General features: G+C 37.0%; 5 protein-coding genes and 1 pseudogene across 6 annotated transcripts; 4 read left to right on the forward strand and 2 right to left on the reverse strand.

The window, feature by feature from the left end:
* The window catches only part of LOC141841211 (uncharacterized), a 1,748-nt pseudogene extending 1,269 nt beyond the window's left edge, over window positions 1–479 (forward strand).
* A 1,221-nt stretch (window positions 480–1,700) lies between these two features.
* LOC141841219 (uncharacterized) lies at window positions 1,701–3,042 on the forward strand. The gene is given in 7 exon segments (XM_074729355.1): window positions 1,701–1,868; window positions 1,870–2,102; window positions 2,225–2,324; window positions 2,550–2,627; window positions 2,722–2,765; window positions 2,849–2,889; window positions 3,005–3,042. Coding segments are annotated over 7 exon segments (702 nt in total).
* Window positions 3,043–9,025: 5,983 nt separating this feature from the next.
* Window positions 9,026–10,987, reverse strand: LOC141838102 (zingipain-2-like). The gene is made up of 4 exons (XM_074725504.1): window positions 10,498–10,987; window positions 9,693–9,925; window positions 9,449–9,589; window positions 9,026–9,271 (listed from the first exon to the last, which is right to left on the reverse strand). The coding sequence occupies exons 1-4, from the start codon at window positions 10,985–10,987 to the stop codon at window positions 9,026–9,028; spliced, it is 1,110 nt and encodes a 369-aa protein (XP_074581605.1).
* Window positions 10,988–14,519: 3,532 nt separating this feature from the next.
* Window positions 14,520–18,059, reverse strand: LOC141838923 (oryzain alpha chain-like). Its single transcript, XM_074726550.1, has 5 exons — window positions 17,538–18,059; window positions 16,851–17,083; window positions 16,628–16,765; window positions 15,535–16,002; window positions 14,520–14,797 (listed from the first exon to the last, which is right to left on the reverse strand). The coding sequence occupies exons 1-5, from the start codon at window positions 18,025–18,027 to the stop codon at window positions 14,699–14,701; spliced, it is 1,428 nt and encodes a 475-aa protein (XP_074582651.1). The 5' UTR covers window positions 18,028–18,059; the 3' UTR covers window positions 14,520–14,698.
* A 12,586-nt stretch (window positions 18,060–30,645) lies between these two features.
* On the forward strand, window positions 30,646–53,287 carry LOC141839927 (putative protein NAP1). Of its 2 annotated transcripts, XM_074727786.1 has the most exons (24): window positions 30,646–30,857; window positions 33,797–34,208; window positions 34,287–34,361; window positions 35,321–35,401; window positions 35,488–35,568; window positions 35,688–35,770; window positions 37,030–37,114; window positions 38,961–39,086; window positions 39,184–39,291; window positions 39,811–39,855; window positions 39,925–40,067; window positions 40,453–40,585; window positions 41,288–41,392; window positions 41,494–41,572; window positions 43,402–43,595; window positions 44,931–45,076; window positions 45,559–45,640; window positions 45,763–45,873; window positions 48,524–48,649; window positions 48,725–48,861; window positions 48,935–49,031; window positions 50,527–51,518; window positions 51,850–52,062; window positions 52,507–53,287. In XM_074727786.1, the coding sequence occupies exons 2-24, from the start codon at window positions 33,807–33,809 to the stop codon at window positions 52,997–52,999; spliced, it is 4,137 nt and encodes a 1,378-aa protein (XP_074583887.1). In that variant the 5' UTR covers window positions 30,646–30,857; window positions 33,797–33,806; the 3' UTR covers window positions 53,000–53,287. The 2 variants fall into 2 exon arrangements, with proteins under 2 accessions (XP_074583887.1, XP_074583886.1); XM_074727785.1 differs by having other exon boundaries at window positions 39,811–40,067.
* A 2,668-nt stretch (window positions 53,288–55,955) lies between these two features.
* On the forward strand, window positions 55,956–58,707 carry LOC141842016 (uncharacterized). The gene is made up of 3 exons (XM_074730229.1): window positions 55,956–56,103; window positions 56,186–56,323; window positions 58,498–58,707. Exons 1-3 carry the CDS (start codon window positions 56,013–56,015, stop codon window positions 58,512–58,514), a joined length of 246 nt encoding a protein of 81 aa, XP_074586330.1. The 5' UTR covers window positions 55,956–56,012; the 3' UTR covers window positions 58,515–58,707.
* Window positions 58,708–61,293: the final 2,586 nt, after the last annotated feature.

Here is a 61,293-nt window from a genome sequence, read left to right on the forward strand (position 1 = left end):
CGACCCCCGTGCTGTGGTCCATTGGGAACTCCTCGTCCCCCGACAAGCTCAAGGGTGATTGCCGCCTAACGTCGGGTTCCGTTGTGCAGGTCTACAACAACGGGGATGTCTACGAGGGAGAATTCCAACGAGGGAAGGGCTCTGGGAGCGGGGTGTACAATTACTCTATGAGTGGCAAGTATGAGGGAGATTGGGTCGATGGGAAATATGATGGGTATGGTGTTGAGACCTGGGCTAGGGGCAGCCGGTACAGAGGTCAATACAAACAAGGACTCCGGCATGGGTTTGGGGTATACCGTTTCTACACAGGCAATGTGTATGCTGGGGAGTGGTCAAACGGGCAGAGCCACGGGTGTGGGGTATACACATGTGAGGATGGAAGCCGATACATCGGGGAATTCAAGTGGGGAGTAAAGCATGGTCTTGGCCACTATCATTTCAGGTACACTTGGAGACCTTCTGTCCTGTTCTGTTCTTGAGATTGAGAATTTTGGTGATGCTTTTGTAGTATTGCAGTGTTTTTAGCAATGTTTTGTTTCATAACGTCAATAACTTATGTTCTGTGATTCTTCATAACTTGAAACTTTCGTGATTGGATAGAACTGCTGGAATCAAACTGGTTTGTGCATCTCTGCTTGTTTAGAATGTGTGGGTTCACACACATTCATCTCTTATTTGCTATTCAAAATCATCTATGAAACATATGTTTATATTGTGAAGATTAAACTTACTATTTACATTTTAAATGCACTTTCCTGTTTTGTTCTCTACATTCATCATTGATGTCATTCTTACTTCTACAAGTGAATTGCTTTTACTCCCCTTAGTTTCTTTATGTTTGTGGAACATGATGAAATTGCAATTCTAGGTTTTCTCCAAAACGTTTGTAGTTGAGACCAGTTTGAGATCCTTTTAAACAGAATTTTTGATGTCGTGATAAGCTATTTTCTAGATTTTCCTACAATATTAGATATAAATGCTATTTCTGTTAAGAATGGTAGGAAAATTAATATCATCAGGCATATATTCATGTAAACTAATTGTGAATTTTTTTTTTTACATTGGAATCATTTTACTGGCACCTCATGCTAATTTTGGTTTCTTTACCTCTCTATAGCTTCATGCAGGTTCATCCATTGAAACTGTCTTGGTGACCAGGATATACATGAGTATTGTTCTCAATTAGATATGATTAGGTAGATGTTCGTGGTCAACTATCTGCAAATAGGTAGTTGGCACAGGTAAGAGAGTAGATTTCGAAGAGCATCCTGAAGTTGTGTGGAAAAAATTATTAACAAGAAACAACAATGGTTGGACAAAGATCAACCTATATATGTTGGATTTTCAGAAATCAGAGATACACTGTTGATGCAGCTCGATGCACGTCAAGGTAGGCTCACTCAAGCATTCCTACCTTGTTGAAATTGTCAAAAAATCTACATATCAGGACCTTTTGTTTCCTTGACCTTTTTTTCTTCCACTTTCATTTGATGGCTTCTGTCGTGTATTATTCTTACCAGAAACAGAGGGAGGTTATCTTGGTGGTCTCCATTTTGTTCGATTTGGTTATTACACTACTTCGAATACAAAGGATTAGTTTGTGTCACCTTTCAAAGCTGGAGTAAGAATAATTCGCTGCAGTATATGCACTAATATTTGGAGTTCTAAATCATGTCCTGATCAATCTGAAACTTGGACTTATGCTGATAGGAGCAGTTCAACATAATTCTATGATAGATGATATGAAACAGTGTACAGCTATGTGGAAGATACCTTCGGTCTTGCACAATTGTCCCGGTTTCATGGGCTACCGACTACTTGCTATGGGTGAAATTGGTTTGCTAAACATTCTTGTATTTGCAGGTGCATCAGGTCTGGTAGTCAGCTCTGGTAGCAAATCTGCATTATATGGGGGATTTAGCTGACCTTAGTGGATCTTCCATCTTGGAGCAAAAAATGTCAGTATACCGAGATAATGAGAGTGAGAATTTGATAGAATGCACAATCTCATCTGATAAAAGCTGTTATAGAGCTGAAGAAAGACAAGTTGCTTCTGACCTTTCTGCCAAGGATAGACTTGACAGCAGTCTTATGATGTATGGGTATGTTCTTTTTCTCCAAGTGACTTTTGCCTTTTGGAAATGTTTAAGTTTCAACAATTTCATAGGTTGTTTAAATATTGCTGGTCACTTATGTATTCTTCTACCTTTTGAATCATTTGCAGATGCCCACATTATCGACGAAGATGTCGTATTCGTGCACCATGCTGTAATAAGATTTTTGATTGTCGACATTGCCACAATGAAGCAATGGTCAGTGTTCCCGTTCACATTCAATTTTGAGCATGTTCTTATCTGACCTGATATGTTTCTAACTAAATACAATCTCCATTAAAAACTCTCTCTTTCATTTACTTTGTAACAATTTAACTTCATAGAAATGGCTATCCAATTTTCCTGTTGTGAAGTTGCATGCTCTAGTGTTTTGGAATTTTGTGATTAAACATGACTTCATTGACTATGACACTTTTCTCATTTTACTTATTACAGGTTCAACAAGTTTGTATTAGTTGTGGTGTTTGTATGGGTAAATACTTCTGTGGAATTTGCAAACTGTTCGACGATGATGTAAGTGAACCAATTATCTGGGAAATCGTGTTATGTTCTGATCTAGTCAGGAAAGGTTATTCTAACACATTTATTTTTTCTGTTTCGTCTTCAGATCTCAAAGCAACAATACCACTATGGTGGTTGTGGAATTTGCAGGTTTTTGTTAAAAATCTTATTGATGTCCTTTAGATTCAAGAAACCTTATCTCGCTTTGACTAACTTATCCCTTGGTCTGTCAGGATTGGTGGACGGGAGAATTTTTTCCATTGTTATAAATGTGGTATGTTACCATCTTCATTATACTGCTTTGGTAGTGTTTATCTGTTGTCTATCTTTGTTAATCTGTCAAAATATTCCAGTCTAGGTGTAAATTAATGGAGTTGTTCCTACCATAGGATTGGCTAATGGATTGACTGAACTTGATGGAAATTGAAAGTTTTTTGTGTGTTTGCTAATTTGTATGTCAGCTGTAATAGGAAATACGTGTTGTGTTTATGTGTGCATTTGAATATCTATCAGCTGTGTAGGTTACCTAATTAAATTTAGATTCTCCTGTCAATGCATCATGATTGCCCTGTATGTTTTGAGGTGAGATTTCTTGTCTTCTTTTATCACCTTGTCACTAATAATTTTACCATCACTAATGATAGAGGTAGCAGGAAATTTAGTTATTGTCTTTGGTGGGGTTCTTATTTCTATTACTTTTTTAAGGAACTGATTTTTCTAGCCTTATCAGTTAATGAGAATGTATCTAATATTATGTGTGTTTCCAGTGCAGTGCTGTAAAAAACACAGTTAAGTATGCCTCAGTCTATGTTAGTTCACTTTTTTTGCTTCTACATCCGTTTGCTGAAAAAGATGGCGAAGACCAGGAAGAGGACGATGGGGCTGAAGGTGATCCTTCTGAGGATGAAAACGCTGAGGGAATGTGTAATATGTTGTAAGAATAATATTTGTGTTAGTTATTTTTGGTTATTTGTAAATATTGAAGTGATTAAATATATCGGTGCTTTTGTATTTGTGATTTGTTTGATGAATTTATAATATTATGATAATTTTGTCATCTTGCTCGATCATAATTTACAAACAACATAAAAAAATAAGTGTTATTACAACAGTTTTAAATTCAATGACATCGGTTTGGAAGCGTTGTCGTTAAGTGATATTACATCGGTCGAAAACCGTTGTTAAAATTGATGTTAAACATATATTACATCGGTTTTACACCGTTGCGAAACCGATGTCGTTGTGATATTACATCGGTCGAAAATCGTTGTTAAAATTGATGTTAAACATATATTACATCGGTTTTACACCGTTGCAAAATCGATGTCGTTGTGATATTACATCGGTCGAAAACCGTTGTTAAAATTGATGTTAAACAGATATTACATCGGTTTTACACCGTTGCGAAACCGATGTCGTTGAGTGATATTACAGCGGTTACAAACCGATGTCGTTGAGTTGTATTACATCGGTTACAAACCGATGTCTAAAATGTCAGACCTTTTACAACGCCTTCATAGACATCAGTCGATTTTCTCATAGACATCGGTTTTCCACCAATGTCTATGACTGTTTTTGTTGTAGTGTATAGAGTTATTTCCCTCATTACTCTGATATAATTAATCTAATATCTTTTATAACAATTAGAACAGAGTTCCATGACACGAAAGGTATATTCACTTTTTAATTAACTTGGTTGAAAAGTCATATAGTTCCTCTGAGCGTTGAGCCAAAATTCTCTCATATAGTTATATTACTTATTTCAGTTATAAAAACTGCATGAATATAATTTATTAATTATATTCATTCCCTCTTATTTTCTCATCATAACTCAGGTTATCCCTTTTTTATTATTAATTCTTAGAAAAAAATTAACCATAGATACCATAAGAAAAGGCAAGCAACATGCATGATAAAATCAACCATACGGATAACAAAAGAAATATGTCATTCGTCTTTTATTTTTTTTAATTAATATCATCAGTTTCCATTATTGTCTTATTTTATTCGACCACTGAATATAATTTCTTGAGTGGGTAAACGACATACAATCTACTCATCTAGAATGTGTCGTTTAGGAAAAGGAGAACGACTACATGTACTTATTACAAACACATCAGATATAAATGAAAAAATATCAAAGTAAGTGATCTACAACCCACTTGAAAAAGATGCATCATATAATAGAGTGAATGACCTGCAATCCACCTATAATGATATTTGCATCGTAAGTATGCATCTATACATATATAGCTCATGTGAACAACCCGCAATCCACCCGAAAAATATCTCACATGAAAATAGGACGAACGATCTGTAATCCATTCCGTGAGATGTCTCACATAAGAATAGGGTGATAGACCTGCAATCCATCCCGCGAGGAAAAATTTATCTCCATTTTCAAAGTTTATACACACGCAGAAAGACTCAGAAGCTCTTTTCAAATCGCAGAGTCAAGAGTTCTATATTTATAGACAGATATTTCCTTAATACTATGATATAATTAATCTCATATCTTTTATAACTAATAGAACTGAAGTTTCATAACATGAGAGTTACATTCACTTCTTTATTAACTTGGTTGAGAAGTTATATAACTTCTTACAAACACCGAGTCGAAGCTTTTTCTCATATTATTTGATTTTTTATAATAATATCATTTATATTATTTATTCACTTCAAATTCTCATGAGGTTTGAATTCTCTTTTAGGAAATTATCTCAAATTCCCCATATCTCTCAATTGTCTAATCTAAATGACATTGATCAATTTTGATAGGGTGCAAAATTTTGATAAACAACAAGTATAAAATGACAACCAAGTATAAAGATATGATCAAGCAAATAGAAATATAATATATACGAGCATGTACTTTATTTTTCTTCTACTATATAGAATATAAACTTTAAATAATTCATTATCAATATTTTCTATTCCATACCTAATTTAACATTGATGAAGTCATTCTTATTTTCTAACCGATCGATGTAGACCTATGGTAGTAATTATCAACTAAAATAAAATCTTAATAAAAACAACAACAAGCACCGTACACTGCATATAATGGATTCATGACATACAAAGATGAAGGAAAATCCAAGCTATGGAATTCTTGATGGCTGTGAATTGTCGAACAAAAAAAAATAACAAAAAGATCAAGCAGAAAGAAATCCAGATTATTATCTCTTAAAGCGTACGTTTAATCATGTTTGAAGGAAATCGAAAAGAGTCAAGCAAGAAAACCCCACTTTAATTAAATTTGGCAATGTTGTGATGACGTGCAACAGCTACGACGACGTGTGGCGGCGATGACGACGTGTGACGACGATGAGACGACAATAGGGAGCAAGGACGGTAGCGGCGGCGTGAGAAATTTGAGGGTGCATTAGGATTTTGGGGTTAGAGAAGTTTTAAAGACCCTTTATTTGCATTTTTGCATAAAGGTCCAATAAATTTTAAATTTTTAACTAAAACCTTTTTAATTATTTCAAGATATAACAGTCATGAGTCAGTCGACTAACCTCTACACCTTTCTGCAATTTTGAGGAGAAGGCGTGTTCAGTAATGCTTGGACCTTCTTCAAGTTGACTTCGATTCCTCGTTCAGTCAAGATATACTTGAGGAAACACCGGCTCTTGATGCCAAACAATCACTTGTTCGAATTCAGCTTGAGGTCATATCTTCTTAGCGTGCCATAAGTTTCCTCAATATTGTTGATCAATTTCTATACCCTAGCAATTTGGATCATGATATCATCCATGTTGACCTCGACGTTCCTTCTGACTTGGTGCTTGAAGACTCGGTCTATCAACTTTGATATGTTGCATTTGTATATTTTAGTCCGAAGGGCATAACCTTGTAATAAAAGGTTCTGTTTAAGGTAACGAAGTTGACCATTTTTTAGTCTTCCACGACTAAGGGGATATGATAGTAACCTTGATATGCATCAAATATGCATATGAGCTTGCAACCCAAGGTCGAGTTCACCAGTTGGTTGATTCGGAAGAGCGGGTAGCAATCCTTAGGGCAAACTTTGTTGAGATCCTAAAAGTTCACACAGGCCCTTTATTTACCTCAAGACTTGGGCATCAATACTACATTAGCTAGTCAGATTGGGAATTATACTTCTCGAATGTGACTGACTTCCATTAACTTAGTAATCTTAACTCAGATTACCTTATTTTGCTCAGACCCGAAGTGTCATTTCTTCTATTGGACAGGCTAAGCTTCTAGTACAGTGTTGAGTCATTGCTCCATTATCGTAGGAGATATGTCAGTGACCTCCTTGGTTGATCAGGTGAAAACATCTTGGTTGTGAAAAAGGATTCTGACCCTTTTTGTATTGAATGACAAAGTATGGTTATTCAAAATCTGTTCCGCACGTGAGCAAGCAAGAACATTTGATTTGGAAGGCAAAACATAGGTTAATTTACTTGGGCAAATTTTGCCCCTCTCAATTTGCTGAGATCGTAGCCTATATATATAAGGGTTCTGACCCATGGTTGTATTGAATGACCGAATTCGAATATGACTATTCAACATCCAATCCGCACATGAGCAAGCAAGAAAATTTGATTTGGAAGGCAAAACATAGGTTAATCCGCTTGAGCAAATTTTGCTCCTAGGCGAAATTTTTTTTAAATAATTATTATTATTTTAAAAAAAAAATTTCATCTTTTTTTATTCGGATTTGAGACCGAAAATTGTGGGTATAAAATTTTTTTTAATAAATTAAAATATTACTTTTAAAAATAATTTTTTTATATAAAATTAAATTTTCTAGCTTTTTGAGATGTAAAATTATTAATTAAATTTCTATATTCATTTCATTTGCAATTTCTTTAGCAGAAATCATAGCAGATATGAATCCATTTTCTCTACACTCATTCAAAAAAGAAATAAAACCTTTTAATTGATCTAATACAATAGTAATGTTCATATCTTTATATTGTAAAAATTTGCTAACAGTGTACTGCGAAAAGATTACAAGTTTACAACAGGAATCATTGATAAGAAAATAAGAAATTAACAGAAGCATAAAAAAAAGATTTGATAGGGAAATAAGGAAGACAATACCTTTAGGTTTTAAGATCATAGAAAAATATGTAACAAAAGATCTTATTTCGAAAATGTCTTGAGGAGAGAAAATAAACTATCGAATAAGTAAAATGTTTGAAGTTGAGCAAAATAGGTTATTAGGTTAATAAAGAAGGAAGGAGAGAAATATAAAGAAACTATTAAAATTAAAGTTTTAAGAATTGAGAAATATTAAATATATTGGAATCATGCCAAAATCTTTATGAAATCCAATGACCATGCCAAATCTCTACAAAATCTAATGATCATGCCAAATCTTTCCAAAATCTAATAAAGATATTTTAAAATTTTCTTATTATCTCAAAATATATATATATATATATATATAATGATTAATATTTTAAAAAAAATAGGCCCCACTTTATTGGGGGCCCTAGGCATAGGCCTTAGTGGCCTATGCCTAAAGCCGGCACTGCTATCAATCTAATATTCAACACGTGTAGGTAGTACACGCACACGAATTACCTGAGTTCAATGTAACTCAGACTTTATATTTGCAACCCCCTATACCAAAAGAATAGCTCTCTCATCTGAATAGTAAAATAATTAATTTGGATATATATATTTTAGATCCATAGTAAAATGTAATAAGTTAACAGAGTAGTTCGCTCATCAAATTAATTACTTAGATAACATGATTGTATTAGTTTAGATTAAGTTAGAATGGGCCGGTAATACTGCATACCAAAAGAGTTACATTATGATGTGTCAAACAAATCACCGAGGAACAACAGTACTGGCATTGTGCAATAAAGTATGATACGATGTGTCGTGACCAACTGCAGTTTCTCAATTTACATCTTCACAAATAGTCGTGGGACCGACCGTGTGGGGCCGCTGTGACGGATTCCACCTTTTTACAGAAGATGTGTCGAATAGATCATCGAGAAACAATGAGTCAATGACTGTCATATAACGAGAAACAATGACTGTCATATAACATGAAGCTAATACTTCAGTGTGGAATTCGTCATCCAGCGGTCTTATACGATCTGTCCTACGATCATCTGTGAGGAGGTAAATCGAAAAATTACAATTGACCACTATGGAGGAAAACATTGTGTTGGCTTCGCCGAGATTTGACCCTTATCCACTTCAGCAAATCTGTCTCATCATAACCAACTCAACTATGCTCCGAGGGCCAATATGAAACTATAATACTTGACTTGCTAGACATTAGATTCACACAAATAATTACATCACAACGGATGTAATATTATTATCATTCAATCAAATCCAAGATCTAACTAGTAAATGATCTCGGAGCTCACATAATAGACATACAATATCTCATTCGATAAGCGAGTCGCGGCTTACATTATGAAAGCAGGGTTGCGCAGGTTGGTCCTTTCTTTTACGGGGTAAGAAGCATACATTGCAATACCACATTTGCCAAAAAAGCCTGCAATGTTCCGTTCCATTCGTATGTAGCCAGACTCTCCCCAATCTTCACCCCATGAGTTCTTCACAATCCAGTAGTCCCTGCCATTCTCAGTACCATAACCTACTATGGTCACAGCATGATCTAATGCAATTCCACAGATTCCGGTGAATATTCCCTGCAAAAATTATATTATCAAAGCATGCAGGAAGAGTAACATGTTTTGTGTTATGTGGAAATTATACTCATTATGGATTATGCGATACACAAACAAGCTTTTGTGAGGAGAACGCTAGATATTGGATAATTCAAACCAATGCAATTATCAAAATTTAAACATCTGGATGAATCTTACCGATTCATAAAGTTGGAAATGTCTTCCAGAGGAGTCGATAGCAACACTAACTGGTTGCTTTGCCGTGGCCTTCTGGAGAGACTTCTCATTGTAGCGAGGAACATTTTCAAACGAATCAATTGACGCAACATGAGCATTTTCCTGCGTGAGAAAGACACCAAACGTACAAGATTAATTATAAAGTCATCCACAATCGAAACATCAAGTGTCTCTAGCTGCAAATGGTAGTTAGTCAATAGATCACCTTGTCAGTATTGCAAGTCCCCTTTTGGCCTGTGTACGGGTAGTCCTCCTCGCTGTCAATGCCACCATTGTTAATGATGAACCTGAATGCAGCGTTCATGAGTCCACCATTGCAGCCACGGTTGCCGGTATCACAGTCCACTAATTCCTGTTCCGACAGTGAAGTCAGATTACCGGTGACGATTTGGTTGATACCTTCGACGGTAGCAACTGCAGAGAACGCCCAACAACTTCCTATAAACACCATCAAAAGCATAATTAGCATATCTGTTGAGATCATTAATGAAACAAAGTACTTCACATCTCATATTTGACTTGCCATAACTTGCTAGAAATCTGTCACAAACTTATTTTTTGATCGTAAGGAAAAGTTTCATCGAGTTGTAAATGAGTCAAACGCTTGTGAGCAAGCTCGATACAAGGTCAAATAGATGAACAAGATTGAACAACTCTATCAAACAAGCTTGAACAGTGATTTGACTTGGCTCGTTTACATACCTATCATCCAGTGGTAGAAAAATCTTCATTTGGTGATTTCATCGATTAGGATTTCAAAATTTTGATACTAGCAGTAGATGAATTTCTAGATTTAGCAAAATTCCTACAAAATATGGGTTAAAGAAGAGGTACGAGCAGATCCCGGTGCCAGTTACTCCAAACAGCTAGCGACACTTTTTTCCAAAGGAATTGGAAAAACGTTCTTCAAACAAAAGCAATATAATATTCAACTTTACTATCACTGACCACACAAAAAAAACTGAAGCCAAAGGAAGAAATAGTCTCTCACAAAGGAAGAAAGAGCTCACCGCAATGGCCCTGATCCTTCACGGCTACGACGGCGCCCTTCTTCCTCCAATCGATAGAACCGGGAAGAACGTCCCCTTCTCTCATCCGGTACCGGCTGCTGATCTCCCGGGAGTCGGATCCTCTCAGCCGGGAGAAGTCCACGAGGAACCTGGCCCGGTACTCCTCGTTGGTGAGGTCGGCGAACCGGTTCATCCCGAGGTGGTAGGCGTGCTCCCCGCGGTTGGCCGCTGCATTGTGCTCGTCCACGAACCGGAGGTTCTCCTTGAAGACCTCGAGCCTGTATTCGTCCAGATATTGGTCTTTTTCGGCGGGACGATGCTTGTCCCTCCACTCCAGGTAGAGCATTCTCATCTCCTCATCGCTGCGGACGGGGACGGCCCCGCCTTGCTTGGAGAGGGTGAGGACGTCCTGATAGTGAACGCCGGAGACGGCAGCGAGGGCGGAGAACGAGAGGAGAAGGAGAAGAGCAATGGCGACGGCGGAAGCCATGAGCAGAAAGCGAAGAGGAGAGAGAAGGTTGATGCTCTCTTTGGCGATGGAAAGGCTTCCTTTATATAGAAGAGAGGACAGTAAGCATTGTGGAAGGTTACCGCCTTAAAATTTATTTTCTGGAAAAAAAGATATTATTTATTGATTAATAATATATATTTAATCAGTATATCTAGAAATGCAATTTATTTATTTATGACATAATTGACAAATTAAATAATTGATTAAGAAGTTAAATTAGAATGGTTGATCAGGAAGGAAGAGATTCACTTACATAAATAAAAAGGCAATTGATGGTGTATTTTATTCACTTTCACTTTATATAGAAGAGAGGAGCTTGGGCGATGGAAAAACTTCCTTTTTATATAGAAGAGAGGAGCTTGATGCTCTCTTTGGCGATGGAAAATCTTCCTTTATATAAAAGAGAGGAAAGTGACCATTGGAATGCTGACGCCTCTTGAAAAAATATTATTTATTTATTTCATTTATTGATCCAGAGGTAAGAAAGAATGCCCATCATGGTGAGCATTAACTAGTTCAATATAGAAACCACGTGAAAAGGTCAAGATTTAGTCATCGTGATCTGTCGAGTTCTTGGCCATCCGACTACTGACTTCCAATTTCCCGAACTATCAGTATGTGAAGCGAGACGACCAACAAAAGGACATGGCAAGTTAAGAGACATGGTAGTTATTACAATACCGATCGATGCATCTTTTGATTTTCTCTCCGAGTAAAGGACCGCGGAAGTTATCACAACACCTTTTAGGGGATGCATGCCTTTGACTTCTCTCCATGAAAAGCACCTCTTGACGTTCTTTTCCTATAAGCATGTCTCTTAGACTTCTCTCTGTATAAGGTAAGGAGAGGAGGAGAATAAGAGGAAAGAGGAGGTTATCGATTCTAAAGAAAATCATATCATCATTTATTATTTCATATGTTTTATCTCATTTACTTTACTGTATTATTATTGTCTCCGCTTTATATTTTTTGGGGTCTTTGATGATTTAGGCATCGAAGAGATCTCACCAGGGTAATTCTCGATGAGTCCTATGATACGTATTACTTTCTCCAAGAATTGATCAAATTTTGCAATTCATTGATCAATGGGTTTTGATCAAAACTCATTGATGGACTTAGAGTATTTGGATTTCTAAATTTTTTTCATGAAATGAAAAAGGTTAGCTTTTGTGGAGCTCTCTAGATCTATGAATCAGTTTTAACAAAAATTTATTGATGGATCTAGATGATTTAGATTTTTGAAATTTTACAATGAGATAGAAGTGGAATATGCAAAAGGTAAATATAGTGAGAAATTCTTGTCTTGAGTCTCCCACACGAAATTATAGGCTTGTGCTAATTGACACAAAGTCTGCAACTTTTTAAATCTTTTGAGCAATGTTGAGAATCCTTTACAATGATAACGGAGGGCACCCTTAGCCTTTCAAGTACTATAGAAACCTATAAAAATTGAAATAATTTCGATCAGAGCTCTCTAGGTTTATTAATTAATTTTAATCAAAACTCATTGATGAACTTAGAGTATTTGGATTTCTAAAATTTTGTCATGAAATGGGAGAGGTTAGTGTGTAGAAGATATATATGATGTCAAATCTTAGTCCTAATACACATATGCGAAGTTATAATCGTGTGTCAACTAGCATAGCATGTAGTGCTAGTTTTTGAAGACCAGTTCCAAAGTGGTGCTACTCTTCAAAAATCAGCATCACAATCTGTGCTAGTTGGCACATGACTATAATTTAGCCTACGTATATTAGGGCCAAAATTGCATACCATATATACTTTTTACACGCTAACATCTTCATCGTTAATTTCTGTCGCTATAATTAGTAATGGAAAATAATTTCCATCACTAAATTAGTGACGAAAAAATAATTTCCTTTGCTAATATCATCAACTACCCAAAATTTTACGATCGGTTATATTCCGTCGCTAATCGATCATTAGATGGGTTTAGCAATCGATTAGCGATGGAAAATTCTTTGGCTAATAGGTTTATCTCTTGTAGTAATCCGAGTTTAGCTTAACTCAGTTTGATTAGATTTGAACTTGGCTTAAGTTAAGTCAGATTAATCAGATTCAAGTTCATCTTCGACTTCCACTTCCAACTCAATTTGACGTATGACTTGATTATGTGACGTGTGATTTTTCTCACTATATCAGTGCCTTTTAGTGTAAGGTCTGATGGAATCCCTATATATTTTTTATGTATTTTCAATGTGGGACCTCTTGCTGAGAGCCCCTACTATTATCCTTGTGGTCCATGTCCCAATGGAACCCTAGACCCCTGAGAGTTCCCATATGACTCCACATAGATTACACTCTGATGCCACTTGTAAGGTCTAATGGAATCCATATGTATCTCCATAACGGTATGATATTATCCATTTTGAGTCTAAGTCTCATAATTTTATTTTTGAATTGTACCCAAAAAATCTTATACCAATATAGATATCTTCCATCTTATAAATCTATTATTTTATATATATTTTTAATATAAAATTTTGATTGTATCGTAACATTTGATTCATTATTACAGTTTCTATCTAATCGGGAGGAAAGATCATCTAAAATCAGATGATTGTGAAAGACTCTTTTCATACTCGCAATGTTCTCCTCCGTCGTGATCAACAATAGTTTTTTGATTTATCTCTTTATAGATGATCGTGAAATTGATTGTATGAGACCGCTTGAGTAACGACTTTTTTTTTTGAAAAGAAAGGAAAGATCATCCTCTGTTGCTAAAAGGGGAAAGTGGCGTGGTGCCAATCGCATGTACAATGAAGGCCCATGCAGTGACCGCAGCAACTGGTCGGTGCATGTGGCGACAATAGTGCGGGTAGCAGTGATGGCCTATGTAATGACAATAGCAGGAGGCAGCAGCAAGTTCTTCTGGGGTATAATTGAATTGATTATGACGGAGCAAACTTGCAAAAAAGGATAAGGGTTCGAATCTCAACGAAGTCGAGCAATACCCTCCTTCGTCATGATCAACTGCAGTTTCTTAATTTACCTCTTCATAAATGATCGTGGGGCCGATCGTGTGGGGCCGCTAGGATGACGAATTCCACCTTTGCAGAAAAAGGAGGCAGCAGCAAGTGTGTGATACAGTGATAGCAGCGGTCATACGAGGAGGAGAGGAAATTAGTGTTTTGAGGTTATTAAATTGTAATCTTACAAAAAAAAAAGTCCAAATATCTTAACATCACGACCCAAGTTTTTAATAGAAAAACTATGAATAATTTGTCATGTCCTAAATTTTAAACCTACATTTTAAGTTGTGAATTAATAAAAAAACATGCTAAACTTAGGTAACGGTTTTAATATTTTAGATCAATATTAAAATATAATTAGTTAATAGACACTTTAGATGACATGATAAGGGTTTGGATTAAGTGACCAAAAGGGTGATTTTTCTCCTTTTATATATATGAAATACCAATAAACTACAAGGAACTTACATGTAACTTACCAGCTGACCTTTCGATGAGTTAAACAAAATCCTCAAGGAACGATGGCATTTGTTATGGCAAAGTACGATACTTGATAATTAATATTACAGTGGATGCAATATAGTTATCATTCAACTACATTCAAGATCTACTTAGTACATGATCTCGGAGCTTACAGAAAAGGTACAAGATCTTATTCGATGATACATATCGTAGTGAGTTGTTGCTTTTAATCTCATCACGCATTGCTCTTCGGACCCCCTGAGCCACTTAAAACCCAATTGGGAATGGCAGCAATGCGCGTCGAAGCCTTCACCCGAAGAGGACTGTTCTCGCTCTGTCAATGGAATCAGATAAGCAAGTTAGATGATAAAGACAGAAGCACTTGAAGGACTCATGATGTAGTTGATTAGCATAGACATGTTTAATTGGGCAATAGTTGGCTCATTTTCATCCACAAGTACTTTAATGATCACACATTAAGGACTAGGGTGCAAAATTACTTAGCCATCTCATGAGATTTTTGTGCTAGCTTAAAAAATATTTGATTCATATACAAAATTATCGAATTCAAATTAAACTCAAACATATTCGATAATTTTTTAAGCTGAATTCAAATTCGTAATTTTTTTATTTGATTGTTCACTAGCAGCTCTCAAGCCAAACTCTAATCAAACTCTACCTATTTTTATTCTATTGTACACAACTTAAGTTCGAACATCCTCAAATTAACATTTAACTAACCTAATTCAGATTCTAATTTGAGCTATTTTAAGTTGTAGTTCAATTTTACTCGAATCAATATTCAAGCACCTCAAACCAAACTTGAGTTCGATCTAAAATTGTTTGTGTTTTTGAACCTTAAATTAAATTCAAATATCACACATTTTCTCTAAGGTCAAACTCAAATATCAATATTAATATTTTTAGCACTTCTATTGTGAATTTTTAATATAATTTGGAGGTCGTGTGGAACCGTTAGATGACAGATTCTACCTTTTGTAGAAGATTATAAGAAAAGCTAACTAGATAATAATTTTCAAGTCCAGGGAAGGACTTGCCTAATGGACTTACCATTAGGCAGTTGCCATCAGCGACGCTGCAGACCGGGTAGGCACGGGGACAGCAGCTGTAGTGGTCGTTGCAGCAAGTCGCCCCCTCGAGTGGACAGCACCCCCAAGAGAAGCAGTGATTGCCCTGCTCGTATATGCAGCAGCATGTGGTGCTGCCGGAACAGCTGTAGTAGCTATCGCAAGCGGTAAGAGGCTTGGCAAGGGAAGGCGCAGAGGAAGAAGAAGAGGCAGCAGCAGGGTTGTTGCGCAGGTTGGTCCTTTCTTTTACAGGGTAAGAAGCATCCATTGCAATACCACATTTGCCAGAAGATTGTGCTATGTTCCGTTCCATTCGTATGTAGCCAGACTCTCCCCAGTCCTCACCCCATGAGTTCTTGACAATCCAGTAGTCCTTGCCATTTTCAGTACCATAGCCTACTATGGTCACAGCATGATCCAAGTCAGTTCCACAGTCGCCCGTGTAAATTCCCTGCCAAAAAAATGAGTAGAAAAGCTCAAGATTGTGAGGTAGAAATTTGAAAACGGAAAATTGCAGTACTGGACTTTGACATGATCAGGTGATAAGTGTATGTAAATATTATAAAAAAGGGTAGTTGGATGTTATCAATATAGAGTCTCCAAAATGGAGATCATATTGAATATAATCCGTACTTTGCATTGTAAAATTACACGATAATAATTTTACCATTGCATCAAGACTACACTTCAATATGTAATATCATGCAGCAAATAAATGAATATAATGCATGGCATTTGAAGAGATAAAGTATATGTCAATAAATTCAACAATGATATTGTAGTAGTATTCTGGCTACAACAATTAGTAAAACTATTGTCTTTGGCAATGATATAAAGCATGGCGACTGTGGGAAAAAAACACATGAAAATGGTATATAAGAAATGCGTCCCATAAAACCAATCCAATTGGCCACCTAAAGATTCACACTTGGATGTATTTCTTAACTGAACAATATGCTGAAATACTCATCAAGGATGATGAGATACACAAACAAGCTTTTGTGAGGAAAACACTAGATTGGATGATTCAAACCGATGCAATTATCAAAATTTAATCACCTAGATGTTAATCTTACCGAATCATAAAGTTTGAAATTGTCTCCGGCTTCAATACCAACACTAACTGGTTGATTTGCCACGGCCTTCTGGAGAGATTTCTCATCGTTGGAAGGAACATCTTCATACGAATCAATTGACACAACATGAGCATTTTCCTGCGTGAGAAAGGCAGGCACCAAACGAGATTTATGAAGATGAAGTGTCTCTAGCTGCAAATGGTTAAGTCAATATATAGATCACCTTGTTGGTATCGCAAGTCCCCTGTTTGGCCGTGTACGGGTAGTTCTCCTCGCTGTTGATGCCACCATTGTTAATGATGAACTCGAACGCAACGTCCATCCGTCCACCATCGCAGCCATCGTTGCCAGTATCGCAGTCCAATAATTCCTGTTCCGACAGCGAAATCAGATTACCAGTGGCGATTTGGTTGATACCTTCGACGGCAGCAACTGTAGAGAACGCCCAACAATCTCCTGTAAACACCGTCAAAGGCATAATTAGCCTACCAGTTGAGATCATTGAAATCTCAAGTACTTCACATCTCATCTTTGGCTTGCCATAATTTGCTAGAAATCTCTCACAAACCATTTTTTTTTATCTCAAAGGATAAGTTTCTAAGTATATGGTCTACTACTTAAGGCTGTAATTAAATGAACGTTTGGAAGGAGTCTTTTTTTTATATTCATTCAATATGCTCTAATCTTCATTTGGTGAGTTCATGGATCAAGATTTCGATACTATCAGTAAATGAATTTCTAGATCTAACAAAATTTTTCCACAAAAATAAGGGCTAAGGAAGAGTTGAAGCAGATCAACATGCCAGTTACTCCAAACGGCGCCCCCTTTTTAACAAAATCGAAACAAACAAAAGTAAGATATCTCACTTTACTGCCACTGAAGTCGACAGAGGAATTAGGAATAGCTCACCGCAAGGGTCCTGATCCTTTACGGCGACGACGGCGCCCTTCTCCCTCCAATCGATGGAATCGGGCAGATCATCCCCTTCTCTCAGCCGGTACCGGCTGCTGATCTTCCGGGAGACGGATCTCCTCAGCCGGGAGAAGCTCCCGAGGAACCTGGCCCGGAACTCCTCGTTGGTGAGGTCGGCGAACCGGTTCATCCCGAGGCGGAAGGCGTGCTCCCCGCGGTCGGCCGCCGCATTGTGCTCTTCCACCAATCGGAGGTTCTCCTTGAAGACCTCGAACCGGTATTCGTCCAGATCGAGGGCTTTTTCGGCGGGGCGATGCTCGGCCCTCCACTCCAGGTAGAGCATTCTCACCTCCTCGTCGCTGCGGCCGGGGACGGCCCCGCCTTGCTTGGAGAGGGTGAGGACGTCCAGATAGGGGACGGCGGAGACGGCAGCGAGGGCGGAGGACGAGAGGAGAAGGAGGAGGGCAATGGAGACGGCGGAAGCCATGAGCGGAAAGAGAAGAGAGAAGCTTGATGCTCTCGTTGGCGATGGGAAGGCTTCCTTTATATAGAAGAGATCGTGGAAGGTTGCCGCCTTAAAGTTTATTTTTTTTTTTTTTTTTAAAAAATATTATTATTAGATATTTAATCAATTAATTGATATAGTTAGAAGTTCATTTTAGTTATTTATGAGATAATTAACTAATTAAATAATTGATTAAGAGTGGTGAGTTAGAATTATCGAGTTTGACTTGTATCTCTTTAAAATTAAATAGAATACATAGTTTGAACAGGACCTATACGACAAAGTTGTTGATGTTGGATGTCACTTTAAAATAAAAAAAAGCGAAGAAAACGATCTTGTAGCACACCGTGTGTACATAAATGCATGATTAGCACATCCTCCTTTATCGAGCCCTTAGCGTGCGTTTGTGTTGTACTGTGGTATGAAGTTGCATTATTAGATACCGAATTATAATTCTCATGTGTATTCTCTTCTTGGACGACGTCATCATTGACGCCATGATTGAACCTTTTGCATCACGATGCAACAAGATCAGAAGATGCAACAAGATCAGAAGTTCATAGAGACTGGGGTGGTCGGCTCGGTTCGGAAGTTTCCCACCGACCACCAGGGTAAATCGGGAAGCGCATACGGCGGCCAATCCAGATGCCCAGCATCCTTTGATTGCGTTTCCATTTTGAAGAAAAATTCCTGCAAATACGCCATAGCTGGGGACCGAACCGCAGGTCCCCACAACCCGGATGTCTACCGTTGCACCATTGCCCCGGGGACTCATAGAGACTTTTCAAGATAATTTTAAGTGGATCATAATTGATTGGATATTTAATTAGTGATCAAAAGTAAATTGACATAAGATGAAAAATCCAAATGAATTATGGTTGATCGAATATTTAGTGATTGAAAGTCTAACATGGAGTTGGCGCGAAACGGAAAGTCCAAGTGGATCATGGTTGATCGGACACTTAGTGATTGAAATCCCAATTGAAAATTGGCAAGTAGAAAGTCCAAGTGGGTCATGGTTGACTGGACACTTAGTAATCGAAAGTTTGACATACAATTGACACGAGACGGAAAGTCCAGGTGGATCGTAGTTAATTGGACACTTGATAATCGGAAGTCTAATAGGGAGTTGATAAGTAGAAAATTCATGTGGATCACAGTTGATCGGACACTTACTGATAGGAAGTCCAAATAGGTTATGGAAGGTTGGATGTTTGGCATGGAGGCAGGGTAATCGGATGCTAGGTGAGTGAAGTCTCGATAGATTAAGGGTGATCAAATGTTGAGCAAAGGAATCCTTGGTGCTCAGGGTGCTTGGGCAAGGCGTTCATCGAGTCGGTACACAGAACCCACTCGAACTTGGGCTAATCGAGTTTGGAGTGCCCAACAGTGCATGAGAGTTGGCACATGGGAACTCACTCACTCAAACTCAAGGTGCTTAGAAGAGTGCCCAGCAACCCACTCGAACTCAGGGTGATCAAGTTCATGGTGCTCGAGTGTGTGCAAGAATCGACACATGGAACCCACTCAAACTCGAAGTTGAGACACAACAGTCAGCCAAGACCCACTTGGTTTTAGGACATGGCAGTAGGCGACGACCCACTCAGGCTCAGTACACAACAGTCAACCACAGACCACTCAGGGTCAAGACATGGCAGTTGGTCGTGCCCCACTACTCAGGATTGGGACACGATAATCAACATGACCTACTTGGGCTCGGACATCGACAATTGACCATGACCCACTCGGGCTCGGGCCTTGGTGGTCAGTCATGGCCTCAACCCACTCAGGCTTGGGCTCTAGCAGTCGACCATGAGTGGGCCCACTGGGGCTTGAGTTGGATTACACGTATGATGCTAATAATCAATTGTTCGGTGATAGCAATCGGCTGTTAAATCAATTTGAACGAATAGAATGCTCCCAAATCAATTGACTAGTTCGACTGGTGATTAGCAATCGACTGGTGAGGGGTGGCAGTCGACTAGTAGTGGACAAATCGCATGGAATGAGTTATTCTACATATTTCAATCATCGGATTCTCTACGACAATCGATTGATAAAGGCTAGCAATTAATTGAGAGGTGGAAATCATCTCAAACAATAACATATAAAAGAGGATTTTGAAGGAAATCAAATGAGTCAGTTCTTGAGAGGTTGAAGATAAAGTGGTGCTATATTTCCTATCATCAAAAAATATTAAAGAGCAATAAAAAAAGTAAAAGAACTAAGTTTTTATTGGAAAGATATTTTTCACTTTTATTTATATTTGCACATTTATTTCTTATTGTGTTATGTGAAAATAAGTTATAAAATATTTCTTCATTTTTGGAAAGTTTATGAGAAGGAGAAGAAAAAGAATAATGGTCGTAGTCATTAGGATTAGATCTTGGATGTAGTCACCTTAGGAGGCGGTGAACTAAATAAAATTAATGTATTGTGCATAGAACGTCGAGTTTGATTTACGTTTTCCGTTACACATTTAAACGAGCACAAAAGCGGGACGAAGCAATCGGAGCTATTCATTTCTTTTAGCTCATACAGGTCCTAATAAAAATTTGAAATAACCATACATAATAAAGATAAATATCTTTTCAAATTTTAGATGTAATAATACTTATTTGTTTGATTTTTATTTTGAATTTAATTAATTAATTTAGATTAACACAAGTAGTGCAAGGTCACTCATGCGGGACTTAGAGTTACAGTAAAAGTTGAAAACAATAAATCTTGGCGCAGTGCAAGGACACTAATGTGGGACTATCTTGTTGTTGCAATCATGCCCATAAGTTATATTTTGATGTTTGACATCAATAAACTTTAGAACACAAGATGAAAGAAATCTAACTTGTGTGTCAAGTGCAGGAAAGTCCTTACAGGGTAAGGCAAGTGGAGGAAAGTCCTTACGGGTGAGAAGACCGGACGTAAGGCAAAAGGAAAGTCCAAGAGGGTCGAGGAGCGAGCTCTTGGCATGAGAAAGTCCTTACGGGGTAAGGCAAAGCGTGGAAAGTCCTTGCGGGTGAGAAGACCGGACGTAAGGCAAAAGGGAAGTCCAAGAGGGTCGAGGAGCGGACTCTTGGCACGGAAAGTCCTTACGATGTAAGGCGAATGAAGATCAAGAAGGTCGACGACCAGACACTTGATCAAGCGAGGAAAGAACTCGGTAAGATTTCATTTCAGCCACTATATCCTGATGTCAGTCGACTGATTTGGTAAGGTCAGTCGACTGGCACGCCTGATACTCTGTGTTAGTTGACTGAAATACATGCCAGTCGAGTCAGCTTCCTTTGTTAGTCGACTGAGGTTGGAGATCAGTCGACTGAGGTTGCTTCGGAAGCAAGCAGAAGAGAATCGACTCGACTGGGTTTATACTTCAGTCGACTGGCAGCAAACAGAAACTTAAACGACTCGACTGATCACCCACATCAGTCAACTGAACTAAAGTCAATCAACTGATGGGAAAAGTTAGTCGACTGAAATTTAAATTCCGACAAAAATCATGCGTGACTTCAGCAGTTCAGTGGTCGTTTTCTGTATTTGACTAAATCAGTCGACTGGGATGGTAAAACCAGTCGACTGATGACTTAAAAACTGAACTGGTTTAAATGGTGAGTACACTTCGTGGAAGAGACTTACTACTGTTCAAGCTCCAAGTTTTTGTGCCCTATTGATCAAGAGACCAGCTAGTGTTCTCCCTAAAAGCTTGGAGCAATTTCTTGAAGAAGAAGAAGCATCCTCATTGTGTAATCTCTCTTCTCTTCTTCTTCATTGTGCTTGATTGTTTGTATACATTGTGTAACTTGCTGTAAGAAGGTTTCTCCGCCTTCGAGGTTTGTCCGAGTAGGAGAGGATATAATGGAAGAGTGAGCCGAGTAAAAATCCTTGAATTAGTCGTCTCAAGGAGACGGATACCAAGTAAAATCCTTCCTTGTTAGCATTGTTGAGTTGTGAGGGTGTGTAGAGAGTATTTTCTTCAGCGACGAAAGTTCAAGCTTATTCGAGTGAAGCTATTCAACCCTCTTCTAGCTCACAAGGTCCTTACAAATCTGTCTAATCCGCAATCAAACTTAAATTTTTTAATATTATATATATATATTTTTTATTTTTTAATAGATTCATGGGTTTAACCCATCTAATCCGCAATTAAACATAAAATATTATATATATATATATATATATATATATATTTTAATAGACTCATGAGTTTAACTCACCTAATTTGCAATTTATATATATATATATATATATATATATATATATATATGTGGATGATCCGTCTAACTCGCAATCTGTTTTAAATTGTGTATTGAATTGGAGATTTTTAGCTTGTTAAGATGATGGGTTACTCCGTTTTGCTCCATCATATGATATGATGAATTTTTAATGAATTGATCCGCTCCGACATAAGTCGACCCGTTTGACAACACTTAATCGTCACGCACACGTACATATATTATGAGAGGATGTACACACATGATTATCCTCGAACAAATCTTTCGCATTAGCTTTTGTTGTATTCTTGTATGAAGCTTCATTATTGTCGATTAATTTCGACAAAACTCCTTCCTTGTTATTGGATTCTCCACTTCTTCCTAAAGGATGCCATGACTGAGACATGACTTACAAGGTGCACCTTCTCATTATGAAAACAACTTTATTGTCTTCTAGTTCCTCCACCTCCTTCTCTCCTTTGTTTCCTTCCCCGCCCATCGTCTCTATGTTTGTAGATCTCTTAAGTAAACAAGCCTAAAATACAAAATAATTATCCAGTATCTTCTTATTTTTTCACTGATCTAGTGCATTTGTTAGTTGGAAGAGCATATTCTCTATATTCTTAAAAGGTTAATAGGTAAATTATCTTCACAGGAAATTTGATAGACCGCATAACCATTTTGTTGGTCTAAGAAGAAACTCGTGTATGTTTTTCTCATAAGCATGCATGGTTTCAAACAACTTGAAATAATAGCCGCACAATATTATAAGTAAAAAATGAGTTAAATTGCAAAATAAATGTTTTTTTAATGTTAAATGCAATATTCATATACTCATATTTTATTAAATTATTTATATTATACAAAAGCTAAGATGTTAAAATTATATAAACTTAATATTTTAGTTAATATAATTTTTTTTTGAATTTTGAATTTAATTATTAATCAATTGGGTCAACCCAAGCATTTTGCCCTAGGGCATGATATGGTGGTAGAAAACATAGTATTTTTCTCAATTAATCAAGATTCAAAATTCACGCAATATATGTATGTGGTATTTAAACAACTAGTGATACTGGGGGTGCTACATCAGGAGCTGCCTTGCTTTTTGGAATTATTTGATGGGCAAAATATATAGTCAGGCCATCCACCCAAAATTAGTCGGTATAAGTTAGATAGCTGGCATAAAAAAAGGTTATGCCTTTGCATGTGCTTGTGTTGCATTTTTGTATGAAGATGAATTATTAGAGATTTGATTATAATCCTCGGGTGTGTTAAAATGAACTTCTTTGCCCTCAATATGGTGTAGCAATGAGGTATTTAGTAGATTAATCAAATATTTATGATTTGAATCCCAAGTATGATGTGTTGCATGGCATTTTCCTCCAGTTGGATAAAAAACTAGGACGTTAGGATGTTCACTATTAGGCGAGGAGTCACTTGCTATTTCAGATTTATCCAAGGACAAATAAGGGAAAGGTTGTCCACCTCCAGAGTTAGTTGGATTTGTAAGGGTCTAAATACCTGGATTATCAAAAAACAAAAAGATAAAACGAACCTCTTCACACTTCTTAGATGTTCAAGACCGTCTCAATGCTTTTTAAGACTTTAGGCGGGAAAAATATTTGGGGTCTTAATATTTTTTTAAAAATAGTTTTTTTATAAATATTATTAAAGATATTTAATTTTAGTAGTAGAATTGTAAAAAAAAAAACTCATTGTATTACAAAAAGTTATGTTTGTTAGGACTCGTGCAAACTAGAGGGGGGTGAATAACTTCTATCACTTTGTCTCTTGAATGCGCAGCGGAAACCTTGAAGTGAAGCCAAGGAAACGAAACATGACGCTAACAACCATGCCTCCAAAGGCAATTATGCCTAAGGTCTAGTCCTAACAACCACCATCACTAATTCTTTTTTTTTCTTGGATGCCTTCTCGAGGTGGAGTAATTTTTTACAAATTTGTGGTTACACGTAATACAAGCAAATAAAATGAAAATAAATTACTTTACACAAATCTTATTTTGAGCAGTTTTCTTGTTATTTAGAATTAACCTCTTGTTGATCCGGACACACACTAGTACTTCGCTTTAGATCAGAATCTCTAAGAATCAGCATCGAAAATCTCTTCGAGGCCCTTCTTTTATAGCCTTAAAGTTGGGGTTGAATTTCGCTTATCAATCGATTGATTTTACCTATCAATTGACTAATCCACTATAGATTTGAACTTTCTCTAACTCATCAGTTCAACGACTTCATCCACCTTATCATCATGATTATCCATCATCATCAATCAACTGTTTCCTAATCAATCAAATCTCGTAGTCAAGTTCTGAATTCTCTGTTTGCTCTAACAATGACATCAATCGATTGATCGTAATTTTTCAATCAAGTTTTGAAGCTTCAATATACTCCTACAGTGCCCAGCAATTGATTGATTAAACCTATTAGTCAACTGTACTATAGTAATACTATAGCACAATATTGTTCATGATCACTATAACAACATTGTAGCGGTATTGTAGCAACCATATTTTTGAGATTTTTACGTCCATTAGTTGATCGATACACTCTATCAATCGACTAATATCTGTTTCAACTTTAACAAAGTCGAATTTCATCTTGTCTAGTATTCAGTTAACCTCAACCTATCATGACTTATTTTATTCGACATCCGATCAACCTTGACCTGTCAAGATTTTTTGTTGCCTAGCATCTGACCAATTTTGATATGTCGGGACTTCCTCGTTATCTAGCATTCGACCAACTTTGATCTGTCAAGACTGCACATCTCATGTCAACTCTTTCTTGGACTTCCGGCTCGTCAAGTATCCTGTTAAATGTGACTCACTTAGATTTTCTTCTTATATCAACTCTATGTTGAACTTCCGACAACCAAGCATCTAATCAATGGCTCACTTGTACTTTTCTACATTCAAGTATTTGATCAACCTTAACTTATTTGATTATTCTTCAACTAACTAACATATTCATCAACTGTCAAATATTTGATTAACTTTGTCCTACTTGACGTCTTACTCGACTCCTACCTTTGCTGTCCTGAACTGGCCATGTAGACGTTGCCATGACAGTGGTCGCGACTTCGATAGGGCACACTTTTATTTAGCATAATCATTTATTATTTTCATCTCGCGTATTTTCCCCCTCCTCCTTTATGTCTTCTTCACTTTGTTTCTAGACGTGCGCCTTCTCATCACATCGACGATTCAAAAAAAAAAAAACTTTTATTTTTCATAATCATTTACGTTCCCCCCCCCCCTCTCGTTTGCTATCTTCTGAGATATCTTGATTAAGGCCATTACCTACATAGTGCGCGTCTTCTCTTGTTTCTTAGACGATGCTATGACCTAAATAATGCATCTTTGTTTCATGATTTACAAAAGACAACTTTACACTATAAAATATTTTCATAATTAATTAAGTATTTAAGAGTAGATTCTTAATTATTGATCCGGTATGATTTTTTAGTGATTACGTGGACAGCCCATAGAGGGAATGCTTAGAAAAATGTAGACAGGTGGGGTGAGCATAGTTAAGCATAATTATCGATTAACTTTTTTATGAATCTAAAAAAAACCCAACCTTCTGCTCCGGTCTCGACATGTTTCCTGCATCATGTGTCCGACCTTCTGCTCCGGTCTCGGCATATGCTTCCTGCGTCGTGTGCCGATCTCTTGCTCCGATTTTGATATGTTTCCTGCATCATACGCCGACCTCCTGCTCCGGTCTCGGCATGCCTTCACACGTTGGTATTGGGTCGAAGCCGTGCTATTCAATGGGCAACCTTAGCGCATGATTCTTATCCGAAAACATGGTCATCCCGCCCAATCCGTTGAGCCTAAAATTGTTTCTCCCGAAGAAATAGGAGCATATTCTCAAAACATACAAAAACTAATAGAATCTTTCTAAATAAGAACAGGTGTATCAGAATATTTCCTAAATAGATGCTAATATTTTGAAGATCGACTACTATAAAAAGGTAACTCATGCCCATGGGTACAGGTATGCACACATAAACCCTAACTTCTCCAAGTCATTAAACTCCTTCCTCACGTCGAACCCTAATTTGAGCGTCGGAGTAGTTTGCCGGGATCCACTCCGGTGTCATTCTAACCCTCTTTTTGAGTGTTTTTCAAATCTTTTTTTCTCTCTCCGCAATCTTATCTCAGGAGCGTACACGTCGGCAATCCTTGAACTGGTATTGAAATCATCTACAATGTATTGCCCGGAATAATTATGATGAATTGTAAATTAATTTTTCCTAATAGAAATATAATTTTAAAATATTAATTATGAAGCGATGTATCATTATGCTTCCATTATTTTGACGACCAATGAACAATTTTTATTTAGCATAATCATTTACTATTTTGCGTCACTCTTAATCTTCGCCTTGCTCTTTTCGCCACTCTCTTCTTAGATAATGTCATGACTGAGGCCCTCACCTAGATAGTGCGTGTCTTCTTCCCTTTTTTTTTTTACGATGCTATGACCTACATAGTGCGCGTTTTGGCTTCATGATTTACAAAAAAGACAACTTGTATTTAGCGTAATTATTTACTATAAAATATTTCTTTTGCCTTGTTCCGATCCGAAAAATCTTACCATGATGATGTGGTGATAGAAATCCCCTCCTTCTAATAACAAAGAGCGCTAAAATCGAAGTTTTCTCTTCACTTTCTTCTCATGACCTAGTTAACTTGATCGTTTCATATGAAGAATAACACATATCATAAGACTCATCGGAAGTTATCGAATGCGGTTCTTCCAATGCTTGTCAAATAATATAAAGTAGATAAAATAATAAAATAAAATAAAGTAGATGATATTAGATAAAATGATGATAACTTTTACTCCTTTACCTTATATAGAAAGAAATCCAAAGGACACATTTTCTTGGAGAGAAGTCCAAGGGATGTAAGAAGATCATCGTAACTATTATGTCCTTTCATATTGATAACTATCATGTTTCTTTGCATGTTAAAGGTCGGAAAATCAGGAGGTCGGGATGTCGATAACCTCAAGAGGTTGAGAAGTCGGATCCGTTTGGACCGTTGGAGACTTTTTTTTTTTCTGATCAAACCTTGGATATCTGTATTGACTAAGTCTGAAAGCATGCCACATAAAATGACCTGTGTATGTAATTTACACCTGCCATATGACCCCTTGCTATCTCCGCTGCATCACTTTTTTTTTTCTACCTTTTCTTCCCCATTGCCTTCCCCACTCATCACCTAGGATGCAAGGAACACGAATTTGATGGGGACAAATAAGCAAGCCTACAGGAAAATAATTGATGGGGACAAATTGGCCAATTGGGTGCAGACAGAATATTTAACTTTTTGTTTCTGTGTTATTTCAGATCCAAAATGTTCACAACCAATTACTTCTGCCAATTTAGTAGATGGGTCAAGGAGACTTGACTGCCTATGGGATGACTTGACGCGACACAGAGTTTGTTCGATGCGGCCAATCAAAAGTTAGGTTATGTTGGGCGGACAAGCCCATCTCATGGGTCAGGCTGGGTTGCCCCTTCTCAATGCGAGGATTGTGCTTAACATGGCCTAGCTTTGATCGGTGCTAAGCTCGTCTGCAAAAGGTGGAATCCATCACCAGCGGCCCCATACGATCGGTCCCATGACCATTTGTGAGGAAGCAAATCGGGAAACTGCAATTAGTAAATATTACCTGACTTCGCCAGGATTCGAACCCTTGCCCTCTTCTGCAAGACAACCAACTCAGCTATGCCCCGGGGCGATCGGTGCTAAGCTCAATCGATATCAAGGTGAGATCGTCCCATGAAGTTGGTTTCAGTTATATAAAAGATTAGAGACAAAACCATCTCCACCTCGAAAAATTATAAGTAAAAAATAAATAATAAGTGGAGCCATATTGTCCGATCCCTATTGAACTATGCTAGACAAAACTCAAATTAAATTGGATCGGAGTTGGACTGAGTCATAGGTGGTCCAACTCGAACTAGTGCTACATTTCCATGACCAACTATTGTTATCAATTTTTATGGGTTAGTGCACTATGATCAAGAATGGCAAGACTTGGTCCAATTGGAGGTGACTCATCGGACATAAGATTTGACTCCAAGGTTGATTAGCTTGGTCCCACACCCTAACTCCACATTCAAATTTCATACTCGTGCTCCCTACCTTAGCAAGGTGGTCGATCTCCGATTCGGCTTTCTCGACTGATTCGGCAACTTGCTCGACTCAAAACGCAACACCTGACTTCTCGTCAAGTTCCACTCAAGTCCAGCACCAAAACTCCAAGTCTGGACCTCCTGACCAAGTCTCAACTCGGCTCCTAACTTCATCTCGGACCACGTCTCGGCTCTGAGTTTCGGGTAGCCTGGGCTTTGACTATTTTTGCCGCCTAAGCTCTACCGCCTGGTACCCTATTCAGTGCTCGACTTACTCTGCTCCTGTCACTCGATCATTCAACTTGTCAAACTGCCGCTAGAAGGACACGTGCAATGATATAACATTTGACGTAGTTCGCTCACCCAATGAAGACAGTATGATTTATGATGACAGGGTCTGATGTCGTACCAGGCATGGGCGATAAGACCCCTCGTTACGACGACGACGACGAGATATTCTTTTTACCTTTGATAGGACATGTCCAACTGATGTGACATTCCCTTTATCAAAGATAGGACATCTTTTTCCCTAGTAATCCTATATAATAGTATCTCCTTGCACCGGTGTAGATACGCTAGAATACACAGATATACTTCCTTCTTCTTTCCTAGTCTTTCTGGACCATCTCCGGGTCATTGTCTGACTTGAGTGTTGGAGCGGTTAAGCCAGAGCACCCATGTTCTCCGTTTTCACTTTCTTCCTTCTCCTTGCAACTTGGCGACGCGTTAAATCCTAGTGTCTTTTTTCTCAAAGCCGATCGTGGGTACTGCACGACTCCGACAACATACAAGCCAAGTGTCCGATGACCCATTCGAAGACTATCTCGAGCAAGAATATCAATCATTGTTTGCCAATAGATAGAGTGTAAAACACCCACTAGATCCTATTTGAGTCTGTGTTGTGTATGATATGACTTATATACCGAGCATGACCCAATTCTTATTGAATTATGTTGGGCACGACCCAAATTAGGGTGGCCTGGATTTGGGCTTAGTGGCAAGTGGTCTAGCTCGAACTAGTGCTACATTTCCATACCCAACTACTATCATCAATCGTTGTTTGTCCTATAGTGAACTATGGTACTTATGTAAGTACCAACTGACAGTTTATCAGACATGATATGAGCCAATATCATTGAAGCTCCTATATTTTTATACATTTTTTTTGATGATATATATATTTATCTTTCATTAAAAAAATAATAAAAAACAACATTTCTATAGCCAATTGCTACCATCAATCATTGTTTGCCACGTGGACGGAGTGCCTAATACCCAGAGTGTGTCGTTGTATGATACGGCTTTTGTACTAGACCTGCCCACGGGCCGGGTCCAGCCCGGACCCGGACCGGGTCAAACCCGGACCCGGCCCGTTGACCCGGTTAGCCGGGCCAAACCGTAACCGGCCCGGCAGGCCGGCAGGCTGCCGGGCCGGTTAAGATTCAAGGCCTCTTGAACCGGCGGTTCAGCCGGTTAACCGCCGGTTTGGATTTTTTTGAATTTTTTTATTTTTTTTTCAAAAATCACCACCTGCTGATTGCAACAACTGGGAATCGAACCAAGACATTCCGGGAGACAAGCTTACATGCTCACCAATGTTCTACAACACTTTTTATTTATAAAATTAATATAATTATATATATACTTTATTTAATTCAAATCTATATTAAGACGCGGTTGATGGGGAACGAACGCAATTCTCACCGGTCTTGAAATATGCACCACTAATTACATCGACTTTTCTCTTTTTTTTCAATATTTTTTTTATATAAATTTTAAATTTTAAATTTTTTAATATAATAATCTCGAACTGTCGCGAACCGTGGCGAACCGTGAACCGAACCGTGAACTGGCGGTTCCGAACCGTGAACCGTAACCGTCTTGGACGGTTAAGGTTAAGGGTCGACCTCCCACGAACCGTCGAACCGGCGGTTCCGAACCGTCAAACCGGCGGTTCCGAACCGTGGTCGGGTCTATTTTGTACTATTAAACTGTGCTGGGCCAGCCCCAAATTAGGCCGGGTCGGAGTTGGGCCGGATGACAGGTGGTCCAGCTAGAACTAATGCCCCATTATCGGCACCAACTACCACCAGCAATAGCTGTTTGCCACGTAGACAGGGTGTGCGATACCCACTGGGCCCTACTCACTCTCGACGTGCGTGCCTTCTACTCTTGGAAGCACTACCGAACCCCGCACTACCACCGCAGCAGCAGGCAGCTGGTGTTGTAGCCGGCTCCACCGCCCACTTCTCCTCCCCTCCCCGCTTCTCAGATCTCGACCCGATCCTTCGCCTTCTCCACCGTCACTTCGCTCCTCTCCCCTCCCTTCCCTTTGTCCCTCGAGCGAAGGCCTAGCGGATGCTCAGCTCACTCCAGTCGCCTCGGATCTGCAGATCTCCGCCTCTCGCCGCCTCCGTCGACTTCACTCAGGTACCTCCTCTCTTCTTCCGGTTTTCCTTTTGTTTCAGTTGAGTTTGTTCAATATTAGGCCAATGATCTAACTGTACGAAACTTTTTCTTCTTACTGCGATGAACTGTGTGAACAATGCTAATTCTTACTTGGGGCTTCCATTCGGAAGTACAGGAGAAAATGATCAGTGATATTTTGTTTTGTTACAGCAACGGAGACAATTCTCTACTTATTTGAGTGTGTTTCTTACCAGTAATTGTATTGCTACCGTCTTTGTATGTGCACATTTGTTTCCTTCTTATTTTGTTATATGCAATGTCTGTATAAATTGGGTCATTTTTTGGGTATAAAGTCCTTCCCACCTCTCAAGAACCTTTGAAACATTAGTTCCAAATTATCTTCATTTTAACCTACGCCAAATATTGTAAGAATCATGGGATGAAATATATTTGATTAATTCTATATGAGGCTGAGTTAGAAAACAATATCCTATTTTGGATCAATCATCTATTTCGTATAACCTGCAACATCTATATAAACTTATATGAAGAAAATAGTTGCTAGATAAAATAAGAATTCAGAAACGTGTAGTTGCTCGACTAAATAGTGCTTTCTACCTGTATGTATCGGTTTAGTGGGTACTGGGACTCCTCTCTGTGGATACGATCGTGAGGAGGGTGCTTATAAGGGATTGTAAAATGACTAAACTTGTAATTAAATATCTTGTGAATAATCTCCTTTTTGTTGATATATGTATAGGGTAAGTACATAAATAAACTCTTACTTCACACTTATCACTTCCTTTGTCATGAAGCTACAAAATCTCATTCTACTTTTTCTCTCAACCTCCAATGTTGCCGAGTGCCACATCGAACTCATGGAGAGTGAACATTTTTAAAAACTCTCCACCCAGAAACACTATCAGCATTAAGGAGCACTAACAGGTGTTAGTGTACTGATTTGATTGCCATTAAAACATGGAAGTTACAAAATTAATTGATTTAATTAATTTATTTGAAATTTCTCCAACAGAGCCTCTGTCCAGTTCCTCATTGTCGACGCCTCTTTGTGGGTTTAGCCTTCAATTCTACCTTCGACACCTCTTCGGCTATGTATTTCCTCATCCTCCTCTCAGCCTTTCCATCATCTTTTAAGCAATGCATTCTGACTGCAGAAATCTCTTATGTGCGGTCATTCTGCTCCGGCATACTTTTGTTCTTGCTGATCTCTTCCTGAGATTGAATCTGCAGAAATCCTCAACGGTGTCTTCCCCATTGACCTATTCCTTTTGTCTCCTATTCGCCACCACCAACCTCGTTTTGCCAATCTGATGCCACTTGATCTCCCCCTCCCTTTTAGCAATCTAGCTTCGTAGCAACCAGAGGAAACACCAATCTCCCAATTTGTCTCCATTTTCATCAACCACCACCCAATACTCCTTTTTGGCTGCTGCCTCCAATTTATCCGAGAGAACCATCAACTCCTCTCTCACCTCCACTGGATGTCATCAACAACTCTTTCGAAGTTGCTGATCTCCCTTGCCCACCTCACAGAATTATGTGGTCCCATCCATCTCTCTCACAGCCGTAAGTGAATGACATTCATTTATGCATCATGGTTCATTTCCACTACTGGTCCAGCTGCAGATCCTTGATTCCTCTGTGAAATCCTCTTGATGTAGGCATGCTGCACCAGCTACTTGACAGAGTGGCAAATCCACTCGAGAGTTGTGCATTGCCTCCACTTGTTTGCCTTGCTATCTGCTTTTGTCCATGGGTAAGGTGTGTCATCTACTTGAGTTTTTGTAGATCAGAAACATCTCAACCTTTGATTGTCATCATTTTGTTCAATGTAAACAAAATAATACCTTCGACGCCTTCAGTTTAAGAGTAGAGTATTAACTACTATGAAATTATCACAAAAGTGGAGATAATTCTGTACCTATTTTTGTGTTTTTTACCTATAATTATCTTGTTGCTGTCTTAGTAAGTTCACACCAATTTCCTTCTTATTTTGTTGTATGCAAAGTTTGTATAAACTGGGCTTTATGGCTATGAGAGATACGATAAAATTTTTTTCCCGAATCTCACCATTTTTAACATTTGTTATGATAGAAATTTCTTGAAGACCTACTTGTTGGATTACCTCCTCTTATTCTGTAAAAAAGGAAAAACAGTAAAAAAAAAAAAACTATAGACCCATAGGTCCCAAGTACTTTAGAAAATTTGAAAAGTTTGGCTGCACTAGCAATTGTTTTGGTTTTCTGGATAATGCCAATTTCTAGAGCAAAAAAAAGGTAATGCTTGAGGGAGTTTTGGGTGTGAAACTGTGAACCAAAAGGGAAATTTTGGTGCGGTGATAAACCATCTGTGTTAGAGTGAAATGTAGGCAATCCACTTGCAGTTTATGGATCAGGTTTAGGGTTGATCTATTGGACAGGCAGGGCCAGACATCAGTTGGCACTGACCGCCCTTATACTTTTCTTCTCTTGTCCAAGTCCACCCTTGGCTTGAGATGAATTTTTGTCAAAGCCTGGCATCAAAATTATTCTATCATCTGACCTAATCTATCAAAGGGAAAGACCAATAGAGCAACTTAAAATAGATATGATGAAAATATAATGTGCATTTTCGTCCAATAATATATTTTGCTTAATGATATTCTTCTCATGAAAGGAAGATTTAGTTGACATAGTAAATGGGAGATTTCAATGCTTTTCAATAGAGAAATTATTCATATACCTTATCCCCCCAGATGTCTGTTTATACAGAAATGCATCCTGGGTAAGCGGACTGTTGTTGTTGATTTATGATAAATTGTTCACTTATATTTTCATTATGTTTGCATCTAATGATAATTTTTTTTTGCACTCTAAGGCTTTAAGATGCTACAAAAATATGGGTGCTTTGTAGTTTTGCAATGACTTGTGTTCTATGTGTTGTCACTTATCTGTTTCTAGAACTGAAGTTATGGCTAAGGCGAGGACACATTTTTCTACTCATGATGCATCCCCTCGATCCTTTAAGAATAGGGAGTGGGACATGTCTAGATGGTCTGAGTACATAAGTCCTGATGAATCTTCTCCTTCAACATCTATGAGCTGGAAAAATTCAAGTTCTGAGGCACCACCAAACTCCGGAACTGGCCAAAAGGCTATGAATATAGAAGGGGTGGTTCAGCTTTCAAAAGTTGCAGAAGGTTTGTTAGCAAAAATGTACAGGCTAAATCGGGTCTTGGACAGACCAGATCTGGGGGCACATGTGTTTTCAGATGTTTTTTGGAAAGCTGGAATAATTCCAAACTTCCCAAGAATATGCATACTTTTGTCAAAGAAGTTTCCTGAACATCCTAACAAATTACAACTGGATCGAGTAAGATATCTTTTTCTGATGCCATTTGTAACCATGCTTATCTTGGTTTTTGTTTTAAATATCTGGTATATCTCATAGGTTGATAAACTTGCCTTGGATGCTTTGAGTGAAAATGCAGAAGATTATTTGCAGAAACTAGAACCTTGGGTCATGGTAACTGTTCTGGCTTCTAAATTCTATCCATTCCTTGATTGGAAAGTTGTTCCCCTAATATTTATCTTTTTGGTTAATGTGTGCTTCAGAAACTTTCTGATTTGCAAAATGCATATGGCATTTTTTTTTGTAAAATTACCTTGATTAATTGAAAAAACTATTATTATTTTTCTGGGGGATATAACTAGTTATATGGCCTTGCATGGGGCTCAATGGAAGTTGTAAGATCTATGTAGTCTGCTCCAAATAGTCGGGACAAACCCTATTTGATGATGATGGTCTCACCATTGAATTCTAAGCAAGACTACATCAATATTTTTATTCAGATATTTTAAGTTACTTTTAATCACGTTAACTTGTGGTTTCTTTTCATCTTATTTTACCCCTTACAACTTTAACTCTAAATTGATTTAACGTGTCTACGTGTAGATTTCTGTTTGCCATCTCTGTTCATATATGCACCATTTCAACCCATCTTCTATTTTTTTTCCTTAGTGTTTGGGGCTACACCTATTTACTCTCACATACTATTATTATTAATTTAATCTTTTCCATTTACTCCACACATCCCTCTTAGTATTTTCTCTTTGTTATATATATTTTTTCGCATTATTTCCTAATTCCCTAATACTTAGATCTATAAAGGTGGGTTCACTACAATTTATGATTAATTGAATGCCTTGATGTGTAAAAACTCTCCTGTCAATTCAAAAATATATTGGCAGTTTTCTTTTGATCCTTGTTACTTGAGTTTACATTTGTTTTTTAGTGTTGAATTTCTTTTTATCAATCTGACTGAATTTGTTCATGAAAGATCATTGGTGAATATAGCATAGAAGGTTTGATTAAATTGGATAAAGTGTTATGGTATGAGCTTGTCAGACATGTGGATAGTATTCATATTTTCGTTACATGTTGCTTGTTGGAGTTAACACCTATTATCTTTTTATTCTTATTAGCTACTGCTTGACTTAATGGCATTCCGTGAACAAGCTCTTCGCGTTATTTTAGATCTGAGCAGTACAGTCATCACATTACTGGTATGGATTTTGTTTACCCTTCATTGATTACATTCTATTAGTGTCTAAGTTTATCTTACCTTATGTTGCTGGTTTCATTATGGCAGCCCCATCAAAATTCTCTTATTTTGCATGTATTTATGGATCTCTTCTGTGCATTCGTAAGAGTAAATCTTTTATCTGACAAGGTATCTCTTCCATTTATAGTTTTGTGTTTTTGTTTCAGTATCTATATTTTTCCATAAAATGATTGTTTTTTCAGCAATTTTTGTCTTTGATTTCTCATTTAAAAATACTTGTCTTTCAGATACCTAGAAAAATGATGCTCCAGGTTTACAACTTATTATATGCCATGTTAAAAGGTGGCCGTGATTGTGACTTCTACCATAGGTAAGATGCTTGAAATTTCATAAAGGAAGATGATCAGTTGAAAAAACTACATTTTGGATTTTTTTTCCTATTCAAGGATCTACTGACACTAGATGTTGCTGGGAATATCTACCAATTATTGCAAGTGCTTTAGAAAAATCTATGCTGCATAACTCTTTTATCTTGATGTTATTTAGTAGTTCCTACTTCCTAGTACATTAACAATGAACCATTTGGATAAACAAAAGTTCCTCTTCCTACAACTACCTGGTTATATATATCTCTTGTCATTACACCATCTGAAGCGTGGACGAGGAAAATGATAGATTGCAAAATTTTGGTTTTGACTTGTCATTTTGGACTAGGAAAAGTTCAGCTTATTATTTTGGTTTAAGTTTGGTTTTGGCTTGAACTTTTACAAACCATTAAAAGTGAATTGAACTTTTAAGGTTTTTATAATATATATATTTGCATATATATATATATATATATATATAAACTAATATGTTCATTTTATGGTTTCTTTATGATATTTACCATTTGCGTTCCCTAATCAACATAAGCCTTATTATAATTATTTTTATTATTAATCTCAATAGAATTAGTGTCTGGAAACTAGTCTTTAATATGTTTTTGATTTATTTATGTTTATTTTTTAATCAACGATTTCAATCTGAACCAAACCAAAATGGTCCGGGTTTGAATTTGTAAAACTGAAAGTATTTTGGTTTGGTTTTGCTTTCCTTACTAAACTACTAAACTGAACTACTACTGAGTGTTTCCCCCTCTGTTCATCTGCTGCAAGTACCCTCTCCTTTACTGAAGGCTTCTCCCATAAAAAAATCTATGTTCTTTCCCTCCCCTCTCCTTCCAACACAAACCAAAATGATCCATTCTTTTACCCTTCTGAATACCATTCAAAAATCAATCACATGTATAACACTAATTTCTTCATAGCCCCGAAGTATAATTAAAACTAAATTATTCCATTTAGTGCTGGCATGGAGAACAAGTTGGTCGTTGATTTGGAAGAAAAATATGCCAATGATGGTAGAAAAATTTGCTATGCGATGTATCGTTGAACCTCCACAGATCCCTCATTGACTGGGAACTTGTGCACTGGATGGACCTTTTTTTGTCTTTGACAACTTTTAGTTTGTCTTTGAGCTTTTTGACAATACTAGTATATGGTTTTTTCTGCTTTATCATCTTCTCAATTTGCAAGAAAATACTTTCTATGCTTGGCTGATCAACTAATGATCACTTTTCCCCATTGACAGATTGGTTCAATTTGTAGACTCTTATGATCCACCAGTCAAAGGATTGCAAGAAGATTTAAATTTTGTTAGCCCACGTATTGGAGAGGTCCATGCTGTTGACTATTCCTATTACCATTCCTGCTTTATAATAGATTACCTGTATACTCTTGCAGTAGAATATTGATGCCTTCTTAGACTGATATTTTTTATTAGTAAAGTTCATCACTGTTAGCCGATCCCACCTAGTAGGATAAGACTTAGTTGTTGTTGTTGTTGTAAAGTTCATCACTGTATAAGATATGACTATGTATCATCTGTACATTAGTAAGGGAAGAAATAACTGATATCTCAGTTTAGGTCACTTGCTACAATATAACTGAATACAAAAAAAAAAAAATCAGTAGTGTATGCTGTTTTGTCAATCAATCAAATATCATGCTCTAGTTCACCTTTTAATATAAAAAGACTCGTTAAAAAATAAACCCTTCTTTATGTTCAATTTATAACTCACTCTTTCACTTAAATATTTATGCAACAAGTTCCTTACTATGGTTCAATTTTGTGATAACACTTGCCTCGATTGTTGAGTCATCTCATCTATGCATCATCTCATATGCTGTCTCAATGCACACTGACATTTTAGCTAAAAAAAGGTGAGTGTTCATAATAGCAATTCTAAGACATGAAAAGTTGAAAACTAATATTTTAGTATTTATATGATACCGGGAAACCCAAACGTGTACTTTTTCCATGCTCAGTTCAGATTTATGTACCCTCACTTCATTTCTTGTTTTGTGGCAATGCTTTCCATCAGATCAGAGAAGATGGGTATGAATCATTTTAATACAATATAGTTCTAGTAAAAATGGATGGGATATTTGTCTTCATTCTGTTGTCAGTTATAGTTCCATAAATAACTGGGTCCTTGCTAGCATCAGAATCCTGGCAACCTGGTTGATGCAGTTAGGTTCCATAGCTTCCTACCTTTCAAATGTCAGAGTTGGAGAGTCAAAAGGTGATTTCTTACTCAAAATGGTCAGGTTCTAGAATTCTTCAGGCCCTTATGTGAAGGGAGTGCCTCCATCCTAGCTAACCATTACATTTTGATGTCAAAGCTGACCTACATGATCATAGGCCTAAGAATGGTTTTAAATACTCTGTCTTGCCCAATTGTTCTATGGAGATACCAGCACTGATACCTGTTAACACCATCACCACAAGCAGACATTGCCACAATGAATCTCTGATGGTTAAAAGATTTACTGGAGAGGCAAACACTGAGAGGCTGATATGAACTAGAGGCAGATGATGCAAAACGACGATGAACTGGTGGAAGCCTAGGCTGAGATGTGAAGAAGAAGCTCTGGATCCTTCTTTGTTTTTCCCTCTTCCTCTTCTTTTTTCCTCTCTTCCTCCTTTTCTTCTTCCAAATCCTTCTAATTTGTGCCAACCCTCACTATCTTGTAGCAACATATGGTGGGTGAGTTGGCACTAAAACCTTACCGTCCCGCCTAGCTATCATCTCAGAATTTTGAAACTTGGGCCTATGGGACTAGGGCAAACCTAGTTCTTTAGCAAGTTGGATCTGAGAGAAGGGGAGAAGTGTGATGGGAACCTTTCTTGAATATAATTGTTGGCAGGATTGTGGGTGTAACTAAACTTCATACCTTCTCTCCTGTCTTTCAAATACTGGGATGGAGAGCTGCAGGGTGACTCCTTTAGCTCAACATGCTTAGTTTGGGGAAGTCTGAGGCCCTTATGAGAAGGGAGTTCCTCCACCCAAGTGGCTAACATTTTAGGTAGGTTGGTGGCTCATAAGAATACATCATGAATAATATTGGATGATAAATTCTGTTGGTATTCTAATTCATTGTTTCCTTCCTAAATAATTCAGTTATCAGTTTTCTTGAGAACATGTTTGAACCTCAATTTCTTATCATTTGTATCTGCAGGTTCTTGAGGCTGTAGGCCCCATTATTTTTCTTTCTACTGATACCAAAAAAATGAGAAATGAGGGATTTCTAAGTCCCTTTCATCCTCGTTATCCTGACATACTTACCAATTCTGCTCACCCAATGGTAGGTGTATTTATCTAGGATAAAATTTACATGTTAGGAATGGTTTTTTTGTTTCTTTTTTATCTTTAAGATGATTTTTAACTAATTTGTATTTCAGAGGGCCCAAGACTTGGCAAATGTTACATCCTACAGACAATGGGTTCTATTTGGCTATCTAGTTTGTCCTGACGAACTACTTCGAGCTACTAGCATCGACATTGCTATGGTACACCCTTATGTTCTGTAAATTGATCTGAAATAGAACAGATATCTGATGCCTACTTACACATCTAGTGTCTGTTTTAGTTTTGATATTGAACTCTTAAATATTCTAATTTTCAGTATTTAACTTCTTAATTTGATGTGTTTTCCAGTGAACTTGTGCTAAGGTAGTGTTTTTGCAAAATTAATTATTCACAAACACCATCTATCTTTGTTAAACAAAAAAAAATTCTTTCACATGACATCTCTTATGAGCATCTGTTGTTACTTATTTGCTTATCATGTGGTATTAAATCTTTTCTTATTCTGAATATTCCTCTCCATGAAAGTTCTTATATGAGGCAATATGAGTGTACCATAATCCTTCTTGTTTAAGTTGAACTTTGATATACCTTACATGCCTTAATGAGAAAGTTATGTTTTCTTTAATTATTATCATTATAGTTTTTTTTATCAGTGCATCCAAGTTCAAAATAAATGTTCTCTTCCCTTTTCTTACCAAATACCATCATTTTTGTTTCAGGTAGTATTGAAGGAACACTTGGTTTTAACTTTGTTTAGAGATGAGGTAGGTATGTGTGGTATTATGGTGTATTTTGTTAAAATTTCTAAGCAGATTTTAACATTTTTCATACAGTATGAGCTATTACATGAAGATTATCAGCTTTATGTTCTTCCAAGCATTTTGGAATCCAAAAAGTTAGCTAAATCTGGACGAGCAAAACAAAAGGAGGCAGATCTGGAATACAATGTTGCAAAACAAGTTGAGAAGATGATAAGGTTTGTACTTTAGGTAAATTGCATTCATATATCCTAACATTTTAACTTATATTCCTGTACATTTCTAGATACTTAAAGGCATGTAAATATTTTGTTATTTTCTAGCATTTAAATTCAAAAACCCTTCGTATGATTGGAATTTCGAAGTACAATCAGGATCATAATATTGTCTTCTTCTAGCATTTAAATGCATTCCCTATACAATTGGAATGATACTCCATGTGTGACTAAACTTGGATGTTACATTGTTCCTATGAAACATGCAACAACTGTTGCCAAATAGAGGAGAAAATACTATGATGCCATCTTCATTTCTATAAATACTTTAATTTTTAAATTTATGATCTTGGTAACATTGTGTGACATTTGTGGTTAATTTTTCTAGTGAGGTACATGAACAGGCATACACAACATGTGATGCCATACACCGTGAAAGAAGAACCTTCCTGAAACAAGAAGTTGGAAGAATGGTCCTTTTTTTCACTGACCAACCAAGTTTATTAGCACCTAACATACAGGTAATTTTGCTCACATGCTAAGGTCTATGACACACTAGTATCCTTTTTCTTTATTCAGCTGATCTTTGTCCACTTAGTCTTGATTATACAAAATTGATCTAGTATAGCATAAATTGTTAAGTGCTAGTTGATCTTAATATTTTTGAGTAATAGGTTGGGATGTTGGATGATTATGGCCATAAAAATGATCTCTGTTCTTGAAGTTTATTTTTTCATTTAATCCTTAATGGTCAAATTTATAAAACTATTTGCAACTGCAATGCTTCTCGTAGTTATTTTTATCTTTCATGGCAAGTGTACTATGCATGTGACTCTTTTGTAGGACCATGCACATGATTTCTTTTCTGGCAATGTACAAGTGTATATTTTTGAATAGTGACAGCCAGAAGCATATAAACTGTATTTAATATGTTTTGGAGTAGCCTTAAAATATTTATCAACTTGTTATAAATGACTGCTAGGCACTATAAAAATACTCAGCAAACTAAGAGGAGTAACCCTAAGACTGACATCATATCGTTGTTCAGATGCTCATTTGGAGATATAAGTTAGCTGGAGAAAGTAAATTTGTCAGAAATTTATTTAGGTGTCTTCATTTCCTTCAGACACTACGTTTGTCATCAATGTTTATAAATTCTTTGAACTTCTCTTCGGTTTTTCCCCATGCCTTATTAAATCCAACAAATTGCATGAGCTGGACAGATGGCCTTTTCTGCTCTTGCTTTGGCCCAGTCAGAGGTAATTTGGTACTTTCAGCATGTTGGAAAGCCAAAACCCAAAGCAGCACGTGCAATACCGATTGAGATTGTAAGTTTCACATAGTTCAGTTTCATTTCATGCAAAAGCCAATCTACTATATTATTGTCATTGTCTTGCTTTGATGTCCCAATTTGTGTTTCTGATAACAGGATGCAGCGGACCCGACTATTGGTTTCTTGCTTGATGGAATTGACAAGCTCTGCCATTTAATTCGCAAATATATGGCTGGTTAGTGATTGACAATCTTTAAGGTGTTATAATTACAAGAAATAGGAACAGTTTCTTCCTTAGGGGCAATCGTCTAGTATTTGTTATTTTTATGCACTAGATTTAATGTGCATGATGTTAAGTGACTAGATCTAATTCTCCATTTGTAATAATGCTTTTACTTAGTAGTTTCCCAATGTGCTAATAAAGCAGTTACATTTCTTCTTTTTGTCCACTATATTGTCTATTGAACTATGCATGTCTATCTCCTTCGATGTACAAGTTGTAATGTCCTATACCGAGCAACATGATTTTTCTTCTTTTAATCTTGCACCATTGAGTTCTGTCTTTTTTTCTTGCTGGGATTAGGGAGGTTTTTCTCAAGTCCATTGTATTGTCAATCTTCTATCTGATAACCTTTAGGGGGTGTTTGGTTGGGGGTTATCATTAATAATCTTGGTTATCTGTCCAAGGTTATCATTTGGCTCAAGTTATGATCGCTTCCCAAGTAATGCAGCATTATCGCCACATCAGCAAATGGGTTATAATCTAGGAATGCGATTACTTTAACAACCTAAGGTTTTCTACAATTTCGGAGGTTAACGATAATTTTTTCTATGATTACCCTTCGATTTTAAAATTGAGTTAATTGAAAGGTACCGTGAAATCTAATTGAAACTGAATTAATTCAATAAATTTTAATTTAAATACTTATAAAATAATTATTTTAATAAATTATTTTATTAACATAAAATTAATGAAATATATTTATTAATTTAATGAATTATTTTATTAAATTAATTATTTTAATGAATTATTTTATTAATATATATAATTATTTTAAAATTTAAAAAATAAAATTAATAAATTATATTTATTAATTTAATGAATTATTTTATTATAATAATTATTTTAATGAATTATTTTATTAAAAATATATAAATTTATTTTAAATTTTAAAAAATTATAAATAAATTACATTTATTTTTTATGTATTGTCAATTTATTATCATCATTAATATTATTAATTTAATTTAAAAATAAATTGAATCAAGAATGATATAGTAAATGTTAAACTGATTATGTTTTATTTCCTCTAAATAAATGAGTTGAACCAAACAACATTAGGTTATATTTTATACCCCATAACCTTGGTTATGTGATTACTTGGTAATCACATAACTAAGATTATGTATAATAACTTGAACCAGACACACCCCTAATATTTTGTTTGGGTTAATGCATTAATGATGAAATTGAAGAATAATTTGTTACTACATAAACAAGAAGCTATGATGCTTGTGATTACATGGTCTTTCCTTAATATGCTTGTTAATTTCATATCTCATTTATTATACTTCTTAAAGTTTTTCCAGTTCTTTTCTCATTCTTTGTGCTATGAATCTCAATTAAATCACCTTCAAGCCAGGATATCTGTGTCCTTTGAACTTACCTGTACTTCTGCAGTTTTTTTAACACACATTTTATCCTCTATCCTAGTTATAGATGCGTTTTTTACTTTTGAAAACTTTCTTTCCCAAACTTATTTAGCTCCTTCTAATCTTGTCCTTTGTCTTTTTTATCATTTTATATCAAAGAGCAGTATAACTCAGTGGTCTTGCTATGCTTGTTTTACAGTAATTCTTGGAATTGTGAAGCTCAGATGAATCTTATCTTGTAGCTTTAGTTGATGCTATATGGCTTAAAGTCTTACCATCTCCCTCATCTAAGTTATAGATTTCAATGTTGCAACTTGTTAACTTGAACAAGTTTCTTTTATATAGATCACAATATGCATTTAGGTATCTTGGAAAACATTCGTCATAATTGATAAATCTGCTTATTTGCAGCAATAAAGGGTTATGCACTTTCATATTTGTCATCTTCTGCTGGGAGAATACGCTTTTTACTTGGAACTCCTGGTATGGTGGCTCTTGACATAGATTCCACATTGAAGACCCTCTTTCAGCGAGTTGTTCATTGCCTAGAAAACATACCAAAGCCTCAAGGAGAGAATGTCTCATCCATTTCATGTGATCTCTCTGTAAGTAAGAATACTCTTTAGATCATATTGTTTTCTCTATGCCCCTTAGATGGAAGAATTTCTATTTTTAGCAGTAAATACCATAGTCAAACTTGACCACAAGGTAGGAACTATTGAACTATTGTCCCAACAATTTCTTCCTTTTTGATGATTATGTTTGACAATTAATTTAGTTAACAGTATAAATTGCATAAGGCAGAAATTCAAAGCAAGATAAAAGCATGTGTTGAATATACAAGCTTGCATGAGGGGAACCTGTTAGGTAGAATAACTCACAATGGAATAACAAGCATTCCTTCCCTTTTCTCCTAACCCAATCGACAAAGATAACTGATTTTGACACCCCAAACAAGTTGAGACTAATTAGGCTTACTAGGTGCTCCTTTGGAATATATATATGTGTGTGTGATTTTGATATATTAGGCACCATCCGTGAGCTCCAAGTGTAAAACAAAAATTAATTTTTTCTTAGGGTTTAGTGTTTACTTTAAAGGAAATGAAAAAAAAAATAAATACATTTTTTTTACACTTGGTGCTCACGGATGGTGCCCAGCATAACATTCTCTCTCTCTCTCTCTCTCTCTTTCTCTCTCTCTCTCTCTCTCTCTCTCTCTCTCTATATATATATATATATATATATATATATATATAAACTATTGGCATATAGGATTCATATGATGATCAATCATTTGATTTTGGTGGAATCCTACCTATTCAAGGTGTAAAGCATTTTCCTTAGGTTTTGTTTGTATATCCCAATCTGGCTTTATCATGAGTTAACCTTTGATTTCCAAGGATCATGTCTAGGTATTTGGAGCCTTTAGTAACTTTTCTAGGTTGGTTCTCATTCTGTGAAGTTGAGATTTCAAGGTCTGAATAGATGGAAAATAAGTATTTAGAGACTTAAAGTATGTTAATCTGGATAGACATGAAATGAGGAGAGAGTTCTACTAATTATGAATAACAATATTTGATGATTTTCTCCTGATTAGTTTTCCCAACATGAAGTATCATTTTTAACAACAATCTTTCTGGTGGTCATTTAATAAAAATAAAACTAGCAGTTGTACTAGTTAAGGGTAGGAGCAATGACCATCATGGATATAGATTATCCTATTAAAAATTGTTTTGTGCAGCTATGCATATTGGTACGCCAGGTATGATTATGTAACCAAAGGATTTTACATGATTTAGATTGATTGAGTTCCCTACATTGTTGGCTTTTAGCATGTATTGAAGATCCTTCATATGTGCTTATGTTTTGCACGATGCATTTCTTTAGCTGGTGATATCCACAGGATTTTCATGGTTAACTCCATTACATTTGGCTTGCAGGAATTGCGTAACTACTGGTTATCAATCTTAATGATAGTTACATCTTCACGATCTTCTATAAACATTAGGCACTTGGAGAAGGCTACAGTGTCCACTGGAAAGGAAGGGTTGTTATCAGAAGGAAATGCTGTGTATAACTGGTCAAGGTGTTTATTATTTTTGCGATTATGCATATAAGCCTAACTTTCAATGTTAGTTGTTACTGTTTACCTGCCTTGTATAGAGCTTAGTGGAGAGTTAAAATTTATATAGCACACCTCAAATAGTTGGGACAACCACGAGTTGATGATGAGTATAATGAGTCATTACTATTTACCCCATGTGACAGTCTTATAAGATAATCAAGACTATGGGTATGCAAAATGCCATTTTATTTTTCTCTTCAGAGGAAAAGATATTGAATTTACTGAGAATTGCCTTGTCTGAATCATTTGGGTTTCATATGATAACTTCTGGTATCAAGGTGAAATCTGGGATTTTAGGCGAGTGATTAGCAAGAAATTAATCCACTTAATTTGTATGCATGATAATTATCTTGTTAGCTTGAATACTTCCTTATTCTATTAATTTTTTACTTAATTGCATTACCTACCACTTTTGGTGTTTCTAAGAAGTTTTTCATTCCTAGATGTGTTGATGAACTCGAGAGTCAACTTCTAAGATATGGAAGCTTTAAAAAGCTATATTTCTACCATCAACATCTAACAGTTGTAAGTTGCAGACTTCTTACCTAATGATTATCAATTTTGCAAATTTCATATAGAACACTCTTTTATGGGTAGCCAGCGTTTCAATAGACTTTTCCATTTATGTTCACAAGTAAATTTAACAGGTGTTTAGGAATACAATGTTTGGCCCTGAAGGACGACCACAACATTGCTGTGCATGGCTTGGAGTTGCAAGTAGTTTTCCGCAATGTGCCTCTGCAATTCTTCCTGATGAGGTACTATTGATTTTTCTACTTTTTTCCCCTCGGTGTGCTAGAAAGGGAGTCTTGGTGCAACAGTAAAGTTGTTGCATGTGATCTTGAGGTCATGGGTTCGAGTCACGAGAATAGTCTCTTGCAAAATACAAGGTAGGACTACATACAATTAACCTAATATGGTCCGATCCTTTCTCGGGACTCCATATTGGCAGGAGCTTCATACACCAGGCTGCCCTTTCCCTTGATGTGCTAGTATCGAAAAATTCAAATTAATCCAGTAAAGACCAAATGTGATTTTCCATTCCAGAATGTCATATTGATTTCTGTTGTAAGACGAAGGTGTTGGAAATTGAACTCAAGCTGCTTGTTAGAGTTAAAAGGTGCCAAAAGTCCTGATGCATATATTAAAGATGTGTAAATTAACATTAAGAGTCTAGTGGTTTTCCATTGTTCATATACTATATGGGTCATAAATGGAAAATTGAAATAATTATTGAAGAAGAAATCACCAGAAACCTTTTCTATTGACCTCTCAGAAAATGAGAATTAAATTTTTGTTATGAAGGTTATTCAAAGAAAAGTTGAATCATTAGAAGCCCCCTTAATTATTTTAATCACTTTTAGGAAAGCATTACATTTTGTCAAGAAGGTTGGTTCAAAGAAAAGTTATGATTGATTTGAGGATAAAGAGAAAATGGCTGATTCTTTTTGGGCTAATCCATTAAGAATAAAATTTGGAGTAATGGTTGATTAAGTGAAGTAACCAATTTAATTGTAGATTGAATACATATCAATGCACATCATGCACATATAAACCATTGTACTATTTATATTTGTTTATGTCAATTACTGAATACATTGGACAAGTGAGTTGTACAAGGTTAATTACATATATGGAGTTCATAACGACTGAGAAGCTTGGACTTGTTAAGTCCTATATTGACAGTTTGTGCGTGTTTATCAATGTTTTTTTACTTGTATTTTAATTGTTGTAGTATTATAAGTTCCATAGTTGGTTAGTCCTGTTTACTAATTTTCTATACCTGTATATTCACAATCTACATTTGTTAGATTATAATCTTGCCATATCCATTTTGGTTGTGCACCAGTCCTATTTCATGTCTATGCTTTGGAGATCAGAGGCAGGAGGTATGCCCATCCACTGCTTAGAGACATGTGCAATTTTGTTAGACACTGAACAAATGAATCTTAGTTTCTTTCCTATGGACTTTCCAGATTATCCAATACTTCATTTAACATCCCTGTAAGTTTCAGAAGGATGGTGATAATTTGAACACCGAAATAGGGCCTAACTAACTTCCATTCAAGCAGTAGGGTGGGCCTCCTCCCTAATTTTAGTACTTCATCGGTGAAGATTTATGGAAACATTAGAATTTTCTTTTACTTATTCCATTCCTAATCTCTACTGATACCAGTTAATTATTCCATACAATGTACTATGTTAGTGCTATACCAAATGATCTGATGCGTGCTAATCCCAACTATATCATTATCTCAGTGACTGGTGGTAAGTGTAACTTGATACACTGTCCAATATAGCAGTAATGCCTGGTCTGACTGTAGTGATGTACATTAAGCTGGTACTTGTAACCTTGAACTGAAACATGAGAAGTGGAATCGAATTTTTGATGTAAACTTCCTGTGAGAGGTAAGCAAAAATCATACAAAAACATAGGAAGGAGAGAGCATAAGAATTCTACACAGCAAAGTATGCATCAATCAAGGATTTGTTTGCTAACTACTTTTCCCAATTGGTTAAGTTGTTAGGAAAGGACCAAATTTGTAGATTTTTGTTGTATCCCTTTAGAATCAATCAATCCTAAACGAAAGTGCAGAAGTGCAAGGCTTTAAGTATTATTCCATGCTGAGGTATTGATATGTGTCAATGTGGTGTTGGTCATGTCAAGTCCTGCACTGTCCTTGCTCCAAGCCCTATGAGCAGCAAAAGTAGCAGAAGAAAAAGAGTGTTGTCTTGAGCCTTATCAAAGCAAATTGTGCTAACCTTCATAGAAGAAGAATGAGCGTGGAGTCTCTCGACTTGTAAATCGTTTCTTGTTAGTCTGGAGTCTCTCAGCGCGAGACTGGAAGAAAAAAGAGAGATGAGGGAAGATGAGCTGTTGGTCTCAAGTCTCCTGCCATTGGAACTTGTTGGCATCTGCATGCTAGTTGGCTGGCGGAACAGTATGTTTGTTCATTCTGACTGGCACAATATCATTTTCAAACCACAATAATAAATACAAATAATGATATTAATGTAACATGAGCTAGATTTGATTGGATGATCACTTGCTTCAAAAGATTAAGCTGTTAGCAATTAATTTGTAGATTTATAATTTAATAATTATCATACTTATAACAACATTATGAAATATAGATATTTCTCTTATATATATTTTGAATCATCTTAATGGATAGAATCAAACTCCATAATGTTGTTACTGCTTGGAGTTGAGCGACTTGTGCTTGTTGATGCTGTTCACTAAGTACTGTAAATTGTCCATCCCCAAATTTTATATTGCCAGGAACCTCATTCACTGAGCTTTCCTCCATTTATCTTTATTCAATTCAACAAGCATAGTTTTATTTTTATATGACATCATTGTTGCTCTTGTAAATTTTCTTAATCAGTTACTTTCTGCAAATGCAGGTGGATAAAATAGGAAGAGATTCGATATTGTATGTTGAGTCCCTGATTGAGTCCATCATGGGTGGATTGGAAGGTCTCATCAACATACTGGACTCAGAAGGTGGATTAGGCTCGTTAGAAACACAGGTATTCACTTCCCCGTACATAACTATGACAAGTCATATCAGTCTCTTTCTTATTCTTTTGATTATTCTTTTTCAGCTTATCCCTGAGCAAGCCGCATTTTATTTAAATAACATGCTAAAAGGTTCAGCTGCCACTTTCAAATCACCAAAAGGATTATCTATCCAAAAACCTGGACATGAGAGCCATCCAGAAAACAGCAATTCTGTGAAAATGTAGGTAATTGTACATTTTGGATCTGTTGGACATACTTAAATAATGAATATCTCAGGAGTTTCTTAATTACAGGTTGGAAGCTGCCATGCAGAGGTTGACTAATCTTTGTTCTGTCTTGAATGATATGGAACCTGTATGTGTACTCAATCATGTTTTTGTCCTGCGTGAGGTATCAATTTCAACCAATTTTACATACTGCTGGTTAATATTGCTACATTTAATTAAATCATGCTGAGGCATGGTATCTAAGCTGTCACCTTGTGCCACGCTTATCATGTTCTGAATTGATGTGATGATATGTGGCATGCATTTGTGGCTTATTTTGTATGCCTATGGGTTGGATTCAGAAAAAAAAACACTGAATAAACTCCCTTTCTGGGTGCAATATCGCAATTACCTACACTTGAAGGTCATTGCATATTTATTTGCAAAAATGACTCCATGATGCACACTACTTGCAACTATATCCAAAAGCTATTACTATTTGAATGTCATTAAACTTTAAAGAATGGTTTGATCAGTTCGGAAACTGGCATCTTGATTAGTTTAAGGAACTCGTGATAGATACCAGCATCTGCAAAAACACGTGTTTCCATATGATATAAAATGTTATCCAAAAATATATATGGACTCAGTTTCCTCATAGTACTATATGATCTGATTATATACTGCTAATCAGTGTACCAGCTACTGGTCAGTACCTTATTTGAGGTTAGGTTCTAGTATTTGAATACAAAGACATAGTGATGAGTCATGCCATCAGGTCTTGCAAATATTTTCTGGCATAACATGATTGTGTTTCATGTCGATCCACACATGCTAACTTTACTGCAATGTGTCAATACCTTGGGCATGGCTTTGTCATGATGGCTGACAACACCTTATGGACAATGAGAAAAATGTGGAAACTCTTTTTTGGTTGCATATATTGGCAGGTGAAACTTTTGCACTAGGCTTCCTTTGTTGACATTGTGAGAGATCTTAACGTCACACATAATGAATTTTACTAAAAATATGCATTGAGAAAACTAGATTTTACTAGCTTTAGATGTATCATGATATACTTAATTCTCTAAGGAAAGAAAATAATAACATCTAACAGACATATTGGTAAAACTGGTTTTAATAAATTTTGAGCTTACTAGAGGATTTAAAAGTTATTTAATTGTGATTTGGAATAAGAAAGGTTGTGTTTGCATCAGTTATATAATCTGGATTGCAGCTTAGACTATATGATATTATCTTGTTCATGCAAATCTATGGTCTTTTCAAACATTGGAATTAAACTATTTAATATTTGGATTTTTTTTGTAGATTTATACACTTATTCGCAAAAGCTTCTTATTCCCTTTTTTTATCTACTAGAAAGGGTAATAAAACAATGAGCACAAAGTGGCTCTTTGTCTGGATTTTTTGAAAAAAAATAATTATAGCTAGGTCTCCACACTACACATGTTGTTTCCTCTACCACAATGCTTGTTTTGTTTCCATAAACTAACAGCTTTGCAATCCTTGATTGAAAATTTTCCGGTCCTTATAATTTGTCATATTGCCATCCTGTTCTATTTTACTACATTTTCTTTTCATACATGAAGTAAATTTTTTTGCTTAAACTTCAGTCCCAAGATTATTGATTCTTCAGTTTGTATGCCATCTTTGTGAAGTACATGAGAGAATGTATACTTGGCAACTTCAGGAGAAGGCTTCTTGCAGTTTTGATAACGGAGAACTATCTTCAGCGTCCATCAGTGATAGAGTCTCTCATACAGAGACACATTGGCATCATTCACCTGGCAGAACAGCATATTAGTATGGATATTACTGAAGGCATCCGCGAGGTGCTATTGGCTGAGAGTTTCACAGGGCCCGTTTCTTACTTGCAGAAATTTGTAAAACCTACAGAAATGCAAACTGGTTCTGCCATTGAATCTGTTGGTAGCTGGTATCTTGAGAATTTTGTCAAGGATATCTCAAACTTCAGAGTACTGTTTGCTCCAAGCCGTCATTGCTTCAAGAGCTTAGACCTGATTGGTGCATACACAGCAGAATCATACACTGATATGCGAGAACTCAAAGCCCTCATTCATATTTTTGGTGGCTATGGATTTGACCGAATTGACAGGATGCTAAAGGAGCACACAGCTGCTTTATTGAAGTGTATTGACACAACACTGCGGTCAAACCGTGAAGCTCTTGAGGGTGTAGCGGGAAGTGTAAGTTATGGTGATCGGATTGAAAGAGAAGCAAATATAAAGCAAATAGCGGAGATAGAAACACTGGTTGGATTTTGTATTCAGGCTGGACAGGCTATAGCATTCCGCAAGTTGCTTGTTGAGGCTACTGGAGCAGTTCTCGAAGAAAAAGCACCTCTTATTCTATCTCTGTTTCATGGCACAACTAAGCAGTTGCCTGCTGATATACCAGAGAAGGCTGATATCACGAAATTGAGAAGGTTAGCAAATACTGTGGGTGCAGATGATGATCATGATACCGAATGGATTCATGCAATTATGACTGAAGTTGGCATTGGCAGTGATAACTCTTGGAGCTTGCTTCCCTATCTTTGTGCTGCATTTATGGTATCTAATATCTGGAGCATGACAACTTATAACATAAACACTGGAGGGTTCAACAACAATGTTCATTGTTTAGCAAGGTATTTTTTCAAAGTATAGATGCCGACCCTTATGTACTTTTGACTTATATCCATGGAAAAGTAAAATTTCTTATCTAAGTGATAAAATGACTGTCATAACAATGTGACTTTACTCAAAACAAGTGATGTATATTTGTCGAAGTTACTTGTCAAAATGAAAACTAAATGCCTCTTTTCAGTTTATCTGAACAAAGTAACTGTAGATAATAGAAGTAGCACGATTAAGTTCCTATATGTATCCTGACAAATTTTACCAAGAAGTTCCATTTGCTTGATTCAAGCAAGGACTACTGTATGCAGTTCATTGTTGATGACTATTTGTGTTTTGCAGGTGCATCAATGCTGTCATTGCAGGAAGTGAGTTTGTAAGGTCTGAAAGAACAACACAGCAAAAGAAGTCTCTTTCTAATGGTCATGCTGTGGAAATGTCAGATCCAGAAACACTGAACCGCACGTCAATTGAGGCAAATATAAAGTCTGCTATGCAAATATTTGTTAAATGTTCTGCAGGGATAGTACTTGATTCATGGAATGATAGTAGCAGGTAATATTTCTGTTAAAGTTGCTTATAATAGACATCATACGGTTTTTTAAGCTGCATATCACTACACATCTAAGCAAACTTCACCATGATGATTTCTTCAAGTCTTTGTTCAGCTTCATAAATAAAGTATATCAATTCAGTATTGCAATATATTATATTAGTAATCGACATTTATGTTGTACCAAATGTTGTTCTGATCGTCCAAAATTGATGCATTGCAAAAAACTTGTTTTGTGCTTTATGTGCCACCTGAGTTGAGCTATTCAACTAACTTTTCTTTGAAAACTAAAGTTGTTTCATTGTGTGTTCCCCTAAAGCATTTAGACCGGTGGCAATGACTATGTTATGAGTAAGCTCAAATCGTTGTCACCGGTGTGAATAATTAGTGACAGGGCTTGTTTGGTAACTTCATCCCACTGACAGGCTCTCTCCTATGTTTGGCAGGGCATTTATTGTACCGAAGCTCATATTCTTGGACCAGCTATGTGAACTCTCCAAGTACCTCCCTAGAAGCACTCTTGAAATTCATATCCCTTATACTATTCTCCGTTCAGTGCATCGACAGTACTATGGAAACTCCATGAGTATGACAACAGAACTACAGCCGCCATCGCCAAGACACTCACCCTTCGTATCACTGACCCATGCACAGTCTCCAAACACCAAGCCACCAGCCCGAGCTGATTCTACACCAATCTCATACGAAACAGCTTATGCTGGCCCCTCCTTCCAGAGGCACGACGATGCTCGATACGATGATATTGTGCGGCTAAAACGCAGTGATAAGCAGCCACGTAATATGAGGAGTTCAGGGCCATTAGAGTACAGCTCAAGCCGAAAAGTGAAATTCGCAGAGGGGTCGAGTTCTGGAGGCCAGGGGCCTAGCCCTTTGCAGAGATTCACCGTGTCAAGATCGGGACCACTTTTGTACAAGTAGGAGTATCCAGTGATCATACTTTTCTGTTGTAGCAGGTACGTATGTGATGTATTGCTGCTTGGAGATTGTATATTTTTTTTCTTTTACGATCGACTTTGAAGCGTATTTGGTAGTAGTTAGTTAATTTGTTCAATTATGATTAACCATCTCATCATATCAGGATCAGACTTGAGTATGATAATGTATTAATTCCTTGTTATTTTGGGATAAATATTTTCTGTAGATTGCCTCACAAAGTGGCCTCTTGGTATGTATGTAAAATGGAACGCAAACACTGTTTCATGGATACGTTATAGGAGTTTAAATCTTAATTACAATGTATTATAGAGTAATTTTTTTCCAGTGGTATGGGATAGACAATTGCGACAATTGCAAGCACTTTTTGATTTATTTTGATCATCGGTAAAAAAAAAAAATTTATGAGATCGATCGGTCATTTTGGCTCAAAGAATTGGATATTTGAATTATCAAATTATCAAAAAAACTATAAGTTGCTTTGCTTCAGCAAGTTAGGTGAGAAAGAACCCGGTGGCACGTAGACGATCGACGCTGGTGGCTACGGCAACGGCCTCCCGTCGGAGTTCAGCACGCCGACTGCTTGCTTCATCGACCAGCTTCACAAGCTTCCCTAGTGTTACAAATTATGTATCAAAATGTAAAAAGTAGGTAAGTAAGAGGAGTTAAATGAAAATATAGCATTTGATGTAGGTTATTGGCCTTCCTCCTCGCCGGTCAGTCGAGCAGCCTTCTCGCCGTGGAGACAGCCATCGAGGCTGCCGTCGGGGACGAACTCGTGGACGAGCTAGAACTCGCAGCTGTCGTGGCACCACTCGGCGAGCTGCAACAGGTTCCGGTGGTGCAACCGGCTTATGATCTTGACCTCCCCTTCTTCGATAACCCTGTGGCGGCAGAGAGTTGCTGCCGAACACCGGGTTGCCTTTGTAGGTCAAGAAGACGCTCGAGTTCTGGGTGGTTTATCCTCTGTCACAGGGCGTCCCGGTCATACGATCTAAATGTCATACCCTCTATCACTGAGTACCCCTATTAAATTTAAGAAATTGTTGAAAATGATAATCCCAGATAAGTTATCTAATCTCTAAGGGGGCAAAAAGGTTAGAAAGTCTAGAACGGAAGTTTAATTTAGAAGTTACCATGAGATGGTAAATCTAGAATTTCGAAGCGCATACGGCGGCCAATCCAGATGCCTAGCATCCTTTGATTGCGTTCCCCATTGTAGGAGAAAAATTCCTGCAAATACGTCGTAGCTACGTTGGCATTGACTTTGAAGTCCGTGGGTCCTCCAGTAAAGATGATTACAATCCGGTTTATGTCCTACCGTTACGATCCAAACGTCATACCGGGGACGCCGAGTATCCCTATTAAGAACCTTATCCTGGTAGCCATCAATCATTAGCTATCCCTTATGGGGTTTATCACTATGTAAAAATCACTTCGAAAAGTCCGATTAAAATTACCTCCTGTCACGAGGTGCTCCGGTCATACGATCTTAAGATCTCCCTACACCGTAATCAATCCCTTATAATCGTGTACGTGCGCTCACACAAACATATCATTAAAATAATATGAAATAGTTCTTATATCACATTATTACATTAATGTTCATCTTACATCCTAAATTCATGGATTTACTTCATTACAAGAAGGCTACAACAAGAATGCAAAAAAATAATCATCCACGAGAGAGGGAAGGATTTATCTTGAAGCTCGGACATCCTTGGAAAGATCTTCTCGCTCTGAAGTAGGATGGATCGGCGAGGATAAAGCTTCTAGGGCCTCTTCCAGAGTGGGAAGGTGCTGCCCTCAAGCCAAGACCTTAGGGTTTTCAAAATACCCAAAAGGATTGTAAAAAGAGGTATTTATATGTCCGCGTGAGACACGATCGTGTCTCAAGGCACGGCCTGAAAATTCGCCTTAAGGCTTTCGCAAGCACTACCTCACATAGGTCTCGCTATGGAAGAAAGGCACGATCGTGCCTTGTAGGCACGGCCCATGGTCAGCTTCATTCTAAGTTGAGGGCACGGTCGTGCCTTATAGGCACAGACCCCCGGTCTGGTTCCTTCTATGTTGGGGGCACGACCGTGCCTGGTAGGTACGACCTGGAGCATCGGAGAAAATACGATCGTGCTTAGTAGGCACGACCCTTTGCTGTCTTCAATTTGTAAGAGGGGCACGACCTAGCCATGTATGAGTTCTGGAAATATGAGGCACGGTCGTGTCTAAGCTTGGCATGGTCGTGTCTGTTTTTCCTTTTCCTTCAATTTTTCTTCTTGTTTTTGTTGTGTAGGAAATCCACGGGAAATCGTAATGATGAGCATGATCAATACGAGTCTCTTTTCTGGGCACATTATTTACTTCATCATCAATAATACATCGTTTTAACTTCGAATCACATCCTGTCAATAAAAACACAGATATGCAAATCAAAACAAAAAAAGTAAAAATATATAATAATAAAAGAATAAATTATGATAAAATAGATCAAATACAATGAATTGAAAGTAGATGACCGTTAATGATAAAAATAACATATAACCTATTCATCAGCATCGAATTCGTAGAAACGATGGCCGTGGTGCTTGAATCATCGGCGAATAGACTGAGGTCGTCGCCGGAGGAGTTATCGGGGATGAGGAAAGGGTAGGACGCGCGAGAGGAAGAAGGCGAGTACGTCGCCGTAGTCGGGCTGGCGCAAGGAGCCGGTGACGAAGGAGAACTGGGTGACGGAGTCGGTGAGCTCGTCGGCGGCCGCGTTCCATACTCGACGACAGTGTTAGCAAATTGAGCATGGACAGTGTTGATTTTGTGGTCGAGCACGTGAGAATAGCGCGAGTTGGGAAAGGAATGGGTTGGGCCAAGTTTTGGGCCGTTATCCAGCTTCACATATTTGCGATATATAGACAAGGACCATTCTCGACGACAATTGAAGCCTACGAAGTGGGGGAGCGAGTGGAGTAGATCGCCGGAGCGAGGAAGGACGAGAGAGGGGAAAGAGATGCCGAGCACAGCGACGATGGTGGGAGCCCTTCTGGGCTTGGGCATCCAGATGTACTCCAACGCCCTCCGCAAGCTGCCCTACATGCGCCGTGCGTAACCCTAACCCTCGACCGCGTGCAGGATTTGATCGCTTTCGCCTACTCGATTGGGGTTTTTGTTTCCTCGATGCAGATCCGTGGGAGCACGCGCTGGGGATGGGCCTCGGCGTCGTATTCACCACCCAGCTCGTGAAGTGGGAAGAGAAGTTGAAGGAGGACCTCGACAAGATCGTCGAGAAGGCCAAGACCGCCAACGAAAGAAGATATTTTGGTCCGTTCCTTTTCTCTTCCTTCTTGCTCAATTGCTTGCGTATTCGCTGATTTCTGCACCTTAAGACGTAATTTTTCATGCATCTGAGAATTATAGTTTGTTTCACTTGATGTTGGAGACTGAACTCGCCGATTATAGTTAGTATTGTTGAATGCTATGTGAAGATTATCGATGATATTGATATTAGCTATTAGTGTAAGATCATCGACAGATCCAGCTATAGAAATCCAACGATGTGAAGGTCCTTTGCTAATTGGTCTTTCACTCTCATTTGCGAAAGAGTTGAAGGACTCGGTTGTTGCTCAGTTTTTGGATCCTTGAGTCAAGTGTCTAAAGGAAATAGAGTTTGTAGAAATGAAGATAAAAAAGGGCAAAAATTAAAAGGATGTTCTTTTTTATTCGAACTGTCCAAAGGTGTCCCTTTTTCATTTATCATCAAAATAGTGGCTCATGCTGTCTCAACTCATTTTTGTTCTTGAAAATAGTCTTGTTCGGCGTTGTTGTAGTAGCTACGAATTATAGTTGTTATAATATGGACACTTTAACTTCGGTCAATACTAGTAACATTATGTTGTAGCGGTTATAGTTTATAATTATTGCAATATGGATATTTCATCTCTAATCAATATTATATTATAGTAAATGTGAATCGTAGTTGTTACAACATAGACATTTTATCTCTGATCAATATTATGTTGTAACTGTGTAGCAATTATGATTCCGTAGCTACTACAATAACACTAAAATCAAGATTATTTTTATGAATAAAAATGAGCTAAGATGGAATAGGATGTTATTTTAATAATAATTGAAAAATATATATATATCCTTTTGACTATTCCAATAAAAAGGGGTACCCATTTGAGTTCACTTGTTGGAAGTGAAATTGTGGAAAAATATGAAGTAAATTGTACAGATGAACAGGTGTTTGAATCATGACTTGGCTTGAAATGTTATACTGTATAAATCTCCTGTTCAATGAACTGCATTGATACCCCAGGCAGTGTATCCATCATTTCATTTTTACAATCTGAAACTGTCTCTTTTTTCTCAATCTGAATTGCCTTGGGTAATCATGGCAAAATTGGATCAAGTGCTTCAAAGAATGTAATATGTTTTAAAGTTCAGGTCCAGCATCAATATCTAGTCTTGCACTGTTATAGCTGGTGTATTAAAAGGATATGTTTTGCCTACGATGTGTTGTATGCATTGATTCTATACATGTGATATGTGAGTTATTTGTCTGAATAATGATTAAAGTAATACAAATTGAAATATAAAACCATGGTGAGTGCCTAGATAGAAGAATCGAAGAACTATTAGCATGTGCATAGAGAAGGGTTTAAGTTGACTGGGGTAGAAGATTTCCAAGCATAGTCCCATTTTAAACTGTTCTAAAATCAATTTGTTGATATAAGTTACTTGTAAACTTGATAGGCCTGCATCAAGTGATCTAAAATACTTGAGCTGAAGCCAAATGTTGGTAGACTCATCTAGGCTATATATGCACACCTAGTGCATGCGTTGCAGTGTGGGAATTCACTTTAGTGCAACAATTCCCCTCATATAAGAACTAATGTTCTTATCAAGGTCAGTATTCTACCTTATAGTCAATAATAGGATCTCCTATTTCAGGTGTAGAAGTTGAACCACATGGTGCAGCCAATGTCACTTAATGACTAGGCTATACAATGCACCCAGATGTTGTATTGCTTCAGACTCACCTATGCAAAGATTCTGAAATATATAGTGCTAAAATGACCATTAAAGCTCCCGCGAGTGCGGTGTAGTAGTAAAGCACTCTAAGAGGCAATAAGTGGATCAGAATTCGAATCTTAAATAAGATGAATATCTTAAAGATCGGCTTTTTAGTGTGCATAAGCTGTTTTCAGATTTATTCTGGAAAAAAGTATCAATCTTCTGGATTAATTGGGCAAAGATAAAAAAAAAATCATGAAATTTTATGCAATATTCTGATTTTTGACTGAACTTAAAGATGATGTAACATCCTGTGGATAGTATTTTACCAAACCATGGTTTAGATGTTGAGCTTTGTAGAGTCAATCCTCTTGTTTGATTTTTGCAGTATTTATCTTGTGCGATGATAAAAATTATGCAAAACATCCGTTGTGAATCTTATTCCTTTATTAAACACGTTGCCTTTTCTGTTGCAGATGATGATGATGACTAGTGCATTGAGTGTTCCTATGGGGCTTTCTTCCTTGATTTTTTGGGGTTATTGCAACTGCAACTATGTTTGCTTAAGGCAATGTTGTTTGTAATAAATTCAGTTTTAGCCTGAAAAAGATTCATTTTGCAGGCATTCTGAACGGATTATTAGTTAAAGCTGTTCAATGCTCCCTATGAATTTTTTTCTTGCTCAAGAGTGGAGAATTGCTGTTTTTTTAACCAAATATCATAAAATACCAACTAGACTAGTTTTGATTGTTCATATCTCACTCTTATTTCCATAGCTTACTCTGAATTTCAGCAGATCCGCGACCTGCTGCTGCGATGTGGGTCGCTTCTCGGGAGCTGCTCTCGTGCACTGCAAGGTAACATGAACAACATCAAGCATGGAAGGGACCCTGATCCAGCATCTCTGCCGTCTTAGTCCATGGTACGATTGTAGACGAAAGATGTGTGTTTATATTAAGAATGGTCGTAAGATTATCTCCTTAATCGCCTTTTATTTATATCTCATATTTATTTTCTTATATGTTTCTATTAAAATATTAAGAGGTTGCCGCCATCGTCTGCTTGGCTGGAGCAATGTGATCGTGTTCCATGCCTCTCTCCTTTGCATGGCCTAGGTGAGCTGGTTAACTCACGGAGTCGACTCCCTGTTATATGTTGTCAGTCAGGTTTAGGGTTCGGAGGTCGGATCGATTGCGGAGCTCCAACGAAACTGGCCCAGTGAGCCTCGGTTTTATTGGAGGATCAGCTTCTGCAGCCTAGTCAACCTTTTGAGTCTGCTCGACTGTGAGCTGGAGGGGTTGCAGAAAGCCACCACAACGATGTGGGTGAGCTCTTGTAGCTCCCTAAATGAGTCTGGAATTGGACTGTAGGAGCTCAGGGCTGTCGTCGAGTTGGAGGGGTTGGAGCCCTGAGGACGACACCGGTGAGGGGGGATCGAGCCGGTCAGGCGGTTGGAGGAGAGGTCGACGGCGGCGATTCTACTCAGCCTGGGGAGAGCAAGCCGGTTGAGGAATACTACAATTGGCGTCAATGGACAGCAGTCCGGGTTACCAACGTAGCAGTCGTGGAGAACTCGCCGGGTCTCCGGCAAGAACGAGTCCTTCACCTTTAATAAAGCTTTCGCTTCCACTGAAACGATGGATCGGATGATAAGAACCAGAGGAGAGAGGAAATAGAGTTAAATAATCTTCGTCTCTTTGGGGCATCTTCAATGGTTATGAGTTTTTTTTTTATAATTTCTAATATACCACATCAAATGCTTTATAATAAAAAAAAAACAAACAAACAAACTTATAAATTTTAAAACTCATTGTTAATTAATTATTGACCATACTCACATATGGTTAATTTCCAGAGAATAAAAAGCAATTTTGATTTTTCAACTGCTACTCTTAAATTAAAAATCTCAAACCTCGTACCAATAATGATTCAAGCCCGTTTTTCAGTTTTTTTAATTCATAAACCTCTTCAAAAATCTTGCATTCTAGATGTCCTTATTCTTACTGATTTGCATTTCAACAGTCGGCGGTTGGGATGCATGCACTGATACATGGAGTTGAATTCTGGAGAGGTGTGACAGATATGGGCAAATGGAATGGTAGTCGACGCCACTAGAGCATCCACGTATCCACGTTGATGTCAATATACTAATGTTATAAAAAAAATATGATAAATTTCAATTAATCTCATTGACTATCTTTGAGATGACCGGTTCGGCTCCACATAAGTTTTCCATCAGTCACTAGAATAAATCGAAAAATATACACAGCGGTCAGTCCAGACGCCCAACATCCTTTGATTACGTTCCCTATTTGAAAGAAAATTTCTACAAATACGCCGTAGCTGGGGATCGAACCGCAGGTGCCTGAATGATAACCTGGATGTCCTACCTCGGCACCATTGTCCCAGGGACATATACTAATGTTATAACATCTAGATAGTATTGCAATCAATATTGATGGATGTTATAACATCCACACAAAATTAATATTTAATTCTTTAAACGCAGTTAACGTAATTAGATGTATTTATTTATTTAATATAAAATAAAAATAAAGATGAATAAGTGGACAATAGGATCTATGAATAATAAATGTTAATATTAAAATGAATGTATTAATATTAAAATGAATGTGTTAATATTAAATGGTGTTATAACTAATATGAATGGATGCTATAACATCCACATAAAGCTAGTATTCAATTCTTTAGACACGGTAAATGTGTATGGATGTATTTATTTATTTAATATAAAATAAACATACAGATGAACGAGTGACAATAAGATCCACAAATAATAAATGTTAATATTAAAATAAATATGTTAATATTAAATGACATTATAATCAATGTGGATGGATATTATAACATCCACACAAAGTTAATGTTCAATCCTTTGGATGCGATTAATATTTGTGGGTATATTTATTTATTTAATATAAAATAAAAATAAAGATGAATGAGTAGATAGTGAGATTCATAAATAATAAATAATAATATTAAAATGAATGTGTTAATATTAAATGGTGTCACAATCAATGTGGATGTATATGATAACACCCACATAAAATTAGCGCTCAATTCTTTGAACACCATTAATGTATGTGAGTGTATTTATTTATTTAATATAAAATAAAAATAAAAATGAATAAGTGGTGAGATTCATAAATAATAAATGTAATATATATATATATATATAGCACTTGGCAACAAATCAGATATGTGAGTTAGGGATACAATTTCGTCCGAATTTGATTGAGGATTTGATATTC

The sequence above is a fragment of the Curcuma longa genome, chromosome 11, assembly GCF_044706935.1.
Source record: "Curcuma longa cultivar G26 ecotype Majalengka, Jawa Barat chromosome 11, ITB_CL_G26_1.1, whole genome shotgun sequence".
Taxonomy (NCBI): Eukaryota; Viridiplantae; Streptophyta; class Magnoliopsida; order Zingiberales; family Zingiberaceae; genus Curcuma; species Curcuma longa.

Coding starts and splice junctions, on each gene's coding strand:
- LOC141838102 (XM_074725504.1), bottom strand. CDS start 10,987: ATGGCTTCCGCCGTCGCCATTGCTCTTCTCCTTCTCCTCTCGTTCTCC. Junction 9,926..10,497: donor GAAGGATCAGGGCCATTGCG/GTGAGCTCTTTC, acceptor TGGTGTTTATAG/GAAGTTGTTGGGCGTTCTCT. Junction 9,590..9,692: donor GGACTTGCAATACTGACAAG/GTGATCTATTGA, acceptor TTTCTCACGCAG/GAAAATGCTCATGTTGCGTC.
- LOC141838923 (XM_074726550.1), bottom strand. CDS start 18,027: ATGGCTTCCGCCGTCTCCATTGCCCTCCTCCTTCTCCTCTCGTCCTCC. Junction 17,084..17,537: donor AAAGGATCAGGACCCTTGCG/GTGAGCTATTCC, acceptor CGGTGTTTACAG/GAGATTGTTGGGCGTTCTCT. Junction 16,766..16,850: donor GGACTTGCGATACCAACAAG/GTGATCTATATA, acceptor TTTCTCACGCAG/GAAAATGCTCATGTTGTGTC.
- LOC141839927 (XM_074727785.1), top strand. CDS start 33,807: ATGGCTAAGGCGAGGACACATTTTTCTACTCATGATGCATCCCCTCGA. Junction 40,068..40,452: donor CAAGTTGAGAAGATGATAAG/GTTTGTACTTTA, acceptor TAATTTTTCTAG/TGAGGTACATGAACAGGCAT. Junction 43,596..44,930: donor CCATTTCATGTGATCTCTCT/GTAAGTAAGAAT, acceptor TTTGGCTTGCAG/GAATTGCGTAACTACTGGTT.
- LOC141842016 (XM_074730229.1), top strand. CDS start 56,013: ATGCCGAGCACAGCGACGATGGTGGGAGCCCTTCTGGGCTTGGGCATC. Junction 56,104..56,185: donor CAAGCTGCCCTACATGCGCC/GTGCGTAACCCT, acceptor TCCTCGATGCAG/ATCCGTGGGAGCACGCGCTG.